Source organism: Amborella trichopoda, chromosome 6, assembly GCF_054954075.1.
Source record: "Amborella trichopoda isolate Santa Cruz 75 chromosome 6, AtrichopodaSantaCruz75HAP2 v2.0, whole genome shotgun sequence".
In the NCBI taxonomy this organism is placed as follows: domain Eukaryota; kingdom Viridiplantae; phylum Streptophyta; class Magnoliopsida; order Amborellales; family Amborellaceae; genus Amborella; species Amborella trichopoda.
In genome coordinates, this window is record NC_142341.1 from 53,576,210 (window position 1) to 53,648,298 (window position 72,089).

Here is a 72,089-nt window from a genome sequence, read left to right on the forward strand (position 1 = left end):
TGCTCACAGCCTCAAATGCCAACAACTGGACCTCTATGAGATGAATGATTCACGAAAGATTTGTACTAATCAGAATTAGATTTAGCTATAATTGGACTAGTGATTTTTAATCAAACATTTAAGGCTGAGAAGGTGACTCGGGGCAAGTCCCAAAGTTCTGCATCCATACTCGGGAAGGTGCCAACCAACCCTACTCTGACAAGTCTTGAGCAAGGATCCAATCTTTCAATCACTAAAGAGAACCAAGTGTTTCTGTGTACAAGGAACAAGGGCTTTGTCCTACAATAGTTAACCATAAATTACAAAGGATCGAGTTTAGTTGATCCCAAATAAGAAGGATGAGGCTCAAAGAAATCGATTAGCATAACAAACTCGGGTTTGCCCTGCGACTGTCGCATATGCATATAAAATCTAGAAAGATATTCAAGTTCTGGAGTTCTCTTTTGTTTCTTCTTATCTCTATGAGGATTCTAGACAAGGATTCTGGTTCTGCTAGTTTTTGGACTCTAGTTTCAATGTCTTTTCATACTTCCTTTTTTTCCTTCCCTTTTCGGAATACTCTTTTTCATACTTCCTTTTTTTCCTTCCCTTTTCGGAATACTCTTTCTCACTCTCTATCTCTCTCTGGCTCTGTGACTTCTCTTTTATTTTCTCCATCTCTGACGACTCTAGAAAGGGATTCCAGTTTGGGTGCAGTTTGTATAGCGCCTAGGCTCTAAACAATCAAATTAGAACCTACCTTCAAATAGTATCGAAAAATGTGGTTTTAATATTTGAAATCTTTGTGATAGCCTTGAAATATATTTTTATATTTATTTATCAAATATAAAGCTTCAGAAATAGTGTAAGTCCACAGATCTATGAAAATTTGAAAATCTTGTAAATCGACGGCCAAAAAATGCGTTACAAAATACACTATTTCCCACTTGAAATCCATTTTTTTCTTGTGGCCATGCTTCTTGATGTCGAGATGATCAATTCAAAGAATTTGAACATCAAAACAACCTCTTCTTGTTAAATTTTTGAGATAGGTTCAAATTTGATTGTTTAGAGCCTCAACTCTATAGAAACTTTTCCCTTCTAGTTTTTTCCAGTTTTTGTACTAGTTTCATTGTTTCAATGCCTTTTCAGAGTTACCTTTTCTCCTTTCTTTTTCTGAATACTCTCTCTCTCTCTCTCTCTCTCTCTCTCTCTCTCTCTCTGTGATGTCCATATTTTTTAATCAAATCAAAGGAACACATTATGCATCTTTTTTCCCCATAAATAACTCACTAGCTTGATGTACACCAGCAATATAACTGGAAGTTCCCTTTAAACGATTTTTCTAATCTACATGAATAAACAACAGTATCTCGCATCACACGAAAATGGTGTCGATTGTTTATTGGGGTTCCACGATCAAAATTTGATTTTTGTAAATTAAGAGCAAACCGAATCCAAACCTACTCAATTTCAAGCCGAGACTTGTCATCCCTCGACAGTCTCCTTTCTTGTCGATATGGTCCTGAAGCTCAGCATCTTGTTGAGGGCACTTACATAAGCACGCACACTTGATGCGACAATATCCATTCCTGCCCCAGTTCCACTGAATTTGACAAAAAGAGTGAGACCAAGATACCCAGAATGGATGTATCATAATCCAAAAGGGCACCACCACTTGTTCCCGACAATGGAAGTGAGACTTAACGATACCTGTGATTAATGCTCCACTGGGCCATCAATGTTGATATGGACTACCCATCAAGAGGAACTTCTGGTGGATGCCCTTTGGATGACAATAATCCATTGTACAATGGTGAACAAATCCACAAAGATATTACAAAAGAGTTTATTAATGGTAAAACCTAAAAGTTCGATGTAGGGTTTCTCCAGTGAGTGCATGGGTTGATGTATGGTGGCCGTGTTCGGGGCGTATGATGACTCGTGTGTGGGCTATGGCATCAATGCCCTCAGTAACGGCATTCATGGAGTACTCCAAAAGAGTTACTGAGACCTACATATGATGAAAACATGAAAGTTCAGAACAAAAACATTCATTTTCACTGAGCAGTTGCTCTATCTGAAGCTATTGAGAAAAGGGTGTGGTTTGTATAAGGTTGCAACCTTAAACATTCAAATTAAGGCGCACCTCCAAATTTTATTATAAATATAATTTTGGTGTCAAAAATTTTTAGGATGACTTGAGAATCTATTTTCATCTTTAATTATAAAATCTTACAGTCCAAAAATGGTTAATGTTTTGTAAGATACACTATTTTTAGGACTCAAAATCTTTTTTTCTTTTCATATTCATACATCTCGATGTCGAGATGATCAATTAGAGGGTGTTTTCCAACCTCAAAACAACATTTTATGCTGGATTTTTGAAGTGCATCCTTAATTCTACATTTTAAGGTTGCAACCTTATATAAATTTTTTCCTTGAGAAAATGAGCAATATCTAGCAACAAAACTCAGTAGCCTGTACATCAACTGTCCAAGAAAAATAAATAATGAAAGTTAAAGTCGATGCATTTTTAATATGTTAGACGCTACAACTTATGACTAGCAAGAGATTTGAAATTTGACAAGCTGGCCACTTGAAACAGAGACAGTTCTCACAGAAGCAACTCATTGCATAAATTGAACAAAATAATATAAATAGCACTATGAGAAGGAACATGTTTGACAATTTAACTTGGTAAGCATGTAAAATCAAGAGAGACGGAATAAAGATGAAGCAATGCAACACCACGTTGCTGCCTTCAAGTATAAATCGCAAAATAATTCCCTGGGAAGCAGGAAAGCCACCCAAAAGGAAATAAAGATATCAACAACGAACTAACAGAATATCCAGAAATCTTTAGTCTTCGAAGGTGACTAAGGCAGGAAGTTATCCTGAATCTAATGAATCTCCTTTCTTCCCGCTCCACTGATTGATTCGACCTTATCCAACATGTGGAGTTTGGTAGGTTTCTCTAATCTTCCCTTTCAAAGTTATATTCCTTTGAGAGTTTCATTCTTTTAAGATCTACTTTTCCAGGTTTCAAGGCTTTGAATTCAGTGGATGAATCAAATCAACCATGGATAGGGATCAGTTCAGTGACTCAAGGTTGAGCATTATCCGAAGCCCACCATCTCTTTAATCTTTCTTTGGTGTTGAAATTTCCGGGAATTGAGATAGTACAAGAATCCAAACATGATTGTACATATAACTAATTATGAAGGTTGTACCTTAACAATGCTATCAATGGCTTTGTAGGCTGCATCAACTGGACCTGTTCCAACCGCACATGCAATATGCTCAGTGCCATCAGCTCCAATCAGTTTTACAGTTCCTGTTGAGAGGCCCGAAGTACCACAAGTGACCTGCAAGTTTGAGATATATCTGGTATCAAATATTGCACTAGTCATAAGACAAAGACGAATTTTTTTTATCAAAACAAAAAAAAAAAGACAAACCTGAATTAAAATTTGTGATCCTATCTATTGATGAAAATATGCTCCTACATAAACTAATGAAAAATTACATATAATAGTTCTTACCTGCAAATCACCAAGAGACCAAATAACTTGCGGCTGGAAAACTTCATCTGAAACCAACGCCTCAATATCACCATCAGATAAATGCTGCACCATTTAACAATTCTTTTATCAGGTAAAACAATGAATTGAAGACCGTAAAAGCTATTTGTCCACTATCATGCAAAATGAGCTTCTAGTTGAATTTATGCTTAAAATAACCATTAGAGAAAAAAAAAAAAAGAACTCATATGGGAGGATGACCCTATAGATTGAATTTTTACCACTGAAAACATGTACAAGAGAAAGGAACAGGAACATGGGAAAATTCCATTATAGAAGTAGTATTCCAGCCAGGCCAATCAAGGAATGGCAGTGTCAAAGTCAGAAATACGCCTGGAATGACACTAAATTTCAACTCCATCACAATCCTACTATTTGAAACATCCAATTCATGTTTTTTATAATGAATAAAGACCCCTGAATGGAACAATAAAACGAGAAAGATGTCGAATCATGGTCCGAAGGTTTGCAAATAAAGACAAACGAATTCATTCAGCTAATATGCTGGAAGCGATTATTTTATAAATTTTGGAAAAATTATCAACAAGATCCATTTGCTAAGCTAATATCCTTCTTCACATGAAATTTGGGGAAGTAACCAGGGCCTTATCACATCTCCACAATTCTCTTTGTATTTTTCACAAGACTATTTATGTTACCAGGGCTGTAATGGCTTCCACAAAATTTCGACAAGACTAGACATGTCTCAAACTACGATTTGCATATGCACGAATGCCAACCATAAACATAGTAAACATAGTCTTGAAGTTGTCAACAAGCAAATACATAATTGCGCAATTGCCCCTTTTTATTACCATTTTTTGTGATAGCCATATAACATTTCAGAACTAACCCTTAAGTTTGTTTGAGTAAATACCACACATGCAATAAATTCCCGTTAATATCAAATTTTGAATGAGCAGCCCTTTGCATGACACTAAAAAAGAAAATGTCAAATTGCTCTAAAGTAGAAACCAAAGCTTAATTGTTTGGGCAGCAATCCAGTGTAATGCACATTTAAAGTGCAGGAACATTTTGATGTTTATTTCTAGCGCCACTAGAAAACAATGAAACCATAACAACACCAGATCCCTCATAAAACTCAAGAACCTTTGTCTTAGCCAACTATCTTGAGTAGGTGTTCCACAAGTTAGAAAAGTGCCATGGTTCCCTCCAACTGTAAGTATCTAGAAGGTGTGGCACCCAAAGTATCCACTCAAAGACATAATTCCAACATGAAACACAAATATTTCTGGCTAAATGAATAAAGAAAATCAATTTGATCTTGTTGTAAATTCATATCTGTTCTTCAATAATACATTCACATATAAATCCCAAAAACAGCTTAAAACATCATAAAACGAAAAGAGAAACCACGGAGGCTCAGGTGGCAGGTGTCATGATGTGACACTAATGGTGGAAAAAAACTTCCATAGAACAAGGCTTATTTGTCCGGTAGTGCTTCATTTTTCATTTTTTTTCAACAAATTGAAATGACCTGGAATTTAGAGCGTGTATTCATAAAAAATAGGGGAATCTTCGAAAAATATAAAAAAAATATTTTACATGAAAAAAATTGACCAAAATACCTCCGAAAAGTTTCGGGGGTATTTTGGTCAATGTTTTTTTTCAAGGATAATTTTTTTTTTATTTTTATTAGATGCGTACCAATAAGATGTACAAGCCCTCCAAATTTCAGGTTATTTCGATTTGTAGAAAAAAAAGAAAAACAAAACACTATCAAACAATCGTGACTGCGCGATAAAATTTGGACGGTGATGAGGGTAAGCAAAATCACTATTCATTTTTGCCTATAGGCTTTGGAAGAATTTTATATATATATATATATATATATAAGAAAATACTGAGATTAGCCCACTAGCTCATATGAGCTCAACGGCCAAGATTCAATTTGGGTTGATCTGACGGTCACGTCTTCATTTCGTATTTGAATTTTAATAATTTTTATACGAATCCAAATAATTTGAAATTTTAAGCATGTATTCTTCAAAAATAGAAAAATCTAATAAAAATATAAAAAAAAAAATTTTCAAGAAATAAATTGACCAAAATACCCCTGAAAAGTTTCGGGGGTATTTTGGTCAATTTACTTGTAGCGAATTATTTTTAAAATTTTTACTAGGTGCGTCTTGATGAGAAGAATACACGTCTAAAATTTCAAATTATTTGGGTTTGTAGAAAATAAATTAAAATTCAAATATGAAATGAAGTCATGACCGTCAGATCGGCCAAGATTCAATTTGGGCCATTGGGCCCATATGTTCATATGAGCTAGTGGGCTAATCTCAGCATTTTTCATATATATATATATATATATATATATATATATATAAAGTTTGCAATTAGAATCCAAGGAAACATCCTTTTATAGGACTTTAGAATTCCTTCATTGTAAGGAGGGAGAAATCTATGGATGGAAACCTTATTTATTTGGACTTACTGCATTGATCTTGGTCCTCAAGGAAAGAGAGAGATCAAGAGGCTCTTGTCAAATCAATTATCGTGGAGAGCCATTATTGCATGATGATGATGACAGACAAACATCACAAGAAATTTAGTATATTTGTTTTTTTTAATGTTAGCTTGGGACCTGGTGAGAGTGAAACAGTAATTCAAAAAAATGGACCGTCCAGCGCCTAGGTGGTCCAAAAGGCTTGGGCACATCGCCCATGCCTAGGCGGTCAAACTGGGTGGTCTTCCCTGGGCGGCCGCCCAAGGCCTGCGCCCCGCCCAGAGGCAAAAAACTTCTTTTTTTTTTTCATTTTTTTCAAAGATATAAAAGTTAAGAATGATGGCTTTTAGGTTCATTTGAACCTTAAACCCACCAGAACCCCTTTTAGAGTAACATAAACCTTCAAAAAACTACATTTCATTTGATCGAATCATTGAAGTGTTTTTCAAAGTTTGGAGTTCAAGCAACCAAAGTATGTGCATTTTTTAGATTGCTTGTTTTATTTTGAGATGTCTTCTTCAGGAGTTAGTCGGAGTGGAGATCCGGGTTGGAAATATAGATACTACCCGAATCCAAATGACAAAAATTGTGTTAGATGCAATTTTTGTGAAAAAGATACAAAAGGAGGCATAAACCGGTTTAAGAGACATCTTGCCGGTATTAAGGGGGATGTTGCCCTTGTAAAACTGTTTCTGAAGCTATCAAGGAGGAGATTAAGCAATTTTTAAGTAATGGAAAACAAAAAAAATAAAAAAATCCTTGTCATAGATCCATTTCTGCTACTCTTAGAAAAAGTGATCCGGGTTGGAAGTATAGGTACAACCCAAAACCAAATGATAAAAATTGTATAAGTTGTAATTTTTGTGAAAAAGATACCAATGGGGGTATTAGCCGATTTAAAAAACTCCTTGCTAGCGTTAGAGGTAATGTTGCTTCTTGTACAAACGTTCTTCAAGCAGTTCAAGATGAGATTAGACATCTTCTGAATTTTGAAGAACCAAAAAAGGATGAAAATAAGCCTTGTTCTATGGAAGTTTTTTGCCTCTGAGCGGGGCGCAGGCTTTGGGCGGCCGCCCAGGGAAGACCACCCAGTTTGACCGCCTAGGCATGGACGATGTGCCCAGGCCTTCTGGACCACCTAGGCGCTGGACGGTCCATTTTTTTGAATTACTGTTTCACTCTCACCAGGTCCCAAGCTAACATTAAAAAAAACAAATATACTAAATTTCTTGTGATGTTTGTCTGTCATCATCATCATGCAATAATGGCTCTCCACGATAATTGATTTGACAAGAGCCTCTTGATCTCTCTCTTTCCTTGAGGACCAAGATCAATGCAGTAAGTCCAAATAAATAAGGTTTCCATCCATAGATTTCTCCCTCCTTACAATGAAGGAATTCTAAAGTCCTATAAAAGGATGTTTCCGTGGATTCTAATTACAAACTTTATATATATATATATATATATATATATATATATGAAAAATGCTGAGATTAACCCACTAGCTCATATGAACATATGGGCCCAATGGCCCAAATTGAATCTTGGCCGATCTGACGGTCATGACCTCATTTCATAGTTGAATTTTAATTTATTTTCTACAAACCTAAATAATTTGAAATTTTAGACGTGTATTCTTCTCATCAAGACGGACCTAATAAAAATATTTTAAAAATAATTCGCTACAAGTAAATTGACCAAAATACCCCCAAAACTTTTCAGGGGTATTTTGGTCAATTTATTTCTTGAAAATTATTTTTTTGATATTTTTATTAGATTTTTTTATTTTTGAAGAATACATGCTTAAAATTTCAAACTATTTGGATTCGTATAAAAATTATTAAAATTTAAATACGAAATGAAGACGTGACCATCAGATCAACCCAAATTGAATCTGGACCGTTGAGCTCATATGAGCTAGTGGGCTAATCTCAGTATTTTCTTATATATATATATATATATATATATATATAAAATTCTTCCAAAGCCTATAGGCAAAAATGAATAGTAATTTTGCTTACCCTCATCACCGTCCAAATTTCGTCGCGCAGTCACGATTGTTTGATAGTGTTTTGTTTTTCATTTTTTTCTACAAATCGAAATAATCTGAAATTTGGAGGCCTTGTACATCTTATTGATACGCATCTAATAAAAATATAAAAAAAATTATCCTTGAAAAAAAACATTGACCAAAATACCCCCGAAACTTTTCGGAGGTATTTTGGTCAATTTTTTTCATGTAAAATATTTTTTTTATATTTTTTCGAAGATTCCCCTATTTTTTATGAATACACGCTCTAAATTCCAGGTCATTTCGATTTGTTGAAAAAAAATGAAAAATGAAGCACTACCGGACAATAATAATCACGCGATGAACTTTGGACGGTGATGGGGATAAGCGAAATCACTGTTCATTTTCGCCTATAGGCGTTGCGTAGTGTTTTCCATATATATATATATATATATTTAAGATACTACAAAACTCCTATAGACGAAAATGAACAATGATTTCGCCTACCCTCATCACCATCCAAACTTCATCGCACGGTCACAATTGTCCAATAGTGTTTCAATTTTAATTTTTTTTTACTAATCGGAATGATTTGAAATTTGGAGCGTGTGTACATCTTAGTGAGACGCACCTAACAAAAATATAAAAAAAATAATTCGCAAAATATAAATTGACTGAAATACCTCCATAAATTTTTGGGGGTATTTTGGTTAATTTATATTTTGTGAATTATTTTTTTCATATTTTTATTAGGTGCATCTCACTAAGATGTACACACTCTCCAAATTTCAAGTAATTTGGATTTATGAAAAAAAATGAAAATTGAAATACTACCAGACAACTGTGATCATGCGATGAAGTTTGAATGGTGATGAAGGTAGGCGAAATCACTGGTGATTGTCGCCTATAGGCGTTGAGAAGAGTTTTCCTATATAAATTATCTATATACATATAGAGAGAGAGAGAGAGAATAAAGCTTACAATAGCTGGGCAGCTATAATGAATAGTAACAAAGGTAGAATCCCAACAGTCCGATCTTCATCGAGTGGTTTAAAATACATATCACTATTTTAATTTTATTTTTATTTTTTTATAAATTTGATTAAGATGAAATTTTGGTTGTATATACCTAACACTATTGCGTACCATATAAAAATATAAAAAAAATTAAATTCAATAATTTAAAATCACCAAATTACCCCCATCATTTTTCAGAGATATTTCGGTCATTTTATATTTTGGAAAATATTTTTTATATATTTTTAATTGTGCGCCCTATTTTTTAGTACACACATCTAAAATTTCATTATGATCCGATTTCTAGAAAAAATGTTAAAATTCATATAGTGGTATGCATTCTGAACCACATGATGAAAATCTAATGGCTGGGACTTCACCTATATTACTATTTATTATAGCTGCCCAGCTATTGTTAGCTCTCTCTCTCTCTCTCTCTCTATATATATATATATATATATATATATATATATATATTGCCAATTTAAAATAAGGGATTAAATAGACTTTATTCATATAGACGAGAGCCCTAATGAATAAGGTTTCTTTACGTATACAGGATGAACATAAATTCTCAAATTATATGCATTTCCTTCATTCCCCACCCCCCCCCCCCCCTCCTCTTTTCTCTCTCTTAGAAACAAAGAGTTTGACACTGTTTTTTATTTATTGCACATTTTATTTTACATAATTTGTATCAATTTAAAATAACAAACTTGAAAAAATAAAATATGATTTGATTGGTAGAGCCTGTGATGGCCAAGCTGTGGACTAGTATGTATCGAGGCAGTTTATCCTATGCAAACGCTATTTGATTGAAGTATTGAACTGCAAGTGTAAACCAATTCGGGACAGTCTGCTATCATGATTTTGCTCACCAAGTCAGTAGTCACTATAAATTGACCATTGTTGAACAATTAGTGTAGCAATGATTATAATCTCACTTACAAATGTATCACCATCATCTCGTTTACAGGTTCTAGCTAACCAAATTTGTATTCGTGTACAAAATCATCTCAGTGAGGTTTCATTGAGATCTGCCCAGCTATTGTTAGCTCTCTCTCTCTCTCACTCTCTCTCTCTCTCTCTCTCTCTATATATATATATATATATATATATATATATTGCCAATTTAAAATAAGGGATTAAATAGACTTTATTCATATAGACGAGAGCCCTAATGAATAAGGTTTCTTTACGTATACATGATGAACATAAATTCTCGAATTATATGCATTTCCTTCATTCCCCACCCCCCCCCCCCCCCCCCCCCCCCCCCCTCTTTTCTTTCTCTCTTAGAAACAAAGAGTTTTGACACTGTTTTTTATTTATTGCACATTTTATTTTACATAATTTGTATCAATTTAAAATAACAAACTTGAAAAAATAAAATATGATTTGATTGGTAGAGCCTGTGATGGCCAAGCTGTGGACTAGTATGTATCGAGGCAGTTTATCCTATGCAAACGCTATTTGATTGAAGTATTGAACTGCAAGTGTAAACCAATTCGGGACAGTCTGCTATCATGATTTTGCTCACCAAGTCAGTAGTCACTATAAATTGACCATTGTTGACCAGTTAGTGTAGCAATGATTATAATCTCACTTACAAATGTATCACCATCATCTCGTTTACAGGTTCTAGCTAACCAAATTTGTATTCGTGTACAAAATCATCTCAGTGAGGTTTCATTGAGATCGATTCAAGAGAGAATATAACAGCAAAACAGAAAGGAATGGTAATCAATTAGTAACTCTATTGATTCACACAAACAGTATGACATAGATGTCAAACACAGTGGCTCAGAATAACAAAAAAAAGGGTAATTCTAAGAACATCCAGGTATAATACACTTGCCTTTTTTTTCTCAGCCACGGCTTTGAAGCGCCAAAAGACATCATCAAGCTTCTTTTCCCCCAAGTTGTAGCCAAGCTAGACAGGAAAACAATATGCATAAAACAGCTTCTCTAGCAAACTAGTAATGCAAATTTCAAGAGAACCACCCAGCAAATGGCTAGCTAACAACATGCCAAAAACACTATAAAAAATTACCTGTACAAGTCGAGACTTCAAGGCATGACGTCCACTGTATTAATTGACACGTACAACAATATCAGCAGATATAGATGTACGAACTCCTTATCAATGTGATTTAACGACCACGATATATAGGATAGCACATATGAAAGTTTTATCATTTTTAGATGAGATCCATAAATTTCAATATAAAAAAAAATTTAAAAGTATTAAATATTTCTAAAATTTTACATAATAAAATTTACTCCAACCTAAATCACTGAAACTGTCATGTTTTCCAATGATTCCCACTGTATCCACAAAATCACCAGCCTTTGTGACATCGTTGGTGGGAAACTTGGATTTCCAAATTCAAATTCTATACCATCGATAGGGCACATTCTGTTTGAAGGCATTCACGTGCTTTCAAAGAATACCCAACTTTACAACACCTCATTAAGTATTTCAATGTAAAAGGATTTCATGCATCCGTTTGTTCGCATAGTCACAGTCCATAGTCAAGGAGCTAGCATATCAAAATTCCTTTTCCATAAACACTACAATATATGATTCCCCACTTTCGACTAAAAATAAGACTCGGTAAATTAATAAGCACAAATTCCTATTCCCTAAAAGGGTCCTACTCCTACCCATAAAAAACACGAGTCCAAGACCAACATAATCTGTTCTATTTCTCTTTAAATTAAAGATTACATTGAATAATGTTGGCAACTCTTGCTCAATATTTTCACTTTTACCTCCATTGTGATTCTTCACTCAAAGCTTATAGTTTGTTCTCCAAACGAGAAAATTGATTGCCAAAATGCATCCATAGAATGACCTTACTGCTGATGATACTTAGAATTCGACAAAACTTAACTGCTTGCAACGAGATGGAACCAAGAATACGATTTAATCAAGACATTAAATTCAATTCGCTTATCTCATGCCCTCTTTTGGATACTCCAAGAAATTCAAGGCTCATGATACTTGAAGAAAAAACACCATGAGTTTCTTCTAATGTATAAAACTTGTTTTTTAATTAAGAAGAAGTTGGATTCGAATCTGGATAGAGCCAAGCAATTGTCAGCTCTGAAAAAAAATTGTTGTGACACTATGATTTAACTTCAAAGATTTTGTGGAGAACCTCTAATAAAAAGCAATGTAACCAAAGGTATGGAGAAAGAATCCACACTAGCCATGAAATCAACACTTGCATACAATACATGCAAATACAAGTCAACTAGCATGGCACCCATGCAATGCCAGGTTAAGTAAAATATTCAGCAAATATATAGAAGTAATTCAATTCTTAGTAATTAAGCCAATTATCAAACTTAACATGAAAATTATCAAATTTTACTGAAGAGTATTTTCTTATTTGATTAAATCATGCTCCTGTTTTGGATATGGAAATTGACTTCACCGAGGTGAAAACACTTTAGTTACAGATAACAACATGTTTGGCCCAACTTCAGCCAAAAAGGCCAAAATTGGCACCAGTCAAATATTTGAACTTCACATATAATGGCGTTGGAGTGATGTGAAAAAAGAAATTTCGATAAGGAAAGTTGGTGGAGTGATGAGGTCTAGAAGGCCATTAGCGAAAAACGATCATGATATAAAACTTGGCAGTGTAATAGAAACGATCTAAACTTAGAAGGATATAAAAATGCTAAGAAAAATGCTAAACAAATAGTAAGTTAAGCAAAAATTAAGGCATATGATAATCTATACAATAAACTAGGAACGAAAGAAGGTAAAAAAAATGTATTCCAATTAGCAAAAATAAGAGAGAAAAAATATAGGGATCTAAACCATATTAAATGCATTAAGAATGAAGATCAAAAGGTCTTGGTGAAGGATGACAAGGCCAACGAAAGATGGAGAGTTTATTTTAAAAAATTATTAAATGACGAACAAAATGGGAACATAGCTATAGAAAGAACTGTTGGTATAAATGAGAGCAGAGGTCATAGATACATTCGTAAGATTATGATGTCAAAAGTGAAATAAGCTTTGAAAATGATGAAGATAGGAAAGGCTTTAAGACCAGATGATATCCCGATAGAGGTTTGGAAGTGCATGGGGGAGATTGGCATTGACTGGCTGATGAAACTATTCAACAAGGTGCTGAGAACAAAATAAATGTCAGACGAATGGAGGAAAAGTATTGCGGTACTTATTTACAAGAATAAATGAGACATACAGAATTGTGCAATCTACTGAGTGATCAAGCTTATGAGCATATTATGAAGCTTTGGAAGAGAGTGATTGAGCAACGACTAAGGCATGAAGCGAGTGTATCTGAAAAACAATTTGGTTTTAGGCCAAGAAGGTTGACAACCAAGGCTATTTCCTACTTAGACAACTAATTGAGAAGTTTAAGGCAAAGGGAAAAGACCTCCACATGGTCTTTATTAAACCTAGAGAAAGCTTATGATAAAGTAGCTCGAGATTTGATTTGGAGGTTGTCGGAAAAGAAAAGAGTCTCTAGACACTACATCGACTTGGTGAGAGATATATACGATGCAGCGCTAACTAGTATGCGAACAACTACTGAACAGACAAGTAAGTTTTCAATGACAATAGGTCTACATCAAGGATCAGCATTGAACCCGTACCTCTTTGTCTTAGTTATGGATGACTTAACTAGGCACCTACAGGATGAGGTACCGTGGTGCATGTTGTTCACAGATGACATAGCTTTGATCGATGAGACCCGAAACGGCGTCAATACAAGTTAGAACTTTGGATGGAAGCTCTAGAATCCAAAGGTTCTAAAACTAGCCGGACTAAGACAGAGTATATGAAATGCAAGTTTAGTAGTAATAGGAGTAGAAATAAGGAAATAGTTAAGATTGATGGCCAGGAAGTACAAAAAAGACCCCACTTTTGATTCCTTGGGTCGATAATCTAAGAAAATAGAGAGATTGGGGAAGATGTGGCACATAGAATTAGAGCTGGGTGGGTGAAGTGGAAATGTGATCGCCGCATACCAATGAAGTTGAATGGTAAGTTCTATATGACAGTTGCGAGACCAGCTTTGCTTTATGGGGCAGAATGTTGGGCGGACAAAAAACAATACACCAATAAAATGAGTGTAGCAAAGATGAGGATGTTGAGATGAATGAGTGGCAAGCCAAGAAGGGATAGAATCCGAAATGAATCCATTCAGAAAATTTTAGGTGTGACACCAATAGGCGATAAGATAAAAGAGAGTAGACTTAGGTGGGCTGGCCATGTGTGGCGTCAAACCAGTACAGCACCTGTTAGGAGGTGCGAGTTAGTTCAAGTGGAAGGATTGAAAAGGGTAAGGGGTAGGCCAAAAAGGACGTGGTAGGAAGCAGTCCGAAAAGATATAGAGACTTATGGCCTCACTGAGGGTATGGCCTTTAATAGAGCAAAATGACAGATCAGGATTCATGTAGTCGACCCCAATTAATTGAGAAAAGGCTATAATGATGATGATGATGATATAACGGTGTTCACATTTTAGAAAATGCCAATTTTTTGCTCTTTTTAATGTAGTCTCTTAGGAGATTGATAGACCTAATTTAGTTTAAATCTAAATTAAATATTCTCAAACAACATGCAAAAACATATTTGTCTTTTAGATATTTAAAATTGATTGGAAAAAGCAACTATTATTTTAAGAATGGTTCATCTGTTGTGTGTCATAGTGATTGGATAGTGGAAATGACATGAATCCTACTATTAGTAAGATACAGGTATCAGAGTATTTCCTCCTTGTTCATAAAATTAAATTTCAAAAAAATTACATTATCTTCAAAATATCCTATAAACCTATAGTCATGTATGGATTACGAACTCAATCATTCACTTAAAAGAATGGCATAACCGAGAGTCGTTTATGATGTATCTCAACAAAATAGGATACTAGAACATAAGGAATTTTTTTTAATTATTTGAAAGCTTGGACAATCCTCTAAATATTTTAACTGGACAAGTAAAACTATTACTAGTTCAAAAAATGGACAACAATTACTAATTCAAAACGGCAAAATTTGGGATATTAAAAAATAAGGGAGTTTTTCTTTAATTTCAAATTTGGAATACATATCTTTTAAAAAAAATGTGCAAATTTCTTTTCGATCAAAATTGGTGATTTTCTATTTTTATTTTTAAAATTTAATTAACATCATTGCTTAATTAACATCATTGTTGCAGTTGTTAGCAATCCTGAATCCCAAAATTCAATTAACACGATTTTTAGTGTTTTGTTTATAAAAAGAATAAATCACCATATTATGCGTAATTGTACTATTTTCCTTTTTATTGAAAATCCAGATGTGCTTTATTTTAAATTCCATCCTGTTATAATGGATAATCTTGATCTGTTTTATATACATCTTCATGCAAACAAAGCACTTTATAAAGATTAAATTTCTAATATTAATACTTTTTGTTATAGGAAATACGGAAATATACAAAGAATTCCCATTTTATTATCGAAGTTTAAAAATGGAAAAATGGTCCCTTATAGTTCATATTTTACTCTCAAGTCCCACTTTTCGAGATCGCATATTGTATTTTAATTTTTGTTCTATATATCAGATTAAACTCAAATTTTGGACAACGCACTTGTATAAAATCATCATCATGTCAGAGCTTTTTCCCAACTAATTGGGTCGGCTATGCACTTATATAAAATAAAAAGACTAATTTGAAAGAAATAAAATGACCAAAATACCTCCTGAAACTTGTAGGTTTGTTGAATTAATTTTATTATATTTTTACAAGTGCATGATGGTGAGAGGAATGAATGTAAAATTTGAGGAACTGTTTTCAAGTTATGGCAATAGAATAAGATTTTCCTGTACATTTCCCTAAGAAATAATAATTACTGTATACAGTGATTTCAAACACAGACTATGGTCTGGACTCACTAGGGCCCCCAAGTAAGCCGATCCTGTTTAAATAAAAAACAATGTGAAAATACTGGACTCGGGCAAGTCTTATGTTTTAAAATGGACTCGCTAGAGTCCCCAGGCAAGTTGACATGGGCGAGTCCCAAGTCAACTTGGAATGTCACCTACCATATAATTCTTGGTCAAACATTGCCCAAACAGTCCACAAAATAAAGAAGTTACATGTCAAGAGAGAAAGAAATTGATTGGATGGAATAGAAGGTGAGAAGTATGAGAAAATTGTAGTACAACAACTTGGATAGAAAGAAAGGTGTATAGAAAGTGAGGAGATTAAAAGAATTTGGATATAAAGAGAGGAGATTTTGATTTACCAGGGAGAGAGAAAGGCAAATTGGAGTGGAGGTGTCAGGGAAGAAAAAATAAGTGATAACCAGGGTTCAAGATGAGTGCTAGTAGAACATAACCAGTATGCAATGACAAGGGAAAAAAGAACATATAAATATAGGTAAGCCACAAAAGAAATAAAGAATGACTGGCAACCTGACATAGGTTGATCACGTAAAATGTCAAATAACAAACATAAGGAATTAATAGCACCTAACTAGAGGGAAAAGAAATTTTAGGAGAAACTAGAGGAAAAAGAAATTTCGACAAAGAAATCTGGTGGTGGAGTGAGGGGGTTCAGAAGGATATTAGCGAAAAACGATCATATTATAAAGCTTAAAAATGTAATAGACATGATCAAAACTTAGAAGAATATAAAAAATGCTAAGAAAAATGCTAAGAAAATAATAAATAAGGCTAAACTTAAAGCATATAATAATCTATGCAATAAAGTGCGGATAAGAAAAGGTGAAAAAGAAGTCTTCAAACTAGCAAAAATGAGAGCGCAGAAATATTCGGATGTAGATCACATTAGATGCACTAAGAGTGAGGATCAAAGAATCCTGGTGAAAGATGACAAGGTCAACAAGCGGTGAAGAATTTATTTTTAAAGATTGTTTAATAACAAACACTATGAAAACACAACGTTAGGAGGAACCCTTGACATAAATGAGGGCAAAGGTCATAATTACATTTGTAAGATTAGGATATCTGAAGTGAAAGAAGCTTTGAGAAAGATGGAGATAAGAAAGGCTTTAGGACCAGATGGTATCCTGATAGAGAGGTTTGGAAGTGCATGGGGGAGATTGACACATGCTGGCAGTTGGCTTAGCAAGTTGTTCAACAAGGTATTGAGAACAAAGAAAATACTAGACAAATAGAGAAAAAGTATTATGGTACCTATTTACAAGAACAAAGGAGACATGCAGAATTGTACGAACTATCGAGGAATAAACTTATGAGCCACACTATGAAGCTGTGGGAGAGAGTGGTTGAACAATGACTAAAGCGTGAAACGCGTATGTAACAAAACCAATTCGATTTTATGTCAGAGAGGTCAACTATTGAAGCCATTTTCCTACTTAGGCAACTAATTGAGAAGTTCAGGGCAAAAGAAAAAGACCTCCACATGGTCCTTATTGATTTAGAGAAAGTATCTGAAAGGGTACCTAAAAATTTAATTTGGTGGGTGTTGGAGAAGAAATGAGTCACCAGAGGCTATGCTGACATAGTGAGATATATATGTGGGAGTGCTAACTAGTATGCGGACAACCAGTGGAAAGACAAGTAAATTCTCAGTGATAATAGGCTTACATCAGGGTCAGCGCTAAGCCCATATCTCTTTGCTTTGGTAACGAACGAGTTAACCAAGTAGCTACAAGATGAGATAACATGATGTATGTTATTCACGGATGACAGTTTTGATCAATGAGATTAGCGACGGCATCAACACAAAGTTGGAACGTTAGAGGGATGCTCTACAATTTAAAAGTTTCAAAATTAACCGGATTAAGACAATAAATGAAATGCAAGTTTAGTAATAATAGGAGTAGAAACGAGGAAGTAGTTAAGATTGATGGTTAAGAAATACCTAAAAGCGATTGCTACTCATATCTAGGGTCGATAATATAGGAGAATGGAGAGATTGAGGAAGATATCGCACATAAAATTACAGCTGGATGGGCAAAAGTAGAGATGTACATCCGGAGTTATATGTGATCGTTACGTATCATTGAGATTGAAGTGGAAGTTCTATAGGATGCTTGTAGGACCAGCCTTGCTTTATGAGACGGAATGTTGGGCGGTCAAGAAACAACACATCCATAGGATGAGCATAGCTGAGATGTGGATGTTGAGATGGATGAGTGGCAAAACAAGAAAGGATAAAATTCAAAACGAATACATACAAGAGAACTTAGGTGTGACTTCAAGAGGTGCAATTTGGTTCAAATGGAAAGCTCCGAATGGGCAAAGGGAAGGCCCAAAAGGACATGGATAGAAGCAGTGAGGAAAAATATAGTGACTTTTGGTCTGCCTGAGGTTATGGCCCTTGATAGAGAAGAATGAAAGAACAAGATTCATATCAACGATACCAAATAATTAGGATAAGGCTTGGATAATAATGATGATGATGAATTAATAGTACCTAACATATATTGCAGTTTACAAGTAAATAGCACTTGCCATCAATAGTACATGAGTCATTCTATGACAATGATGAGCAATATGCATTTTTCCTATCAATGTCTTAAATAGTTTTCGACACGAGAACCTGCCAATGCTACAAAGTCATCTCATACTAAAAGCTCATACTAAAAGGTGTGGGCAGTAGAAAATCAAAGAACAATGCCCATCTCCCCTCCACTGCTTGTTGATAGCATCCCGATTAGATTTTTACATCCCTTAAGCTCCTTTTGAGTGGACGTCTAGATGCTCCAGACCACATCGCAACAAGTGAAAGATGGCAGAACTCATAAAACCTTTATTGCACTTATTTCATTTGCGGCCACAGCTTGTTCCCTTTTCATCTCTATAATATTTGGTTGCCCAATAAAGCAATTTGGAACCTCAACAACATGAAAATGTACCATACATTTACAACAAGAAAAATTTTCCTTTGCCATGTAAATATTTTGTGATCTCGCTTTTTTTTATCTAAGGCTTTAGATAAAACATGGTCGCATGATTTATAGACAATGGCATACCTTGATTAGTTTGATAGTCAATACGGCAAGTGATGGTAGCCCCTTTTCTCCTAAGTAGCCTTAGATCAGAGAAGGCAGATAGGAGCCTTTAGAGCTTGGCAGTTGTTCCTTAGTTAAATTGGATTTCGCCTCTCATCGCAAGCCTTTGGGTTTAATCTAAGATAGTCTCAGACAGCTCGATTGGTCGAGACTGCAATTGTTTGGGTAGTAGTTCCATACTCACAGCTAGTGAAGTAGTTGAGCCTCAAAAACCTAATTACCTTTACCAGGATAAAAGAAAGTTTGAAAGAAACTGGCATCCTTGCACCAACCTAACAGAAAACAAACTGGTATCCTTTGAAACACACAAGTTACTGCCTGGATATCATCAGCCAGACATTTATTGCATGCAAGTATTAGGAAGGTAAATATCACACTCAATCAAGGCCAACCTATCAGAATAAAACCTAAAACATTAGGCATTACAAAAAGAAAAAAGAAACACTACATCACAAAAATTTCTATAACCTCAAGTAAGTACTCCACAGGAAATGAACAATGCCAGGTGGATAAGCACATCATCAAACACGTGTCAAAATGCATACCTAAGCTTTCCAAGCACAATACCCGACTCAGTAGAGCGATTCAATCCAATATCACTAGGAGAAAGAATTTCATATGTGCCTTGAAATTTCAGCATTCCATCCTGAAAGGTATGGAATGTCACAAAAGTAGCTGATAAAGGATACTGCTTGTACAAATATCAATACAAAAGAATGCTGATATGCACTCAATATAAGCTTGTCAAGATGGCGCTTATGATCACCCAAGTGATCATATGGAGCTTTTATCATTAGCACATGAGCATATTTATCCAATATTGATGCAAGTCTAATGACCTAATAAAAAGAAGCAAAACTAGCATTTAAAAGAAAACAATGGACTAAATGATCAAAAAGATGCTTTGAGATAGTAAATACCAAATACAACTTCATATAATAACAATGAGCCTATAAAAATGTTAGCCAATCCTATACCCCCCACCCCCCCCAGGCCAAAAAAAACAAACAAACCCTTCTTCTAAAGCCCCTCCTCGGGTTTCTTCTCAACTCTCCAAGACTGTAACTGCACCACCACTATAGGAATGTGGAAACTGCAAGAAAACCCCGGCCCACCCAATCCCTCTTCAACACTCTCCAACACCGATACCCCAGAAACCAGGGTGACCTGGATCTTCGAGGACCAGATATCAAACTAAACCATCACCAGTAAGGAATGACTGGTAAGCTGGAACATTGACATATATCCTTATATACATCATTCTTTCTGCAAAGAATGCCAAGTCATACATATAGCCTACCAATCTGATAAGCCACTATAGTACAGATCCTTCCAACTATTCAAAGGAATTTCAAGGATCCTAATTCCAATAACTTAAAGATATCCACCTCCTATGTTCAAAAAGTCTACCGCCCAGGCGGTTGGGAGGCCTTACCACCACGCACTGGGACTATTCGGCCTAGTGCAGGATGGTGGCCCAGGGCGGCTGACTAATCGCTCTAGGTGGCCCCTAACCCCCCTCTCCCCTTGCTTTTACATGGTGGGCTGCCACCCAAGCGGTTGGGACCCCGACCGCCCCGGCTGCCGCTGCCGCCCCTGTCTTTTTTAAAAAAGAATCAAATAACTCAAAGATAACACTCTGATAAGGTCTTTGTGTATGTATTTTTTAATCATGTCTCAAACTTCATGCAATATCAAGAACAAGACAATACAGAATATAAATGATGCAAGTTTAGTAGAATAACCAGTTGAAAAATATTTAGTCAACGCAAATAAATATATAAAAGTGAAAGGACAGAGTCGATCTTTCTACTACTTTAAAGCAACATATGCTCTAAGATATGTCACTGTCACACATGATGTCCAACATCACTCCTCAATAAATCCCAAGTTGGACATGACACATCCTTCCAATTTGGACATATAAGCAGGTTTACGTCCAGGTACTTGTACACTCAGTCAACTTTTATAATTAATATGGAAGGCCCTGTTTGAAGGGCCCAACTACTCCATTTGCAAATGGGGTTATCTGGAAACAAATGAAGAACCGATCCGTTTTTTACTCTTAAATGGGGACGGGAATAAACACACTTACTGATGGTCCATCCAAATGGGGCCTATATGAATCAAAAGAAGACATTAACAAATCCTGGACAAACTCATCAAACTTCTAGACACGAATGCCCAAATATTGGACGCACAAGTGTAAATTTTTTTGCACATGTCCAAGCTGGGGAAACACATGTGTGAACTAAAAATTCAAAATTTGGACAAGTGTGTTGATGGCCAGGATGTTGTCTTCTGTGTCTCTAACACAAAAATGCAAAATGTGCCACGAAAGTGTCAAAATGAGAGTCTGACATATCCAACATTTGTCTTTGAAATATTCCAAGCAAATTAAAACAAGCACATAAAAACTGCTACAAAGAAGACACGCACACGCACACTCACACTCACACTCACACTCACACTCACACTCACTCACACTCACACTCACACTCACACTCACACTCACATGCACACGCACACATATATAGGAGAACACTTAAAACGGCCATGAGCAAATTTCTACAGTACTTCGTTTGTAGCTCACCACAGTCCAAAGTCCATTGGACAATCACGGTTGTCCGATAATCTTTGAATTTTCTTTTTCTTTTTTACAAATTATATTCGCCTGAAAGTTGGGGCAATCATGTACATCTAACCATCACTCACTAAACAAAAATATTAAAGATATAACTATCAAAAAATAAATGACCAATATACCCTTAAAATATTCATAGGGGTATTTTTGGTCATTCACTCCTTTGTATTATTTCAAATAACGTCTTTATATTTTTTTACGAGCGCCTCACTGAAGCTCACACACCCTTGAAATTTGAGGTTAATCCAATTTGTAAAAAGAATATTAAATTTCAAAAACTCAAACTCAAACACTATTGGACATTCATGGCTGCCCAATGGATTTCGAACTATGATGAGCCTTTACTATAGAAACTTGCACATGGGTGTTTTTAAGTGTTATATATATATATGCGTGTGTGTGTGTGTGTGGGGATAACGTTTTGATGAGTCCCCCACTCATCTATTTACATGAGTCCTCCCTCCAAAATTATAAATTTCGGGGTTGAGAAATTCCACCATGGTGAACATGAGTACAAGTGAAAATAAATTTCAAAAATAAAAAATAATAATAATCTTTGATATGTTTTTAACACTGTCTATTTTAAGTTTTCATGGGACTACCATTTTCCATGTCCATCTTTAAGATGTGTGTTTGATGCGTCAGGGGCCACTTATGTGAAATTGCATGCCCTAACGTACGAAACATTTTTCATGTGGAATTGCATCCACCAATGCACGATTTATCGATTCTATCTATCCATCTATCTATCTATCTATCCATCTATCTGTTTATCTGTCTATATGTCTATTTGTTGATGTCTGTCTATATGTCTATTTGTTGATGTCTGTCTATCTATCTATATGTCTATCTATTTATCTATATGTCTATCTATTTATCTATCTGTCTATCTATCTATCTATCAGTATGTTTTACCTATCAATCCATCTATCTATCAGTATGTTTTACCTATCCATCTATCTATTGGTCTATATGTATGTCAATCTATCTGTGGGGTTGTATGTCTATCTATCTGTCTAGCTAACTATCTATCTATTTCTCCTTCTATCTGTCTATCTGCCTATCTGTCTATTTCTCCGTATGTCTGTCTATCTGTCTGTCTCTATCTATCTATATATCCATTCATCGATCCATGCATCCATCTATTTATCTATTTACCTACCTATCCATCGATCCATCTATTTGTCCATCCATCTATTTGTCCATCTATCTATTCATCCATACATCCATCTATCTATCTATCTATCTATCCCTCCATCCATTCAGCTATCTATCCATCTATCTATCTATCACTATCTATCTACCTATCTATCTATCTATCTACCCATAACTCTACGAAAATAACACCCATATGATCAGACATATCCAATGACGTGCATCGGTAATTCTGTATGATAAATAGAAAAAAAAAATTGAGAGATTTCTCACCTGATGGATACCACTTTCATGAGCAAAAGCATTGGCTCCAACAATAGCCTTATGTGGCTGTACAGGCATCCCAGTATATTCTGTTACCTGCACAAGTAGGCAGCCAACAATGAAAAAGTAATCATCCGTGAAGAAACAAACAATCATCCAAAAGGTAGAAAAAAAACAAAAAATAGAAAGCTCTGTCGATGAACGTGAGAAGTGAGTTCCCTACTCCCTTCATCTCTTCTAATTTGATATTTACCATCTTGCTCGCCATTGCAATTTGCTTGGTGTTAATTCCAGTATACAGTCCCCCCAGCAGCTCCTTTCCCCGCAAATGTAAGGCCATGACCACCTACATTAAACATGCAACACCTCTGTTGAACAAGAACAATAAAATTTGAACTATGCTAGTGATAACATGGAGCCATGAAGATTCAACTATTGAATCAGGATAACAAAATTTGAAGAGCCAGCAAGAGCATAGGGATTCAATTGCAATACAAGGTCATCACACCTCCTCCAAAGAAGCATTCCCTGCCCTTTCACCAATTCCATTTACAGTGACCTCCAACTGCCGTGCTCCTGCATAAGCCCCCTGTGAGAGATTAACGCCAGGTATGAGTTTACAAATTTCTACAATCAAATTTAACAAGAAAAAAGAAGAAAAAAATCTGCCTGAGCAGCTGACAACATTGAGCCTTGTCACAAGCAGAGAGAAATGACTTACCGCCAATGTGTTTGATGACGCGAGACCAAGGTCATTTTGGCAATGGGTTGAAATAATCACATTCTCGATGCCTGGGGTGTTGGCTCTGATGTCAGAAATCAACTTCCCATATTCACTGGGCAATGTGTATCCGACTGTATCAGGTATGTTGAGTGTCGTTGCACCGGCCTTTATAGCCTCTCCGAGAACTAGATAAAGAAATTCCCTATCAGATCTGTCAAAAACCAACTAACCCGTTTGTCAAAATTGCTCTCCATTCTTTTCATTTAACCATCAATATTCCATAATCCTATGGAGGAACTACGTAAGCATCAGTTAGTCATTTCAGCCATTTCAGAGACAACTTGTTTGAAAGGTCCGAAAGGCATTTTCTTTAGTCTTGTTTTCTATAATTTCGAAGACAATCTCATGACTTGTATAATGACAAACTACAAAATCATTTTAACTTGCATGACACTATCATAATGATCATTTGTATCAAAATAAACAGCTGTAAGTTCCTAGCCAGAAAATGAAAGGAGAATCAATCTATCAGCTTCAAAAGAGATAATCAAAAAAGCATCAGGGAATCAGAATCACAGCCTCAAAATTGCAAAAAAATCTTAGTGCAGCGGGTTGATGTCCCAACTCTGAAAAAGGAAAGGATAATAGCCATAACCCATAAAGCCATCTTCCCACCCACATTGACCATCCTAACTGTAGGAACCAAACTGTAAGTTGTAGTAACAGTAGTAGTAATTCTAATGATGAACTCTGTAAAAATGATTAATACTGTAAAATAGGAAATTTCAAAAGCAAAAAAAGGTGAAAAGAAAAAAGAGAATAATAGTAGTAGAGCAAATCACAGTGATAGTGATGACTGATGTACAATAAGAAATTTGAAAGGCAAAGAAATGGAAGAGAATGGTAGAAGTAGTAGAGAGGTCCCCACCTCCCAGCATCCTCCGGGCTGAACTCAACATCGGGGCAGCCAAGGCTTCTGGCGTAGGCAACCATGCTGCGAGCAATCTCCAGCACCTCATCCCTTGTCTTCTTGAGCTTGTGCTCCAAGTGAATCTCACTCGTGGCGATGAAGATATGGATCCTAGGCCTCACCGCGCGCTGTACTGCCTCCCATGCGGCATCAATGTCGGCCTTGTTACATCTCGCCAGCCCACAGATGACAGGCACGTACCCCGAGTCATCAATGAAGCTCCCGACATCGGCCGCGATCATCTTGATGGCCTCAAGGTCCTCCCGGGAGGCGATCGGGAACCCGGCTTCGATGATATCAACACCTAGGCGTGCTAGCTGGCGGGCCACATCAAGTTTCTCCTTGCTCGTCATCGATGCCCCCGGGCTCTGTTCCCCATCCCGCAGCGTCGTGTCGAATATGCGGACATACTGCAGGTCGTCTATCCGGTTCGGAAGGTACTCCGGGCGCTGCTGACCCCCGCCACCAAGAGCGTGGCAGCGGCAGGAAGAGTGTTTCCTAACTGGCAAATGAGACTCTGGTTCTCTCCAGACAAAACCGGAAAGAAGGGCTTTTCTGGTGAAATTAGGGATTGGAAAGGTTGGGCGGTAACACGCTTGGGGGAAACCACTGGCATTGTTATTGTTGTAGTGAGCAGAAGAATAAGGAGGGGCATAACACAGTTGGAGGGAGGCCATGGCTGTATAAATAAGGGAATCAAAAGGAACTCCTCTCCTCTGCAGAGATCCGCACTCTCTTATCAGGAACAAAGAAATCCTACTCCGCCTCTAGACACGCCCACCGCCGCCACCGCCACCGCCACCGCCACCGCCACCGCCACCGCCACCGCCAGTTTTAGTAAAGAGATAAAACATCTGAGCTGACCTGCTTGCCTATCGCGATTGCCACAGAGCGGTCCTGTGTGTCGGCTGTGGGAAGTAAGGAATCCCACCAATTTCCGTCGCGCCTTGGGTGAGATCCGGGGTCTGCTTCGGGCCGAGCTATGACCTCTTCGGCTTAGGGATGGCAACCGGTTCGGATCATAGTCGGCAAATCCCCGTTTAAAAGCCGATTTTTTAAAAAACAATCGGAGCTTTTATGAAAAACGTTTCAAACGGCATCCTTTTGAAAAGCTCGGAAAAAAATCGCATTTTTTTAAGAAAAAACTTAAAAACGCAACTTTATGAAAAAACGAATTATACGGATGAAAAAAACGTATCCTGTAATTTTTTTTTTTTTGAAAGATACTTTTTTTCCTTATTTTATGTATTTCTATTTTCATGCTTTCTAAAAAAAAAAAAAATACGTGTCTTAGAAGAAAAATTACATATTACATATGAAAAAAAAATCACCTCTTCTTTTACTCTATCTAAAATCAACTCTACATCTCTTCTTACCTTTCCAAATCTTCCCAAGCCCAAAAAATGATTACCCAAATCTCAATGACTAGAATATGGTTAGGGTTTCTTTTTCTCTCTCTCTAAAATTAGTTCTATAATCTCTTTTTGCTTTTCCAAATCTTGTTCGAGCCCTAAAAATGAGTACCCAAATCTCTATACCTGGGCGTGCTTGGTTAGGGTTTCTTTCTCTCTCTAAAATTAGCTCCACCAACTTTTCTTACCTTTTTAAATCTTGCCCGAACCGTTAAGTTTCTCTCTTTATAAAAACAATGATTCCAATTTTTGCCCGGTCAGGGTTTCTTTCTCTCTCTAAATACATAGCAACGAAGTCCCATGCCCTGCCCGAGCTCCGTTTTAAGCTTTTTCAATACATTGTATGAGAGGGCATGAACTTTTAATATTGCTCATTTCCTAAAAACGAGGACAAAAAAACTATATGCTCTAAGGATTATAGTGTCTTTCTACACATAAGTAGAAAACATTATTGGGATTATTGTTAAGCTACCATGCTATTTTATGTTATTGGGATTATTATTATTAAGCTACCATGCTAGAAAACTATCGTACAAATTAAACATACATTTATCCGATTTTTTGACTCCGAATGTTTTTTGGCCTAGTACGATGAATTGACGATATCTTTACATGAAATATTTTTGCCGATCCATGTATTTTAATTGAATTTTTTATCTGACTTTTAAAAATAAAAACGATTTATTTCTAATTTTATGATGAGGTGATATATTGATAGTCCCCGACTTGCTAACTATGGTACGGATACAGTTGGGTTCGATTAGATCCGGATCCAGAACTGGACCGAAATAGTTTTTGAGTCCAAATTTTGGATTCATATCCAGACATGGCTATAAGCATTTTTTTTTTTTTTGTCTTTTTTTTTTTCAATAATACTGTAAATATTGCCAATATTGTGACAAAATGAACACCTAGTGCAAGCTTAACGACACATGATTGCCATCATATATCCTATGCCTACAGATCCAGGTTCGGGTCCGGGTCTAGGTTCAGTTGGACCCGGACCTAGACCCGAATGGTATTCGGGTCCAAATTTTGGACCGATACCCAGACCCGAGGTCAGGTATACCCGTCGGTTATGTTGCCGCTCCTACTTCAGCTTAAGTATATAAATATCTATATAGAAGTATTTTTTATTTTTTGAATTTTTTATTTTTTTTATATCATTTATGTATAAATATCTAATTTATTTATATTAAATTAAAAAAAAATCCGAAGTCTTCCCCCGAATCGTTCGAAGCATTTAATTTATTTAGGGGCCGTTTGGATACTTGGAAATATATTGTCTGTGAAATATATTACGGGTGTAATACATTACTGCGTATCACATTAGCTGCAAATGGATTGTCACTGTTTGGGTAGTATGTAGATGCAACTTGGGTAATACATTGCTACTGTTTGGTTATGTACGGAAGAAATATGAGAAATGCATTACCATCCAAATATGAAAAATATGGCTATATTTGGCTAACATGATTAGACTTTGATTTCAACATGATAAGTCATTGAAATAATATGGTTGGAATAACATGATTTTTTTGTGATAAGCCTTATTTTTATTTATTTATTATAGAAGTATTTGAAATGTTTCTTTATATATAATTTCAAATAAGCAATAAAATTATAATATCAAAATCAAAATCTTTATGGTACAAGTTAAAAAAAGGGAAAAAGTTTGATTAGTAAACCAGAAGGTTTGGTAATTGCAGTACAAAATTTTGAAGCATTGGAGGAGATTAAAGAAGTATATTATTTAATTAAGCTTTTACTAATCTATTATCAAGTCTCATCGATTACCAATTATTATTTTTATTATTTGTCTCATCGATTACCAATTATTATTTTTGTTTTTATACAAGAGCTGATGGGGTTATGTAATAATCCTAAAATTTCAAAAATAAAAAAAATAAAAAAAGAAAGAAAATAAACTTTTATAAGTAATGGTCTATATAAATATGATGGTCCTTAGGAACCATCACCACTTTTGTTAACCTTTTACTTTCCCTTTAACACGTCTCGGGACTTAAAGCGTTTACGTTTAATATAATCTTAATATAATCGTTACACCTCGTGTATGAGGTGTAACTTAATAAAATATTATTATAAGGTGTCGTAAGAGTTTAGATACGAGAGGCGAGGACTCCCACTTTAGAAAATTTTGAAGTCTCTCTCTAGTTGAATTTTTATCAGAAGCTCCAGCTCAAAATATTTTAGGTAAGTGACATCAGTATCTTGAAAAATAATCCGTTATTTTTAAAAATAAAATGAAATAATTATTTTTACATATTATCATGAATTTTAAGCGCGATAAATTTTATGCGCAAGTGGCCTCATTATTTTGAAAAATAATCTTTTTAATAAAATTATAATATTACAAATTTTAAATGCTGTAAATTCTTAAAAATAAATTTATTTATTTATTTTTCTTGTTTATTGTTAGAAAATTTTAGAAATAAAATTATTAGAAATAAATGTGATATTTCTGATGTTAGTAAAATTGTGAGATTTTTTTCTACTGTTTTTGAATATTTAGACAATGTAAAATTCATGTACAAATGACTGTCTTATTATTTAAAAATTGATATTTTTGCAATTGATTATAGCATTGTTGTGAAATGTTTATTTGTGAATTGATATCCCATAAATTGTGATAATTCTGTATTCTTGAATTTCTATAAGAGTTTTTCTATACATATTAAATTGGCAATTATGCTAGAATGTCTTTATGAACTGCTACATTTCTAAATTTGAGCCCAAAATATTTGATTGGTTATTTTTGAAATGTTGTTGAAAGTGACTGTTATTAATAGTTTTAGTGAAATTCATATTAATGATTTCAGTGATATGTTGAGTACATGATATTGCTGTTTTCGAATGTTTAAAGAGATTTAAAAATACTTTAAGTATGCAAGTGGACTCATCTGGTTCATCGGTGAGGTCTAAGTGGACCTATCCGGGACGCCGGTATGGATTAAGTGGACTCATCCGGTACACCGGTGAGGTATAAGTGGACCTGCAGGGATTAAATGGACCTATTTGGGACGTCAATAGGGATTAAGTGGACCCATCGGGACGCTGATGGGGTATATAGGTGACCTACTTGGGACGCTAGTAGGGTAATTTTGTGGAATCTTTTGAATTATGCACTGCCGTTAAAAATGTTATATGCATTTCAATCATTTGGATTATGTTTAATTGTGCATTTCTGAAAGTGAAATTGTTATCTATAAATGCTTGTGCTTGCATTATTTTTAATTGACCTCCATTTTGAAAGTTTGTTTATATCTTTCATCGATGATTATTTTTAGGATTATGATGATCACTTACTGAGTAGCCAAACTCATCAAACTATGGTAAACATTTTTCAGGATAACTGCAGTTTCATTTGACTGCTTGTCAGGATCAACTTTGGAAGATATTGTAGTTGTGCCTAAGCTTTCTTTTGTTACTTTATAAGATATCGCCACTGTAAATTTATCCTATCAAGAGATGTATATATGTTTTGACTGTCACATCTCAGGAATATTTGTATTGTAAATTCTTGGGGTGTGACAGGCTACAACCCAAATTGGGGATAGAGGGATGTAAATTTTCTTTTATTATAATTTCAGTAGAAAATTGTCCCTCATCAAGTTCTATTCAAATCAATTTAGATTTCCCTCTACTTTCGCCTACCAATTTTTAAATTTTTTGCTTTTATATGAGAGTCTGATGAGGGCTACAACCAAATTGGGAAGAGAGGGATGTAGAAATTTTTTATTATAATTGCAGTAGAAAATTGTCTTCATACACTTGTTCAAATCAATTTAGATTTCCCTTTTCATATCTCTAACTTTCACTTTATATTTACCTGTACAGCGATATTTGAGAGAAGGAAATATTTTTTTAAGTGGGGATAGGGTAGAGAGACACACGCGAAAGATTTCCAAATATTACCAGTCAACCTTGTAATAGATTTTTCACCCCTCATAGCTGATTTTATGATTTTTGGAGAAATCTCATTTAATTAAAGTATACCCAAACAGTGTAAATCTCATATTTCCTTGTAATCTATTGTCACATAATAGATGTTTTTGGTCACGTAATAGATTTTCATGTACCAAATTGTCCCTTATATTAAATTAAAAAAATATGAAATCTTCCCCTAAATTGGTGGAAGTACATAATTAATGTCTCCAATGTTGGAGCCTCTATCGCAACAATTTGGATTCGGCTATGCGAATCACCGAATTCCGAGAGGAGACACAAGTTCACATACACTGCCATTAATCTTCACATACCACTTCAACGGGGAGTGTTGTTACATACTTACACACACACTGCCCGTAATCTCGAGGGGTCTCTTCAAAGGCTAATGATGGCTTCTCTCTTTAGTGACCGCATCTCTTCAACGGCCAGTGATTACTCAAATATCGAGCATCAAGCCCGACCCGTACGCATGCCGTGCATGTCGCACACTTAGCTCTCACCTCTGTACTAAGAGTATAAACTATGGGAATGCCCTCACTTAAATACCACTCAATCTACACTATCTTCTTCAAATGTGGGGCTGAAAATCCACACATTTCCCACTCTACAAAATAAATCTTAGGAAACTAAACAAAGCATTATGTTATTTTGAAATACACACAAATAATTAAACCAAAAATACTAACAGTTAAAAATAATAAACAAATAAAACCAGGAGAGGGACCTAGATTGCCCACCAACTTAATCCAATCTAGAGTCAACCTGACCCAAAATCTGAGCTTCCATGCTTAGGATGTTCCCAGCCCGCCTGTCCTGGTTGGCAGCTCTTTACAAAAGAAGGAAAGTTCATAGGTAGTGTTAGTATTTTTGTTTTATAAAATATTTGTGTGTATTTTAAAACAATATGGTTTTGTGGTTCTTTTCTAAACTGATTTATAAAGGGAGAAAGATGCAGGTTTGAGTCCCGCATTGAAAAGGGAAGAAGTTATTGAGTTGTATCTTAGAGCAAGCATTCTCATGCACTATACTCTCAGTGCAAAGGTGAGAGAGATTGTGGATATGTGGAGAAAGAGATTGTGCATATGTGCATGTGCACGTGCATGTGCGAGGGCATGCATGTGCGAGGCCGTGCACACACACATGCAGTCACTTTTCAAAGATGTAGCCTTGCTGTGCTGCAGCTCTAACATCCATCACAGGGGTTCTTTTCTCGAATAGTTTATTCATCTCCCTTAGATACCATCACAGGGTTTCTTTGCTCAAAAGAAAAACTGAGATGGATTTATCTCGAATAGTTTATTCATGCAAATTCTGCAATTGCATGTTATAAAAAGGATGCCTCCATCACAGGGTTTCTTTGCTTAAAAGAAAAAACTGAGATGGATGTATCTCGAATAGTTTATTCATGCAAATTCTGCAATTGCATGTTATAAAGAGGATGCCAAGAAAGCTTTCTGTTATTCCTTAAACTAAAGTGGAGCCCCCTCGATGCCAAGACAGCTTTCTGTTATTCCTTAAACTAAAGTGGAGCCCCCTCAATGCCAAGAAAGCTTTCTCTTATTCCTTAAACTAAAGTGGAGCAGATCCCTTGTGGTCGTAGCGCTTAAACTAAAGTGGAGCATATCCCTTGTGGTCGTAGTGCTTAGCGCTTAAACTAAAGTGGAGCCCCCTCAATGCCAAGAACGCTTTCTGTTATTCCTTAAACTAAAGTGGAGCAGATCCCTTGTGGTCGTAGCGCTTAAACTAAAGTGGAGCATATCCCTTGTGGTCGTAGTGCTTAGCAGCAGTATGTTCGTACAAACCAACTAAAGTGGAGCATATCCCTTGTGGTAGTAGTGCTTAGCAGCAGTATGTTAGTACAAACCACGGATAAGAAGAACACACCTTTGGTGGTTGACATCCATGTTTCAAAGTTGCCTTGAGAGAATATATTCACATGGCTGCTGATTCTCCCAAAATTGACCAGTGCACTTATGCAGCCCAACTTTTACTAAATCATCGACGCGAATGTGCACATCTGTTTTTTGTCAATGGCCCGAGAATTAGAATGAGGATTTGAAGAGAAAATTGACACACACTCCAGAGTGGTTAGAAATTACAGGATTGAGAACATGTCAATGGCACTGGATCATAAAGATTAGCAGTATAATACAGCTGTAGATGTACATAACAAATAGAGAGATGAGCAAATTTCTCAGAAAGGAGGCAATAACTGTGTTCTTCTTTTTTAATTGTTGGGGAGGCTGTAACTGTTATTCCATCAATAGGACTCCATATGTTACAAGGCATTCAGATCATACAGTGGTCCTGGATTTTATTTGTAGAGTTTCTTTTTTCCTTATTGTTATTTACTGTTCAAAAAAATGCTGGTCCGACTAGGGCGACTTGGGGCTTGCCAGAGTTAGAATGGATCGAGAACTAGGGGATACTAGGTCGAAAAAACCCGCAATTGCACTAGTATCCCCCAGTCCAGGTCAGCCTTGCCTGAGTCGGATTGGAGAGATTCAAGCTCAGCCCCCAGCTAGTCAGAGCCCTAGCCCAACTTTTAAACAGTGCTGTCCAACTCTAGCATAGTTGTTTGGTGTTCAATCCCTTGATGTGGATACTCTTCCATTTCGTGAAGCTCAGATATGAAATTTTGCCCAGCATAGCTGGCGCACATGCATTTCTAAATTATAGAAGCCATGGTAGAAGAGCAACATGGGATGAAAGAAAAGAAATACATCTGAATCAAACTCATATTAGGGAGAATATAAAGATAAGTGAGCGTAGGAAAGAACATGCTTAGGGTTCCAACTCTCAAATTGTCATAGAACATCTATTATACAATTACTCTCATAGGAAAATTCATGGTTGAATTTTCCCACAGAGAAACTCATGGACACCACCATTCACCTCAAGCAAGCTACCCCCTGCCATCCTCTCTCTTCTCCCTAGCCCTTTCATAACTTCTCTAACCCTCTCAACATCCCCCCACCTCTCAGCTTCGGCATACAAATTTGATAGATTTACATAAGCCTCACTGCTATCACCGAAGTACTTGTTAATAAGTTCCTCACCCATCTCAACATTCCCAAGAATCCGACAAGAACTCAAAAGGGACCCCAACACAGAGGCACTCGGTTCCATAGGCATTACCTCTATAATATCTCTTGCCTCCCTTAAAAGACCAGCTCGTCCGAGAAGATCAACCATGCATGCATAATGTTCAACTTTGGGCTCAATTCCATAGCTTTTGGTCATTGAACGAAAGTACCGGTGCCCTTCATTGACCAACCCTGCATGTGTACAAGCAGTTAAAATCGCAACAAAGGTGATTTCATCAGGCTTCACTCCCTCTCTCCGCATGTCCTCAAAGAGGGAGAGAGCCTGCTCGGCCCGCCCGTTTATGGCGAGGCCAGATATAATAGCAGTCCATGAGTGAGAATTCTTTACAGGCATCTTGTTAAAAACCTCGATTGCTTGTTCCACAACACCACACTTTGAATACATGCTAATGAGAGCAGTGTTGAGGCAAACTCCTGGTTTGACACTGTTTCTATCCATGAAAACATGAATCCATCTGCCTAATTCCATAGCACCCATTTCAGCTGAAAGGGAAAGAAGGCTAACTAGGGTCACTTCGTCCGGTTTGACATTAGCCACTTGCATCTCTCGGAAAAGCGACAGAGCTTCATCAAACTGGCTGAATTTCACGTAGCCCGTGATCATGGAGGTCCAAGAAATTCGATCTTTTTCAGGCATCTCATTGAAAACAACTCTTGCTGCTTCGATATCTCCACATTTTGCATACATATCTATTGATGCATTTTGCAAATTCAAGCTAAATTTAATCATATTCTTGTGAACATAATCAAAAGCTCTCTGGGCCAAATTGAGATCACGCAATTGGGCACACACCGAGAAAAGAATCAACATTGTGGTCCCATTTGGTCTCACACCAGAGGCCTGCATTTCAGCAAAAGAAGCCATTGCCTCAGATGGGTACCCACCACGGACATAACCAGAAATCATCACATTCCAAGAGACCACATTTTTGTCAGGAATTTCGTCGAATATTCGACGAGCAGTGTTAAGACACCCGCATTTTGCATACATATCAACAATCGCAGTCCTAAGGATTAAATTAATATTAAATTTACAAATATTAATGTAATCATGGACCCATTTGCCAAGATCCATTCTCTTAAGTTTAGAACAAGCACATAGTAAAGCCACCATAGTTATCTGATTAGGAGAGCCCCCATAATCATCGCTAACCATTTTCCCAAACAATTGAAACGCTTCCTCAGGTTTATCACCGTGCGCATAACCCATGATCATGGTGTTCCAAGAGACTGTATCTCTGTTATAAGAAAGATCGAACAATGTCCGAGAACTACCCAGATCACCGTTAACAGAGTACATGTTCAATAGAGAATTGTGGACAAAAATATCAGCTTGGTGCCCAGTTTTTGAAACAAAGCCATGGATTTGGACCCCGACTTTGAGAAGACACAATTTGGAACATGTTTTGAATAGAAATGGAAAGGTCAAATTGTTGGGTTTAAGGCGCCTTGACAGCATGTGGTTGAAGAACAAGATGGCGTTTTGTGGGTTGTCACCGTTAGTGTAGGCTCTGATGATGGTGTTGCAGAGAAGGACCACGTCTCGCAGGAGAAGTTGGGACGGGAATTTCCCGCCACCAGACGTCAGAAACAGGGCGTGGAGCTGCCTAATTTGCTCCAGGCATGGAAGCATGACATCGCCGGAAAGATATTCCAGTCAAAACTCGCGGGGAAATCAACATTTCAGATGACCCACTAGAGTGTTTTGCTAGTAAGAGCCGATCAATCCATCACCGCACCAGATCGGTCTGCCTGTCGGACGACTGGGCCGGCCTCCAATGGAGCCGGTCGTTTACGTCTAAAGTAAAGATTTGAAAAAAGGGTTTTAGATATGGGAAAAATTTATATAAAGCTGAGGCCCTAAATAATAATCAGCCTCACCTCGTAACTTATCCAATATTACAATTCAAGCATTACAAAACCTGTAACATTGATCATTTTGGCTCACCTAATAACTTATGGAATCTTACAATTCAAACATTTGAAAATCTTTACATTGATCATCTTGACTTGAACATTATGATTGTTAAAAAAAAAAGATTTCAAGCTCTAAAACTAGTACATATTATAACAAATTATCTAAACTATCTATTTTATTTTAAAAATAAGTATTCATGGATCCACAAGATTATACCATTTTTTGAGTTTCGAATTTCTTAATTGGTGTTAAAAATTGATTTTATAGACATCGTGGAGATTTCCATTGTCGAAAATACTCTCTAAATGAGGATTTGATGTGAAGCTTTATTTTAATTTCATAAAGCCGGAGCCCATAGAAACCTTATCCTAAATAAAAATTATTTGGTCATTGTGGAACTCTAAATTCATTAAAAATTTTAAAAACTATTTGAAGTTTCAACAAAGTTCAGAAAACAAATGGGCCTTGTGCTGCAAAAGTGTGCTAAACGTGCCTCAGTGTCTCGGAATAATGCAAGCATGAAAATACCGACCGTAATTACTCTTTCACACACGTCACATTTATACACCATTTTAAGGGTGGAAGATATAACTTCACACGTTGTAAGAGAACAGAAAAAACAATGTTTATAAGATGTAAAATTCAAGTATCTTTATCTATAGCACGTCGATGTGCTCACAGAAAATTATCCACCCACAAAAGCTGTAGGTGTGAAGCTACAATTGTCGTTTGTAATGATTTAAACTACGGATTGTAGTGGCGGATGACCCTGACCCTTTCACTGATTCCCCTAGAGTTCGGGGATCAGTAACCTGATGAAACAGAACAAGGAAAAAAATTGAAAGAAAAAACCTTTTTGCGTATTTCGTTAAAGAATCACCCGTCAAGGTCACAACCCACTTATAGTTATTATAATGCTGTCTAATTTTGTGTTTTCATCCTCCACAAAGCTTTAAAAATTCATTCTTGGTTCCATCTTAGGTGACTTACACTTAGCTGCTAATCCCCAGAAATTTCTTTGACAATCAGTACTTACAGGCCACGGAAAATATGGTACAGCAACACAGATTGTTCCCATCTGGCTTCGGTTGTCTCCAAAAAAGAGAAAGAAATTGATGAAAGCAGTTGAGGTTTCCAGTTTTTATATTAAGGATATTACTCTGCATTAATATTATTCCAAGTCTAACTGATACATTATCTCTTGGGGTATGCAAACATTAAAGCCCACAATGTTCTCACTAAACTAAAATTTCAGACTCCCAAAAATAAAAGAAACAGCAAAAGAAACTCAAATTCTCAATTCATTTATTGTTGTCACCACCGAACTGAGTGGAATTCCCATTCCAGAAAGTATTTCTGTCACGGGATGCATCATCATTTTCGTCATGATTTAGGGTGTGGATGTTGCCTCCCCAACGCTTGGTCGCTGCTTTGCCACTGCTAACAACCCTTTCCCCTGCACTGGTTTGGCTCCTATACATGGCATCCGATCTCTCTGAGCCTGCTAGGGAACTCCGAAGATTTGCATTCGGCCCTGTTTACATGCCAGACATTAAGAATTCGTAAAGTCTCAAAAAACACACACACACATGCACACACATGACCGAGAGAGTGTGTGTGAGACTCACGATACTGCCATGCATTGGATAAGGAAGCCTGTTGTTGATGATCTGATGAGTTGGTGATACCACCACCACCAACATAGGAGAATGGATTGAGGTAGGATAACATCCTCCAAATTAAACCAGGACTGCTTTCATGAGAAGGATCTTGTGAATTGCCTGCTGCATTTGCTTGTGAAGATGTTTGTCCTCTGCGGGGCTCAACGGATGGGTTGCGGGGAATGATGATTAACGCCTCCCTGCTACCCATCCCAAGCTCCAAAAGCGTTTTGCTCATTTCTGAATCAGTTGATAATAGAGCCATTTCAAAATTCAAATAGACAGAACTAATGTCAAAACGTTTAGCAGCAGCAACGGAGCTTTTTTTGTTTTGAAATATTAGCAGTGGGAGTGGAGCCTAGCGGCAATGAAGAAAATTTTTAAGTTCAAATAGTGAAGTAATCATAATTTTCCTACTTTTAACCGAAGCAAGTCAAATAAAAAATAAATATTCACGATAAATACCTGATTCACTAAATATTTTACGTGGGTAAGGGACTGCCAAAGAATATGGTCCAATTTGACTCGTTCTGTTATCATTTATGTACTCTCGAACCATTCCAAGAGTATCTGTTTCTTCAAACTTTTCTTTAATGCTCTTGCCATCTGGAAAACGAATATGCAGATGCACATCACTCAATTTAGTAAGAGATGAACGGTCATCAACTTTAGCATCAAAAGTGCAGTGGTCAATTTCAGGAGCATTGGCAACTGTCTGAGTATTTTCTTGTGGAACCACATATTCAAAAGCAGGAAACCCCTCGACTTCTTCAGTACTTGTACTATGCATATCATCCAAAGAAACATTTTTCTGTTGTGCATGGCTACCACCATAAATATCAAAAGACCTAACATCAACAGTAGAGCAAGATACATCAGCAGTCTCGGGAATCAAAGAACTTTTAGTATCTTCACTTGATGGACTTTTTTGCTCAACACTTTCACCCTCTGATTGTGGGAAATGAGTCCCTTCAGCAGCAGTGCCAATGCTGAGTTCACTTTCTTCAAGCTGAGCAATGACATACAACAAAAATGTAATACTCGACTCATTATTTTTCTCATCTAACCACCAATGAAAAGTGAATTTGCAAATCAAATGCCAGGGAATGTGCTTACTTTTGGTGTAGGCTCACGATAATTGCTTTTCAGTTCTAGCAGTGAGGCATCTGATGGTTTGCGCTCTGACTCTTTATTTGTTGGAGATGATGATGGTTTAGCAGGTATTGAAGACTCTCCATGCCCCACAGACGATGCATCAGAACTTGAACTTTGTGGATTATTTGATAGAAGTGCAGCTGTCATGATAGCTGCAGCTGTTTCCTGAAACTCATCCAAGGGACTAATTCTGTTAAGTGGTTTTCTCATATTAGTACTTATTTTGGTACAGTTAACTGAGATTTAATTGAGGAAATGCAAAGAGAGTACATTATCAGGCTCACACAGCCTGAGAAAGAAAGAAATAAAAGAAAAAAGGAAAGAAAGAGAAAAGGTTACAATGAAGCAGCACTTCTCGCTACCACTGTTCTCATATTACTACTTTAAAGTCTATTTATATTTCAAAAAACAAAACAACTTGAGATATATATCATCCTAAATAGAAAAGTGATTTACTATGAGAACCAAAGCGTCTATAGCACTCACTCGGAAATGGAAGTCATCCCATGCCTTTTGTATACCAGCTACTAATGTTTCAGGACTGGCATAACCATCTGGCAAAAACACACAAATATAATATCCAAACAAGCACCACATGTCAAAGGGCTTTTAACATTTACATCAAATAAAGACATTTTAGGGTCCTACATTCTCAGGAAGACAATCATACCATGCTGCCAGAGCAAAATTCCATTATACCCAACTGCTGAAATGTTCGGGACAGATTTCTGTGGATCTACAGATGCTTGAATAAAGGATAACATTCTTCTATCCCGTCAACTGAATTTTAAGCAATAAAGTCTGATTCTTAAAACTACAATAATATGAACATAAAAGAATGGAAAAGCAACACTGATACACCAGACTGCTATATATATAGTCTTCAATTCAGTGTTCCATAGAGGTCCGAATATATTGAGCTTGATTGTCACTTGATGTGGGAAATGCTGCTAGTAAAGACATAGTATCCCATGCATGAAGTCTGAGGACCCCTTCATAGAAAAATTCATTAAGGCCCTTTAGAATGATCAGTTATCTCGCATACTAGACAAGGTAAATATGCTGGACATCGATGCTCCTGCTTCAAGGGAAGGGTTAAAGATAATATTTCACAAACTTGTTAATCATTCATTACCACCCTCACGACACTTATTGCATAATGTATAATGGTAATTTCTGTCCAGTTGTAAATTCCCCATTTAAGGCGTAATTAGATAAAATAATGGCTCATTAATTAACATCCTTCCCCAATTCTTTTTTCTCTCTCGGTTAGATAACAGCTTGCCTAATTCCAAACCCATAGTCATTATCCACATTTGTAATAAAACATAAATCACCAAAGCCAGGGAACAAGGAACAATAGTAAAGATGTTTTCAAGCTTGAAAAATACAATAACCAGCATATCTTTGTAGGGAACCATATAGAACAAAACCATGTACAGGATACAGCAAACAGAAAACTGCTTTTCATCAAGACTTCCCTCTCTGAGATGCAAGAAAATGCAGTGCTTTGACACTGAAGCCTTCACCTGAATGAAATAAATGAGGAACCAGGAGACATTTACATACTTAAATTACTCAAAAACAATGATAAAACTCACATCCAGGTCCATCCATGTGGACTGCTCAAGGCTCCAAGAAGCTTCATCTGTACCTGAAATTGAAGCCTTAACTTAGAAAACAACCTCTTATTCGTTAGAGAGTTAACCAGCAACTTAAAGACAGCCAGTGCGGCTTCCTAGCTCATCAAAGCGACTTTAATAACAAATAAATGAGGCAAGAAATATTAACACGATTAACCTGATATGTAAACCAAAAGAATCTTTTGTTGGCTCCTTGTTTCATTTATTGCTTCAGGAACGGATCCTTTAAATGCTAACAAGGAAGCTGAGCTTTCCATCTGCTTTCGTACAAGTGAAAAGAAAAATATATAACAGAGATTAAAGACAAAATAAAACTATCCCACTAACCCAGAGAAAGCAAAATTATGATTTCTTTCAAATTCCCAATGTCTCAAAAAGTTTGATATTGAAAGACAAATAGGAAGAACAAACAATGTTCATAATGAGAAAGTGCTTGCTTGTGCTATTCCCCATCAGGAAATTACCAATAGGCACCGCATACCAAAAGAAAAAGAAAAGGCAGAGCATATCAGTACAAAACAAACATTACAAAAACAACAGAAGCACTGATAACTAACCATGGATCCAAGGAGAGCTAGACATATACTTTACAACTTCAGAATAACCAAAACAACAAAAAAAAAACAGAAACTTATCAAACTCCACCTATTTGAAGTTCAAATAGGTAATTTGAAACTATGAACACCTTAACCATATCTTTTTTATCCAGTTTCAAATAGCCTATCATTCTTTTGATCAAATTTTAATTAGCACCCCAAAAGAAACATTAAAATGGTTTTGAAATTAATCAAAATACACCTAGGGTGAACTGTTAAATAGTTCAACATTTAGATATATTTTGATATATTTCCCAGAAAAAAATGATAACCAGTAATATATGAAAGTGCGATAGAACTTGGTGTCTTTTTTTATTTTCTCAAAAAAATAGGAACCCAATCTTCTTCTAAAGCTGATGAGAAAATTCACCCAACACAATAAAATGCTTAAATTCATTCCAATCAATAATAAGAACTAAAATTTAAGTGTCCCTAAATAGAGCAAACAAAACAGATTCAAGATACCCCCAATTAAACCCCAAAAAAATATCAATTTTCAATTTTATAACATTGCCTAGACCAAAACAACAGTAATAGCACAAAAACACACATGAATGTTATGACGAAGGGAGAAAATTAATAGAAACAAAAACAAGGCATCAAACCTGCACAAGGAAGAAGAACCAAATAAAAAGGAAAATTACCAGAGAAATAAAGTATACAAGAAAAAGAACAAAATATCAAACAAAAATATGGGGTTTCAGAAAAATTCACATAAATACCAAAATTCAGAGGACGAACACAAAATCAGCGATTCGTAGATGGGGGCTCGCAAAGCTTCCTTGTGGAGAATTATTAAGGTTAGGGTTCATTAAACAATCGAAATCCGTAATTCAGAGACACAAACCTACGAATTGGCGATGCAGTGTACTATTATTGCAAATCAGAGATGTACTATATACTATAGACTATCTTTTAAAATGGCAAGTATACCCTTATTTGGATTTGAATTTTCTTATCATTTTGTTCATGGTTTGATTTGAGAATGCCCCAACCAAAAACTAAGAGAATATTATTTTAAGGAAGAAGTTTACACAGAGCCAAAGCTCTAAACAATCAAATTAGAACCAACCTCAAAAATTTCAAATTTCACTAGACGAGGTTGTTTTGATGCCCAAATATCTTCAAATTAATCATCTCAACATCAAGATGGATGGAACGTGAGAAAAAATTGGATTTCAAGTTTTGGAAATAGTGCATCTTATAATATATTTTTGGACCATCGATTTTCAAGTTTTCATAGATTTGTTCAATTTGTATTATTTTTAAGCTTTAAATTTTATAACTAAATATGATAATATATTTTAATGCTATCACAAATATTTCAAGTATTGAATCTGCATTTCTCGACACTATTTGAAGGTGTGCTTTACTTTGATTGTTTAGAGCCTTCACTCCATACAAACCGCACCCTTATTTAAAGGGTTCGAGAATGCCCCAACCCACAAAAAAAAAAGGGAATATTATTTATAGGGTGAGGTTTTTATAAGGTGCTGACTATATATTTAATACAAGTAAGGCACACCTCTAAACTTTATTGGAAGATATAGTTTCGGTGTTGAAAAACCTTATAGTGATTTGAAAAATCCATATTTAACCTTAATTATGAAATTAAAATTTCAAAAATAGGGTACAACACGCACTTCTAAAAATAATTGAACATCTTAAAAAATAGATAATCCAACTAACTTGTTACAAGATGCGCCACTATTAGGACTTGGAAATCTTTTTTCTTTATTTCTATACATTTTTAACTCAATCAATTGGAAAGTTTTCCAACTTCAAAACCCTCTTTTCTATAAGATTTTGAGGTGCACCTTACTTCTCTATTATAAAATTGCAACCTTATATAAGAAATTTTCCTATTTAAATGACCAAACCACTTAGGAAGTTCAATTAGATCAACTGATTTATTGGTAAAGTGGTTATTTTAAAAAACAAATATTTCAAAAATAGAAAATCATCAAATTACCAATAAGATATTCATTATTTAACTATTTATACATTGACAATTATTCCAACACACATAGTTATTTAGATAAATTTCCCTTTAAAAAAACCTGAAATTGCCTTAAATTGAAGCAACTTACTCTACTTGAGTCACTCACAACCAAATGACCTAATGCCCTTGCTTGTTCCTCTGGAATCAAGCATATGATATATTTTTTCTATTATAAGAACTTTGATAGAAACTGGCTCAATGTTAAGTAGTCCGAATATTGGGGTAACACAACATGACATCATGAGTTCCATTTCTATTACCGGCAAAAGCCCTTATCTTTTGAATTGCCCAAAAAAGAAAAAAAATATATTTTAGGTTTAGAATTCATAACATCATGAGTTCCATTTCTACTACCGGCAGAGGCCCTTCTCTTTTGAATTACCCAAAAAAGGAAAAAAAATATTTTAGGTTTAGAATTCATAATAGCCCTTCTCTTTTGAATTACCCAAAAAACAAAAAAATAATAATTTAGGTTTAGAATTCATAATAGCCAGTGATTTGATCTAGTCTCTTTTGAATTACCCAAAAAAGAAAGAATATATTTTAGGTTTAGAATTCATAACATCATGAGTTCCATTTCTACTGCCGGCAGAGGCGCTTCTCTTTTGAATTACCCAAAAAAGAAAAAAAAAAATTTAGGTTTAGAATTCATAATAGCCCCTTCTCTTTTGAATTACCCAAAAAAGAAAAAAAGAATATTTTAAGTTTAGAATTCATAGTAGCCAGTGATTTGTTTTAGTCTCTTTTGAATTACCCAAAAAAGAAAAAAAAATATTTTAGGCTTAGAATTCATAACATCATGAGTTCTATTTCTACTACTGGCAGAGGCCCTTCTCTTTTGAATTACCCAGGTTTAGAATTCATAATAGCCAGTGATTTGTTATAGTCTCCTTTGAATTATCCAAAAAAGAAAAAAAATATATTTTAGGCCTAGAATTCATAACATCATGAGTTCCATTTCTACTACCGGCAGAGGCCCTTCTCTTTTGAATTACCCAGGTTTAGAATTCATAGTAGCCAGTGATTTGTTCTAGTCTCTTTTGAATTGCCCAAAAAGAAAAAAAAATATTTTAGGTTTAGAATTCATAACATCATGAGTCCCATTTCTACTACTGGCAGAGGCCCTTCTCTTTTGAGTTACCCAAAAAAGAAAAAAAAAAAAGTTTAGGTTTAAAATTCATAATAGCCAGTGATTTGTTCTAGAAAAACAAGATATAATGAAAGAAACCGCACTTGTTCTAGATTTGGATAGATTGGCCTCACTTAATTCACTTGAACTAGATGATACAAATATCCCCATTTATCGTAGATTCCAAGCTCAAAGTAAGATATAATGAAAACGCATTTGTTCTAGATTTGAAACAACAAACAAACAATTACTCAGGTCATTTAGCAAAAATAAATCAAGTGGGTCTATTGCCTAATTGCTCTTGTTTGTTTAGGGTTCCAAAAAGATAATAAGGGAAATTGAATGCATAGATATCCCAAAATAAAATTTAAACTTATAAATTTGGCATGGGTGTGACCAATGTTTTAAAAACCGAATTGACTTAAACTTATAAATTTGGCATGGGTGTGACCAATGTTTTAAAAACCGAATTGACTTACTGAATCGGTCGCTAGCTGAGCTAAATATAGATCAGTGGATCGAGAAGGATGAGCCGTACTAATCTAGCAAATTTTTTTTTTTTGAGCCCAAACAATCCCAAAAATAGCTAAACATTTTAAAAAAATGAGATTATATTGCATTTTCTAAAAAATATTGATGAAAATATACTTGTTTTCTTATGAATTTATCGAAAACACTTATATAATAGTTTCCTGATTTCTTGAAATTGGGGTTTAGATCCAAAATTTTTTGTTTTATTGATTTATTGGAGCATTGAGAAATGATAAAAATGAGTACAAAAAATAGATGCAAATAGAGAGAAATTGGGACAAAACACAAAAATTGGATTGCATTAGAAAAAAATTCTTAAAAATCCAAAATTCATGGTTCAAATTTCTTCAATTCTTCATTCATATCAAAACAATTCTCGCACATATATGATAGAGGGTGAAAATAAACAAAATTCCTCGAGTTTCACAAATATATGAATAATAAAAGATGAAAGAAAGACTTATGTAATCTTTTGTCGCGGAAGTATAATTTTTTTTTTTTAAATAATAATCATCCCTTATAATTTTTGTAACAAGATCACTCACAGATGGTCTTATTACAAACAATAGAAATTCCAAAAATAAATAACACATCAATAAAATAAATCTCAACTACTTTATGCCATTCATTAAACCTAATATTATGCTTGAGAATATAAAATAAAAGAAAAAAAAAGATGCCAGAGATTACCTCAACCGGGCTTTTTACACCCCACACCGAGTCACCACATCCAATGGCACGGGATCAGCGGTCTAGCTTCAATCTCAAATCATAAAAGCTAATTTCGGCCAAACTAAGTAACCACCCTTAAATTAGATCACGAGAGAGAGAAAGTCTCTATTTTCCAACCCATAGATTAGATCATGAGAAAGAGAGTCTCTACTTTCCAACCTTTAGATTAGATCATGACAGAGAGAGTCTTTATGTTGGAGCGTACCCCTTAGGGTTTTTTTAGGAGAGAGAGAGTAGAGAGAGAAAATCCGATAGTAGAGAGAGAGGGGTGTGGCACTTAGGGAAGAGAGAGAGAGTTTATGGGAGAGAGAGAGGTGTGTAGAGATAGGGGAGAGTACCCCTATATATAGTGAAATTTAGGTCTATGGTTTTTTTAGGGTTTCCCATAGTTTGCATGTTTCTTGAGATTAAATATGGATCGTTGATCAAGGTGACTTGTGGGGTGAGAGATCTGAGCTATCCATTCTATAGATGGCTATCAACATTATGGAAGGTGCATGAACCATTATCCCCCTTTTCTTAAACCATTTTCCCATCAATATATTTAAATAAATTAAATTCATTAAAAATATAGTGCATACCATAATTGCATATTCCATCTCACATTTTCTATAAGAATATTTGAATAATATCAAGTCAAGATATTCATTCAATAATCAATATAAGATATGGTCAATATTTCCTAATCAATATTTGACCATATGCTACAAGATATAATTACCATATTTAATAAACTTGAAGACAAAGCAACAAGAGAAGGTATCCAAGGGTGGGGCGTGCCACCCAATTATGGTATATGGGGCCCCACCTAATACCCACATGGTGGGCCCATGTGCACTATGGGCCCCCATGTATTTTTTTTAATAAATATTTCAAATTTAAAAATGAATTTTAAAACATTATAACTTTGTAAATTAATAGCTTCATTTTTATAAGTCCAAAAATAAGAAATAAAATATCAAATGACTTATAAAAATTCAAATAATAAATCAAAATAATTTAATAATAAAATGAACACAAGTAAATTAATATGATGGGAAGTGGATCCATATGGTTCATGAATTCAATCAACGATCATAGGGTACTCCACCTTCAACTGTAGACTACAAACCACACTTCTTTTATCGAACCGACTCAGTGTTTCCCATGACCCACAGTCCAAGCATGAGATTATTAGTAGATCACCAAAGTCTGGTCGATGAGCTAAAGAGTCGCAATCCCAATCTGTGGATTACAGGTCCTCTCCTAGAGACAAGTCAACGTCACCACGACCTGATACGACCACAGCTCTGTGGCGCATACGGGTATCTATCGCACATGCATATGCTTCAACCGAAGGTGAATATCTAGCTTCCCCGAAAGATCTATCCATATGCATGCCATGTGATGGAACATAGATGAGGTTTTGACCCCTATCTCTGTAGGCCTACCATCACACACAAGGGTTACATCGTCCCTCGGCTCACTCATCTAGGCATAAGGTTCGACCTCATCAAGGGCTAACGCAAAAACCCTTCTCGATTTATTTTTTTATGCCCAAGTACCTTGGGTTTTCCAATCAGCTGGCCTAGATCGTCAAGCACAGTTCGGTATCCGCAAATATCATTTGCTTAGTATGGTCTTCAAGGGACCACACTCCCATTGAGTTTATGTTCCACTACAATAAATATTTTTTATTACACACTCATAAGGCCTTTAAATGCCACTTAAACCCAACAAAAGAGAAACAAAATCACAAATCACATACTTGAAAAGTATGGTTGGGTTCCATTTCTATCACGGGTAGGGACCGCTCTCCTTTGATTTACAATATTTAGGAATGGGCTCAAAGCTAGTGGTAATCGTGATTGATTGCCAAAACTCAATATTGTCAGGTTTGCTTCGGAGTCTACTTCGGTTTGGTCTAAAAAATGAAGCAATTTGGTGCTTTGGCTAATTCAAGGGAACACTTTAGGCTTTTTTTTTAATTTTAAAATATATATTTTTTTAATTTTATAAAAATTCTAAAAATAAAAATTGTAATAATAAATAAATTTGTTACAAATGAAAAATATAAAAATATAATATAGACTCACATTGAAATTACAGACAACATCTAATGACTTAATATCAGCTGGCGTTTGAGAAAATCTCACAAAAATATTCAAATTGTCACTCAATATATTGTTTGAGTCGCAACTTATAACGTTATAAACTTCATTATCTTAGTACAAGACCAATCCATGCATCATTAAAATTATCTAGCTATATATATATATATATATATATATATATATATATATATATATATATAAGCAATGATTTCATGCAACCGTTGTATAGTAATATGATACAACAACCTTAAAAAACCATCTTATGGCTATTTGTTTGATCCAAAATTTGAAATATACACCCTTTTTATTCTAATGAACAATTAAAAAGAATGAAAAATTTGAAAACACCACCTAGAAAGTATATTTTAGCCCAATTAACATAGACCGTTAATTTTGGTGAGATGCTTAAATCTAGGCCTTAAAAGGATTTTATCATTTCTATTTTTTTTGGATGGATTTATTATCATTAGATGAACAATGTTAAAAAAGAAACAATGATTTTGCATTTATAAAGGCTAAGATCTTGAAATTCACAAAATGAATGGTCTAGATTCGTTTTTGAAGGGGACTCATTTTGACCACATATAGGGTTCAAATTAAACTTTCTTTTTTTGAGGATTGATTATTGAGATAAAGAGAGTGCATGCGCAAAATTTGGGGTCATATAAATACTACAAATATGGTTTTCTAGAAGTGTGGTTGCATTATACTATAATACAACCGTTGTATTAAATCATTGCTATATATATATATATATATATATATATATATATATATATATATATGAAAAAGTCTTCATAACGCCTATAGGCGAAAATGAAAAGTGATTTTTCCTACCCTCATCACCGTCCAAGTTTCATCGCGCGGCCACGATTGTCCTGTAATGTTTTATTTTTCATTTTTTTTCTATATGTCGGAATGACTTGAAATTTGGAGGGTATATACATCGTATTGAGGCGCATCTAATAAAAATATAAAATAAATTATCTGCAAAAAAATTGAAAATGAAACACTATCGGACAATCGTGAGTGTGTGATGAATTTTGGACAGTGATGGGGGTAAGCAAAATCACTATTCATTTTTCGCATATAGGTGTTGCGTAATGTTTTCACATATATATATATATATATATATGGAAAAATCTTCCCAACCCCTATATGCGAAAATGAATAGTGATTTTACCTACCCTTATCACCATCCAAACTTCATCGCATGGTCACAGTTGTCTGGTAGTATTTTATTTTTATTTATTTTTTTACAAATCTAAATTAATTGAAATTTAGAGCGTGTGTACATTTTAATGAGGGGCACCTAATTAAAATATGAAAAAAATAATTCACAAAATATAAATTGATCAAAATACCTCAAAAATTTACAGGGGTATTTTGGTTAATTTATATTTTGTTAATTATTTTTTTTCATATTTTTATTAGGTGTGCCTCACAAAGATATACACACGCTCTAAATTTCAGACTATTCTGATATGTAGAAAACAAATGAAAAATAAAACATTATCGGATAACAGTGACCGTGTGATGAACTTTAAACGGTGATGAGGATAGGTGAAATCACTGTTCATTTTCGCCTATAGGCATTTTGTAATATATATATATATATATATATATATATATATATAATTTTAATTCTGGTTTTGATCCTTTTATAATAATACTTTTTTCAGGAGGGTGAATACTTGTCATTGTATTTCCTTCAGTTGTTTCATATGAAGCATATTGACTTTGTATTGTATTTATTTCAAAATTAGGAATATGTATTTTTCGTTCCCTACATATTTCTTTTAACCAGACAAAAAATCCTTTGTTATATCGTTCTCTTTTTCGTGCCTTATTGTACTTTATATGAAATAATTCTACTAATCTAGGTTGAAAATGTTTTTTATACCAAGTTCTTATCTCCTTATTTTCTTCAAATAAGTAATCATGTTCTATAAATTGTTTGCTGAGTCTTTTTTCTTCTGTAAGAGTTAAGACTTGAAAATCCATTTCTGAGTCAGTTATTTCTGGTTCAGATTTTTATATAGACCTATATTGTGGGATGATAATATTTTCTCTTGTTCTATATAGACTTTCTAAGTTTGGATTTATAGAAGAAGTAGAACTTCTTGGTAATTCTATTATAGGTTTTGTAGATGATTTTATTTCAGAATCATCTTTACTGCTATTTCTTCTATTGTTGGTAAATTGGATTTCTATTTTACCATTAGGATTTTCTAATATTCTTTCTGGAATATTATTTATTCTTGGGGCTTGTTACTGATGATTTTCATTGTAGATTGACCATGATTCGGGTAGAATAATTTCTGACCATTCTATGGTTTTTGGTATAATAGTATTAGATTTTTCAATATTGGTTTGGAAAAGTTTTGTTTTTCCTTTTGTATCATGTTGTAAAACATTAGGGCATAATGTGGTCATAACTTTGTAACATATTCTATATACTATGGCTAAATTCTGAGATCCTGGGATCATATCGAATCCTTGGGTTTTCAAGTTTAGGGTTAATACCTTAAGGATATTTGGATCTTTTAATGATATAGAATAATTTGGAAAGCAATTAAAGTAACCTGGACCATTACATAAACTAGATTCTACCATACCTAATAAGGAATCATTAAACTTATTATGTCTAGTATCTCTTAAACATACTAATATTGAATTATTAAGTCCTAACCTAGTTAATGGTTTAATAGCTACTTGTATTAAGCCTATATGAAGGTAATTGTAACTTTTATCATTATGGGATTGTATTATTTTATTACTTAATAACTGAAAGTCTTCCTGGGTATTTGTTACTGATAAAGTTTGTTCTACTGTTTTTATAGCATAACCTACTTTGAAGTTAAAAGATCCTTTCTTATATATATCACTTATAGGGACTTTAGGTATATTCCAGTTCTGTATTTGGTTTTCAATACTATCTATTATATATGTATATATATATATATATTACAAAATACCTATAGGCGAAAATGAACAGTGATTTCACCTATTCTCATTACCGTTTAAAGTTCATCTCACTATCACAATTGTCTGGTAGTGTTTCATTTTTTATTTTTTTTCTACATATCAAAATGATTTGAAATTTGAAACATATGTTCAATAAAAATAGGCGAATCTACGAAAAAATATCAAAAAAAATATTTTACATGAAATAAATTGATCAAAATATCCCCGAAATATTTTAGGGGTATTTTGGTCAATTTTTTTCACAAATTATTATTTTTTATATTTTTATTAGGTGTGCTTACTAACATGTACACATGTTCTAAATTTCAAATCATTCTAATATGTAGAAACAAAATGAAAAATAAAACACTACCGGACAATCGTGACCGTGCGATGAACTTTGGACGTAGGTAGACAAAATCACTGTTCATTTTCGCCTATAAAAGTTGGAAGACTTTTCCATCCATATATATATATATATATATAAAAGATGGGATTAGCCTACTAGCTCATATGAACATATGAGCCCAACATCTCAGATTGATTCTGAGCCAATTTGACGGTCACGGATGTCTGGTAGTGTTTGAATTTTAATTTTTTTTCCTACAAATCCAAATCACTTGATATTTTAGGAGCGTGTTCATCAAAAATAGGCGAATCTTCAAAAAGTATTAAAAAAATATTTTACATGAAATAAATTAACCAAAATACCCTTGAAATGTTTCAGGGGGTATTTTAATCATTTTATTTTTACGAATTTTTTTTTATATTTTTATTAAGTGTGCCTTGATGGGAAGAATACACATGCAAAATTTCAAATGATTTGGATTGATAAAAAAAAAAAACTAAAATTCAAGCACTATCAGACATCCGTGATCGTCAGATCGGTCCAGATTCAATCTGGACCGTTGGGCTCATATGTTCATACGAGCTAGTGGGCTAATCTCATCATATATATATATATATATATATATATATATAGCAATGATCCAATGCCACAGGTGTATCATAGTATAATGGAACGATACTTCTAGAAAACCATGTTTGTGGTAGTTATATGATTTCAAATTTTGCACACACACGCTATCTTCATCTCAATAATCAATCCCCCAAAAAAAGAAGTTCAATTTGAACCCTAGATATGGTTAAAATAAATCCCCTCCAAAAACGAATCTAGACCATTCATTTTGTGAATTTCAAGATCTTAGCCTTTCTAAACTCAAAATCATTTTTTTTTTTTTTTTTAACATTGTTCATCTGATGATAATAAAGCCATCAAAAAAATTTGAAAATGAAAACATCCTTCTAAGGCCTAGATTTAAGCAGCTCACCAAAATGAATGGCCTATGTTAACTTGGCTAAATAAATACTTTCTAGGTTGTGTTTTCAATTTTTTCTTTTTTTGTGATTGTTCATTGGAATGAAAAAAATGTATATTTCAGAATTTGGATCAAACAAATGGCCATAAGATGGTTTTTTAAGGTTGTTGCATCATATTACTATACAACGATTGCATGAAATCATTGCTCATATATATATATATATATATATATATATATATATAGAGCAATAATCCAATGCAACGATGATATCATAGTATAATGCAATGACACTTCTAGAAAACCATGTTTGTGGTATTTGTATGACCCCAAATTTTTCACAAACACTCTCTTCATCTCAATAATCAATCCCAACAAAAAAAATGAATCTTCTCCAAAAACGAATCTAGGCCATTCATTTTGTGAATTTTAAAATCGTAGCCTTTACAAATTCAAAATCATTTTGTTCTTTTTTAACATTGTTCATCTAATGATAATAAAGCCATCAAAAAAATTGGAAATGAAAAAAATCCTTCTAAAGCCTAAATCTAAGTATCTTACCAAAATGAACGGCCTATGTTAATTGGGCCAAAAAATACTTTCTAGCTTGTGTTTTCAATTCTTGTCTTTTCTTGTGATTGTTCATTAGAATGAAAAGAGTGTTTATTTCAAAATTTGGATCAAACAAATGGTCATGGTTTTTTAAAGTTGTCGCATCATATTACTAAACAACGGTTGCATGAAATCATTGCCCATATAGAGCAATATATATATATATATATATATACACACACACACTGAGCAATGATCTAATACAACAGTTGTATCATAGCATAATGCAACTACATTCTAGAAAACCATGTTTGTGGTCTTTTTATGACCACAAATTTGCACACACTCTCTTCATCACAATAATCAATCCCAAAAAAAAAATTGAATTTGAACCCTAGATATGGTCAAAATGAATCCTCCCCCAAAACAAATCTAGATCATTCATTTTGTGAATTTCAAAATCTTCGCCTTTATCAACTCAAAATCATTTTTTTCTTTTTTAATATTGTTCATCTAATGATAATAAAACCATCCAAAAAATTGGAAATGAAAAAATCATTTTAAAGCCTAGATCTAAGCATCTCTCACCAAAATGAACAGTCTATGTTAATTGGGAAAAATACTTTCTAAGTTGTGTTTTAAATTATTATTATTATTATTATTTTTTGTAACTATTCATTAGAATAAAGAAAGTGTATATTTCAAATTTTGGATCAAACAAATGGCTATAAGATGGATTTTTAAGGTTGTTGCATCATATTGCTATACAATTGCATGAAATCACTACTCAGTCCAATCCTTACCCTTGTAACCAAAGCTTTTACCTTTTCAATTGATATGTATCAACATTATAGGTCCCTTTTGGCACAATACACAAGATTTCAGGGTCAGCGTAAAATGCTAAATATCGGAGTCAAGGCATTTAATTATTCCCCTCTCTTCAGTTGAGTGGGTAAAACCGAAGGCTTCGGCTTTTTCGGCCGAAACAAACCGAATTTAACAACAGCAGCCGGAACATGAATTCCATTCCTACCGCAGATAAAAGACCCATCCCCACTGAACTACCAAAAAAGAAAAAGCATAAACGCCCAAATCCAAAATTCTTTAATTCGGAGTTTTGATTCAATGATCTTTCACATGTATCTACAGAGCGTTCTAATATCATTGGAAAACGACAGAAAACAAGAGAGCAAAACAAAAAAAAAACACAGAATCGGGCACAAAAATGGAGATGTCCAAAAATTGTCCTATTATAAGCGAAACATCCTTCATGAACATCCCAAAAATATTATTATTTACAGTGTACAACAATTATTTAATATTACAGCAAGAAATAGTACAAGTTTTCCAAAGAAAAGTATCACAAGCACTTTGGAGAATAAGATTGAATCTGGGTTGATATATTACAGCAAGAAAATAGTACAAGTTTTCCAAAGAAAAGTATCACTAGCACTTTGGAGAATGAGATTGAATCTGGGTTGATATAAGGGCTACAAATTAACTTTGTTAGAACTTTTTACAAACTTTGCTCACATGAAAATAGCGACTTCAATGCATCTTTATAGGGCGCACTCCATACAAAAAAATAATTAAAATAAAAATACCGAAATATCCCATAAACATTTAGCGATATTTTGGTTATTTGTATTATAATTATTTTTCTTTGTTTTTATGGAGTCGAATTTCATTAGAATACATTCAAACGATAATAATAATAAATAAACAAAATTAGTTTGTGGCGCCCAATTCAATCCAAGCCGTTGAATGGTGCTTGTGTGCCCTTCAGGCATCCATAAGATGTGTACACTATGACGTTCCATTTTATAATATGACCAAAGTGCCCCTATATAGCCAGGGGCATAATTATCTCTGTAGAAAGTTGGAGAGGAAGTGAGACCCTCCGAAACAAAGAAACAACCAGAGTTGGATCCCGTGCTCTCTCCATCATTTCATTGTATGCACACTGTGATCTGATCTTTCCATATTCCATTAAATTGTAATGATTTGGTGAGAAACTATGCGACACAGAGACAAAAGAAAGATGAGTAGCCCTTACCGGCGCATCAGAAGAACCCTGACCAACCAAAAGTTCAGGGCATTTTCACATCCAGAAGACGCGCCAAGCGAAATAGAACCTTCTGCTACCATCTCTTCGAGATTGTGCTCTCCCCCATGAAAGAGGGAGCCTTTACCAGCCAAAAATGCAAGGAATCTTCACACCTTGAACACACACCAGATGAAAAGAAACTTCTCCCACCTCTTAGAGTTTGCACTTTGCCCCATGGAGGAAGAATCTTTTATCAGCCAAAAGTTCAAGGAATTTTCACACCCAGAAAACACACCAGGTGGTCCCTGTAGAAAGAGATCACAGAGATGGAAACACTCCTTAGCAGGGAGAGGCAGAAAGAGAGCCCATGCTCATCCTGCAATAGTTAGGTGCAGATAAATGTCCCGGCTCATATTGCAACGAAACAGTTACCATCACTGTTTGAAATCCCAGCGATCCGGATCAGGAATCGCCAATCCAAACAGGAATCCGCTGAGACTGAACCAGTTTCATCATCATCATCGTCAAAGCTTTTCCCAAATAATTGGGGGTCCACTACACGAATCCTGAGTGAGGTCGCGACTGAATCGGTTTCAAAAACAAAAAACATATAAAAACAAAAAAACAAAAAATAAAAAACAAATAAGGGCTATTTCTAAGAGGGTCAGGGAAGGCCGTGCTCCCATATTTCAGCTCCCACACCCCATGTCAAACATGGAAGGGTTGATTGGTGAAACTTGGGCCTCCCACTCCCCAAAACTTCCACCAATCAAACACGTACTAAAGTTTACTTAAATGATTATCATAATTTAAATAACCCAACATATTAAGACTTACCTGGAACAAACGAGTGGAAGTTAGTATTCAAGAATGTCCAATATCACTTTGCTTCCAGCCATTTCAGAACAAATGTTGGGGGACTGTGAAGCAAGCCAACACACCCATACATGAAGACAAGAACATATTCAACTTCCAAAGAATAAATAGTATATAACAAAAAATAATAAATATGTAAAAAAAAATCAACTCATCCATCTTTTAGAACACTCCATATGAGGAACTCGCATAACACCCCTGATTATATATGCATCAAAGCAACAAACCATGATCATGGTAACATGGCCCAGATTCAGTCTAAGTGTTGGGTTTTAAACAAGTTTATTAGGGAAAGAAATACATGACAAAGTGCACTCAATACTAAGAGGGGAAGAAAGGGAAACAGAAAAAGGACCAGGGGGTCTCACCTTATCATTTAAGATCAGTTCAGAAAAGGTATGTCGCAGGAAACCAGTTCCTGCTGGGAAAGTACAACCCCAAGCTGCATAAGATTCAAATGTAGTTTGAAATATAGATGTATCAGAGGTGAAAGTGTTGAAATGCATGGATAGGCAACAACATATATATATATATATATATATATATATATATATATAGAGAGAGAGAGAGAGAGAGACACACACACACACACACACACACATGGATTAAGCATACCGAAGGCAGATGAAACTCTGATGACAGATTCATCACCAAATTGGAAGGAGAAGCTTCTAGCCTTTTCAGTCACAAATGTAAAGTCAAATGAGAAGACATCCTCTACCATGACTGGATGCTTATTTGCTAGGATGCCAAATGATATCCTGCTTCGAAGAGACATGTTCCAGATAGTAAATTCTCATGGAAGGGAAAATCAGATCTCAATATTACATGTTAATAATATCTAATTCAAATGTACATAAAAGCTCAAAGTTCCAAACAAAGAATCATAACACCAGACTGCTCTCTAGAAAGACTGGTATACTTTGAATTGACAGGTTTGTGATCCTTAATGGTTCGAGCAACAGCCATGTCAACTATAATTGACCAAACAAAGTGACTTCTACAGTAACAAATCAGAGCCCATTTCGATGGGAGAAATAGGAGCCAGCTAGGTCTGCAGGTTTTTTGAATTTTCATTTTATTTTTTGCAAAATCAACTTTTGGTGTTAAAAGAAGGTAAAGTGATGGACATTTACAACTGGAAATTGGTATACAAATTGTGGTAGATAGGAGTTTTGTACAAAATGATTACAAAAAAAGATGAATTATATTCCTACTTAAGATTGGGACTTTATGATCGTGTCATTTGTTAAATAGGAGTTTTGTACAAAATGATTGCAAAAACAGATGAATTATATTCCTACTTAAGATTGTGACCTTATGATCGTATCGTTGTTTGAAGAGGTGCTGTCTTTTGCAAGGGAATCAGCAGCTCCATATGTGTCTAGAAGACTATTGTATGAGGCAGGACAACTCAAAGATTTGGTTGAAGATGGTTTCAAGACTTCATGGACAGGGTGTTGTTTATCTCACTCAATTTATCACATTTATTAAGTCTCCCTTGATCAAGGGAGGGGATCCCCAACAGCTCTTGAACAGTTTGAGGCCTCTGAGCAGCCTCAGCCAGGGTAGAGTTCGTGTGTCTGATAGGACCCAACTAAACAAGTATGATTTTAGCAGTATGGCTAGCTCCACAGGTATTATGTGGCGTCTCAGATATTCTAATGGCCAAGATTGTGGATGGGCTGGTAAAACTAAGTGTGGCACTAGAAAACATTAGCAAAAGGCTAGGGATTCTGATAGCATAGATTTCTTTGGGCAGGCGCAACTCTTTGTATTTACCATCGATGTTACCACTTAAAGAAATGAGCTATTTCTCATTCTCTACATAAGTTATCATAGTTATATACCATTGACACCATTGACAGAGAAAAATTGGGCACCAAGAAAATTTAAGAAAAAAAATATTAAGTCTTGAAGATACTAAGCAAATGCGAAGGTTTCAAAAAACGGCCCCTTGGTGGTCGGCCTGACGCCCAGGCGAGCGCCCTGAACTTCAAGGGCCTTGTAGTGTAAATTCCAGCGTTTCAAAAAGCGCTAGGCGAGTCCAGGCCACCTAGGCGGGCGCCCAGCCTAGGCGGCGTAGTAGAAATTTTTTTTGGGGAGGGTTTTCTCCATCTAAAATAGCCTCGGTTTTAGATTTCAAATGAACCTAAAACCCACAAGTTTGCACCTCATTAGTATTAAAAAAAATGATTTCAAATGAACCTAAAACCCACAATTTTGGCCCTCCTTTAGTATTAAAAAAAATGACCCCCAACGTTTGAGCGGGCGGGGCGAAAACCCTAAGTGGGTTAAGGGGGGTGCCTAAGGATATCCGCCTAGTTTAAAAAAAATGATTTCAAATGAACCTAAAACTTACAATTTTGGCCCTCTTTAGTATTAAGAAAAATGATGCAAACCCTTGGGCCGCATTTCTGCCCCTGGGAGAGGCGAAAACCCTAAGTGGGTTCAGGCGGGCGCCTAAGGATATCCACCTAGTTTGGCCGCCTAGGCGCATGGCAATCCGCTTTTTAAAACTATGGTAAATTCATAAAAAAAAATGTATATATGTGTTGTCCAAACGTACATATATGCTATTTATGTCAATTTTATAATTTATTAGCTTTGAAAATTTTATATCCAAACATATGACATTTTTTAAAATAACCCCATAACCTATTTAAACTTTTGGGGGTCAAAATTACCCCTTTTGCCCTTTTGGACATCTTTAAAAATCTTTAAAAATAAAAAAAAGCCACATCCCTGACGTCGGCCTAGGTGCCTACCTAGCCTGCAGGCCAGCTCGGGGTGCCCTCCTGGGCATCCGCCCAAGTACATCCACCAAGAATGGGGTGTCCAAGTCCGGTCAGAGTATCTTGGCCGCCCAAGTACATCCACCTAGAGATGGGGTGTCCAAGTCCGGTCAGAGGTATCTTGGGCACCCAAGTACATCCACCTAGAATGGGGAGTCCAAGTACGGTCAGAGGTATCTTGGGCGCCCAAGTACATCCACCTAGAATGGGGCGTCCGCCCAAGTACATCCACCTAGAATGGGGCGTCTAAGTCCGGTCAGAGGTATCTTGGGCGCCCAAGTACATCCACCTAGAATGGGGCATCCAAGTCCGGTTAGAGGTATCTTGGGCGCCTAAATACATCCACCTAGAATGGGACGTCCAAGTCCAGGCGCCTAGGCACCAGGCGAACTGTTTTCTGAAACCTGCCCCAAATGCATCCTGAAATGGGAGTATAAATAAATGAAAGCCTATTGCTATTGTCAGTGAATTAATATTGCATAAAACATGAGAAACCTGCCCCAAATGCATCTTGAAATAGGAGTATAAATAAGTGAAAGCCTATTGCTATTGCAAGTGAATTAATATTGCACAAAACATGAACAAGAGACAACAAGAATATAACAATTACCATCCAACATGTGCTGTCCAAAAGCTGAAGTGCTTCATCGCGCCTATTAATCTTGCAGAGTCCCTTAATGAGGCAAAAGAATATGGACAGTTCGGGAATGTGACCCATCCTTGTCATGTCAGCATATAGTTCAAAAGCCTTCTCAATCTTGCCTGCTAAGGACAGTCCTTCAATCAAAGAAGAATATGCAGTTTTTTGAGCAAAACATGGTTGGACAGTAGACACGGACACCATCTCCTTATGTAATTCTAATGCGACTTCCAATCTCCCTGCCTTGCAAAGGCTATCAATTAGAATACTATAAGCAGGAACCATAGGAAACATATTGTATTCAGATATTTCATGTAAGAGCCCAAGAGAATTTATGAACTCTATACTGAACCCTTGAATCACATCCTTGAACCAGAGAGCATGGGGAGGCCAATAAGTTTGTTTCATCTCATCAAGAAGCCCACAAGCTTCATCCAAAAGGCCTGCAGCACAACAGTGATTTATTAATACCCGATAAGTGACAATATTTGGAGCGCACCCCTTTTCAGCCATCTCTCTCAGAAGCTTGAGCCCGAGATCAACTTTCCCAACTTTCCCATACCCATCAATCATTGCGGTGTAAGTTACCACGTTTGGGTGGCACCCCTTCTCTTCCATCATAACCAGAAGCCTAGAAGCTTCATCGGTCTTCCCAACTTTACATAGCCCATCGATCATCTCGGTGTATGTTACAACATTTGGTGAGCAAGAATTCTCGAGCATTTTGGATAGCACCTTAATTGCAAGATCAAGCCTCTTATCCTTGAACAGCCTATCTATCAAGGAGCTGTATGTGTACACATTTGGGCTGTAACCACATTCCACCATCTTGGCAAAGACCTTTTGCGCTTCATCCAACTTACCCACCTTGCAAAACCCATCAATGAGAGCATCATAAACGACATTGTTTGCCAGACAACCATCTTTGCCCATCGCTTCCAAAAGCTCATGGGCCTCAGACACTTTGTGGGCTTTGCACAAACCATCAACCAGAGCACCATAAGTAAAGACATTTGGCTCCATGCCAGCTTCACTTCCAAAATATACATCCACATCCACTTTAATGCCACTTCCCCTCATTCTCTCATAGACCCGACAAGCTTTGTCAACCTCTCCAGCCTTGCAAAGTCCATCAATAAGAGCTGTGTATGTAACAATATTTGGGGCACACCCCATAGAAAGCATCCTTTCAAACAGATCATTCGCCTCAATTAAGCGCCTCGTTTTAAGGTATGCATGTATAAGGGTGGTATAAGTGACAACATTAGGAAGGCAACCATCCCTTGTCATTTCATCAAACCAGTTTCTCCCCTGTTGAATAAGCCCAACCTTGCAAAAACTATCGATCAAAATAGTGTAAGTGAAAACATTAGGAACTATATTGTTCTTCTTCATTTCCTCAAACAAAAGTAAGGCCTTATCCACTTTATCAGCCTGGCAAAGTAACTCAACAACCTTTGTATAAGTGCTCGAATCCGGTATGAAGCCCTTAGTCATCAAATCTCTTATGACCACAATCGCCTTTTCGAATTTCCCTCTTGCACAAAGGCATCGGGTGAAACCCACAACATTTACCTTGTTCAATACACATCCTGCATCTAACATCTCCTCATACACTCTTTCGGCCAATTCCATAGCTTCAATGGTTGGTGGGTCTTCCCTCCCAAAAATCCCTCCTATCAAGATATTGTAAATTACATAACCTGGGCGGCAACCACAAACCCTCATCTTCTTTACCAATTTGTAAGCATAAGCAAACTCTCTAGACTTGCAATAAGCATGGACTAGAGAATTGAATATCGATGGACTGGGATGAAGGCCCTCCGAGGTCATCTGATTCAGAATTCTCCTACACCTATTCAGCTGTCCGGCTTTTAAAAAGCTCATGAGCAAATTCCTATATGTCACAACATTAGGGAAGCAAGAATTCGATCGCATTCTGTGAAGGAACGATATTGCCTCCTCTAAAAGGGAGGCCTCACACAACCCACTTATCATTTTGTTGTATAAAACAGTATCAGGCACAAAATCTTCCTTGTCAATGATGTTAAGTGCTTCTCGCCACTTACCAGCCTTACACAGGGTGCGGGCGAAGCAACCCAGAGTAAATCCATCCAAATTCAAACCAGCATTGCCCATTTCAGTATAGACCTGAGACGCCAATTCGAGCTGATTGGCTAGTAAGAGGACCTGAATCAATGCGTAGTAAGTTGTTCTACTGGGTCGATTGCCACAATCCTTTAGCCTTCCGAGCTCCTCTATCGCTTCTTTCCAGAACCCGCCTTTGCTGCATTTCCTAATAAGCACATTCAACAACCGCCCCAACATCTCACCGTCTTCCTCCTTGATTTCCGATAGAAATTCTACAGGAATTTGCACCCTTCTATCGACTGCCAAAACCTCTAACAGTGCATCATATGTTGCACCGACATGTTGATACCCAATTTGGCGTCCTGCCCAAATGAAGAACTTGACGCACAATTCAGGGCATTTCAATAGTTTTAGAACATCAATAACCAGTGAATGCTTCAGCTTCTCTCTAAAAGGCCTAAGTGATTTGGGCATCTCATCACCCCAATTGGTACCATTAGTCCTGATTAGTTCACAGAGCAACAAAGCCTCATCTGAGAACTTACCAGGATGGAGCTTAGCTTCGTTTTTCATAAAGTCGGCATCATAGTCATAAATGGACTGAAAAAGGAAGGAGAACTCTTCATGAGCTGGTCTGGAAATCATTTCGACGGGCACTTCCAGAGACCCGTTTCCACCATTTATGCAAAAATCAGAGTCACCCAACCCACTGAGATCCTCTGGTGATTGAGAAGAGGAGCAAAAGGTAAGACGATGGGTGTTCTTGAATGGGTGCTTACGCTTTCTAGGAGAGAAGAAATGGGTATTTTGCTTGAAGGCAGTAGAGACCACTGCGTGAAACATGATGCCCATTCTTGGCCATGGCAAATTCATCCTCTCTCGACGGAACAATGGAACGACGAAGATTTGTATAGAGCCAGTATCCACAATGGACTCTTCAGAGAAGAAGAGTGTGAAATTAGGGAGGAGATTTTCTGCAATGGTGACTTTCAAGAGAAGAAGAAGAGGAAGCCATTAGAGGAGCATGATGTTGGACACCCATTCTTTACTTCCCATAAAGCCCTAGAGTGGGTCACGGTTTCAGAAGGTTAGTTTTTACAAGTTTAGCCTTATCTTTCTCCTTAAAGCCAAAAATGAAAAAGGTGACCTTTAACTTTCACAAATATACCTTAATTACCTCTCTCTTTTTCTTTTTTTTTTTTTTTTTTTTTTTTTTAACAATTACGGTAGTTAAAGTACCGTAAAAACTAAATTGTTATACGGTAAAAACTAATGTAATAAGATAAAAATTAACATCATTTTAAGTACGGTAAAAACTAATTCATCTAATACAGTATTTTAAGTACCATAAACACTAACTAATGTAATACGGCATTTTACGTACCGTAAAAACTACCCATATCATACATTGTAAAAACTAACCCATGTTATACGGCACTCGAAATGCCGTAAATCATTTTCTACAGTTTATATTTATATTTATTTGTTTCATCATGTTTATATTTACCTCTTTCATCATAAACCATTTTATACAGTTTATATTTATATTTAGTTATTTCATCGTATTTATATTTATCTCTTTCATCTTTCTAATTTTTTTATGTTTTTCTCTTCTTTTCTCTTTAATTCTTTTTAATATTTATCTCTTCTTTCTTTCTCTAATTCTTTTTAATATTTATGTCTTCTTTCTTTTTTATTTCTTCTTTCTCTTCAATGAGATTTGTATAACCCCTGCATAGCTTACTATTCCCTATAAAAATTCCCTTCAACCTTATCCCAAATAAAAATTAGATGGAGTCATATTTATATCACCCAAATAAAAATTAGTTGGAGTCATATTTATATCACATTGGAATCGTGATAGTTGAGTTGATGACATCAGTAAAGAGAGAGAAAGAGAGGTAGGGAGATAAAAGATTTAGAGAGAGAAATAAGAGATAAACATAACAAAAATTTGGAGAGATGAAAAAGATAAATATTAACAGGATAAAAAATTTACGGCTGAGTGCCATATAACAAGGATTAGTTTATAGGGTAATTAAAATACCGTATAACATAGGTTAGTTTTTATGGTACTTAAAATCCCGTATAACATGGATTAGTTTTACAGTAATTAAGTTGTTAGGGTACTTAAAATGCCGTATATCATAGATTAGTTTTTAAGATATTTAAAATGCCATATAACATGGATTAGTTTTTACAGTAATTAAAGTACCGTAATTGGCTTCTTCAAAATTGTAGAAAAAAAAATGTTGGCAAGGTTTGTGAAAGTTGAGTGTTTTTTTTTTAATAAACAAAAATTAAGGTATATTTGTGATAATTTCCCTATTTTTAACCTCCAAGAGCTCTCGGCCATTATTTACCCAAAAGTAAATAAATAAATAAAAGAAAATTTTATATGAGGTTGACACCTTAAAATTAGAATTAAAGAGCACCTCTTCTTACATAAAAGATGTTATAAAAAAATTCAAATTTTAAAAATAGTGCATCTTGCAACACCTTATCTAGAGTGTCCATATTTCAATATTTTCATGGTTTACAAATATGCTTGATATGAGCCATATTTGGAGTTTACTCCCCCACCATCTTAAAAATTTTCAATACGTATCTCATGACAAAGTTTGGAAGAGCATCTTAATTTGATGGTTCAAGGTTTTAACTTTATGCAAACCACACCCATAATTTTAGCTACTAAAATATTTGTGTACATTTAATTTTTATTTATATGAAGCACCTAGACGAGACTTGCCTATATAAAATTTTTAAATTTTAATGTCCATTAAACTCTAACTTTTTGTGAAACAAATATATTTAGGGATTGTATGGTATGAGACTGTTTGATGTGAAATCCAAAATATTAAAGTACGTCTGATGATTTCAAATCCAACAAACAATGATAATTCTTACCTCGTTGTATCAAATGTAAATGGTCTCTTTGTATACATTTCCATAAATTAAAGCTGTCAAGCTTATATTGTTCTAAGAATCCATCGGCTAGAATGTGTTTTTCCTATTTATTGATGGATTTAATTATAATTATAAGGGTGAGGTTTATATAAGGTGTCAACTTTATACTATTGAAGTAAGGTGTACCTCAAAACTATATTGAAAATACTGTTTCGGTGCTACAAAGCCTTGCAATGGTATGAAAATTTGTTGCTTCTCCCAATTATGAAATTTAAAGTTCCAAAAATGGTGACAATCAAGCAGATCTATAAACACTTGGAAATCTTGAAAATAGACAATCCAGATAATATGTTAAAAGATAAACTATTTTTAGGATAAAAAATCCCTTTTTTTTCATTTCTATGAATCTCGAAGTCGAGATGACCACTTTTTGAAGGCCTTCCAACACAAGAACAACCTTCTCTAACGGGATTTTCAGGTGCATCTTACTTTTACACCTTATATAAACTTCCTAATTTAAAGTTCAGAACAACTAAATCCACTCACTCAAACGCCTCAAGTAAATTTGAGTTCATAAGTTTGGCCACAAGTGGTAGGACAAAGCGTATTTTGATATTGTTCTAAATTCAATGGTTAAAAGATTTGGGAAAGCTTTATATGTTCCCCCTACGACATAGAAGTTCTATCTTCCGCCTACCATCTAGCTACCCATTTTTTATCAAGAGAGCTACTCACCGTTTGATCTTAGATCCGACGTCTCAAAGTATTTTATTTTTAGTTTTTTTAATACAATTTTTTTGAATATGAAATTCGGTACGTGTCATCTTCTCATTGAGGCACACCTATAAAAAAATATTAACAATAATTTTTAGATAAAAAATAATGACCAAAATACCCCTTAAAATATTAAAGGGTATTTTGGTCATTTTATTTTATTGAAAATATATTTTTATATTTTTCGTTAATGCTAGTTTAATAGAGAAATAGACGTTCAAAAATTGATGTCAAAATAGTATATAGAAAAAAAAAAAATAGTATAAAGATGTGACATTGTGATTGGAACAATCTTAGCCCTCCATTCAGAATGGACGGTTGGTTAGGGAGGACAGAACTTCTATGCTGTAGAGAAAACATAAAAAGCTTGCCCTTCGGTTTATATGGCGATAAAGAGAGAAGGTTCAAGAGCTACACAATAGTTGTATAGAGAGAAGGTTCAAGAGCTACACTATAGTTGTATAGAATCATACCCCAATGTGCAAAAATTTAGCAATAGTATTATTTGCCCTAATTAGTTAGGAAAAAGTTTTGAGGATGATGATTATTATTTGCTGTACGTACCGTTTAATTAAAAAAAAACAAAAAAAGAAAAAGAGACATGTATTCCCTCTAGCCCTTGACCACTTACAAATCCACATTTTCAGAACTGCACATAAAGCTATTACTTTGATATGGCGATTGGGGTGTCCAAACGAGGCCTACACAATGATAACTGACCTAGCCTACTCTGTTCAAATTCAAAATCTTGAACAGCGAATCAGTTCACATCCTCGCTCTTTTACTTTGAGAATGATCATCTTTTACAGAGTTGTTGACAACAAGAAGCTTATCAGGATGGTATTGTCCCTGTTCAGTGTGAGCAATCCGACTTTGCCATCTCATTGCATCAGCAACGTTCTTCACTTTCACAATCGTATCAACATGATCTCGAATTATAACAGCACCATGCGGACGTAAAATTCTATGCATCTCGAGGAGAATATCGACCATATCACACCTGCGAAAATCATAGCGCTTGTACAACTAAATCAAACACCACCAAAAATTATCAGCAAATAAAAAGTAGGATAAATATTTGGTTAGTCAGCCAGTTCATGCATCCACCACATTTTTTGTCGGACTTGAAACCCAAAATACATCCAAAGTCATTGTAAATCCATTTTGTCTCAAATCCAAGAATTTGGAGCAGCATAAATAGTTGATCTAATAATCTTTGAAAAACCAAAATGAACGGTCTGAAAATCAGTACAAAATAAATCATTGTTAAGGCTCAAAATTCATTATTTTATTTTTTCTAAATTTATAGTCATGATCTAGATGATATACCTGTAAAATTTGTCCAAAATTTATCATCGAGTTCGACTTTGTGAGGGTGGACCTGATGTAATGGGTGCATCCCTGGACGCACTTAAAACCCTACCTAAAGTATATATCGATCCCCCACAAAGAACCCCATTTGTCTTAGTTATGGATGACTTACTAGGCACCTACAAAATGAGATACCATGGTGCATGTTGTTCATAGACGACATAGCTTTGATTAGTGTTCGCAAAATCGAATCGGAATGGTTAACCGGACATGGGGCCAGAAGCAGTTCAATCGGCCTAACTAGTAAATTCAACCGTTCTAACGGGGCAAGTCCCGATCAGTTAAAAAAATTGTTGAAAAAAAAAAAGATACAAAAAAAATCTACTAAAATATAAAAAAATATAAAGAATGATTAAAAAAATACACATTCAAATGAAGTTGAAAATTAATAAAAAAATTGGATTTTACATAATTGATTTGTGCCTAAGGGTATTTTTAAAAATTTCCTAAAACGATGAGAAAATATAAACGTGAGTATTAATGACAAAACAATTTATAATCTTTACCAATCTTTACCATCATATAAATAATATTAAAAAGTGTATTACAAACCAAATTCCTTATTTTTTGAGATTTTATATACTTTTTTTTAATTATTTTTGTTAAAATACCGGCCGATCACCAAAACTGCCCAAAAACGGAACCGGCCAGTGGGTTTTGATCGATGAGACCCGAAAGGACGTCAACACAAAATTAGAACTTTGGAGGGATTCTCTACAATATATAGGTTTTAAACTTAGCCGGACTAAGACAGAATATATAGAATGCAAGTTTAGCAATAATATGAGTAGAGACGAAGAAGTAGTTAATATTAATGACCAAGAGACACAAAAACGAATGCATTTTTATATCTTGGGTTGATAATCAAGAAGAATAGAGATATTGAAGAAGATATCGCATATAGAATTAGAGTAGGTGGGTGAAGTAGAGATGTGCAAATGGAATTTTATGTGATTGCTGCAATACCAATGAAGCTAAAGGGCAAGTTCTGTAAGACAATTGGTCGACCAGCTTTGTTGTATGGGGTAGAATGTTGGGAAGTCAAAAAACAATATACCAAAAAAATGAACGTAGCAGAGATGAGGATATTGAGATGGATGAGTGGCAAGACAAGAGGAGATAGAGTTCGAAATGCATACATTCGAAAACTTTTAGGTGCAACACCAATAGGTGATAAGATGAGAGAGAGTAGACTTAGATGGGCTGGCCATGTATGGCGTAGACCCAGTACAACACTTGTTAGGAGGTACGAGTTAGTTCAAGTGGAAGGCTTAAAAAGAACAAAAGGTAGGTCCTAAAGGATATGGTTGGACGTAGTGAAAAAATATATAGGGACTTAAGGCTTCACTGAGGGAATGACCCTTAATAGAGCAGAATGTCAGATCAGGATTCGTGTAGCCGACCCCAATTAGTTGGAAAAAAGTTTTGACGATGATGATGAGATGATGTATGGAGAACCCCATTTCCCAAGCTCCCTAGATTGAAACTTCCAACAATAAGGTACATTAACTGCATTGGGAGAAAAGAAAGATGAAGAGAAATGAAGACATCATTATGATTAACAAAAGAATGTACACAAGGTTTGGAGGCGCTTAATGCTTTTTTCATTAATAGATCAGACAAAGAGGCGGCTTACTTGTCCTTGTACAAGCTGAAAACTCCATTTGCATGTATTAGATCATATGTGCGGGGGTATGTTGAGAAGGCTTCACACCTGTGAGGAAGCAAAAAGGGAGTACAATAAATGCCAAATTAAGAAGTAGTGCCAGAAATAATCAATCCCATGGACATAGCTCATGTTTAAATTACCATCAGGTAGCAAAAGGAAAAAGAAGCAATTGCATTATGCATGTCATCGAAGGAAGATTTAACCAACATCACAACAACAAGACTTCAAAATGATCAAATCCCAGTTAAGCACTCATTACTTTCAAGGACCAAAGATTTGCGTGTGTGTTGACATCCACTTCATGACTCTAACCATATACATTAGCCTACTCAGCAACCCTTGGTTCATGCCAAGCTGTGCAATTAGCTTTGCTTTGAACATCACTTTCCTAAGCTAATACGAATTCCCTAAAAAAGAATACAAGGAGAACAACCACTAGCTGAGGCAAGCAAAATTAAGCTAGAGAGAATTCCCAGAGGTGCATATCATTCCTTGTTACAGCCAAAAACGTATTTTAGATAGAAAGCCCCATAATTTGACGAGGTGTACAACAAAATCCCTTTGCTCTTTTGTTGTAAATTATCAGCAAAAGAGACATACTTACCAGTCCATGTATGTCCCAATGAGGCCCCGTTCATAGATAATACCAAGCGTGTTATTCCCAGCATCTGAAGGAACAACATTCATAACCCACAAAGGGTACTTCGACAAGGCAGCACCAAAACCTCCTAAGCCTGCATTCATGTCCATGATATTACGGTATCTTCCCACTTTGAAAGAACTAAGCAAGCTTTGGTAATATGTAATTGCTTTGTTCCACAATTGATTATCATGGTAAAAAAACTTCGTAGAGATTCCTGCCATGGTTGCTTTTGAGATTCTAGGGGGAGCAGTGCTCAGCCTTTTTGGCCACTTCTCAAGAGCACCTCCTGCTACGGCTTTGAATGATTTCACCTTTGGAAGTGGTGTTATACACAATTCCATCCTTTTGTACCTGTTGGTGTTGAATAGCAAAGCATTAGAATGCAGTCCTCCTCAATAGGGAAAAAGTAGATGACAAGAATTACAGATCAATAAAACCATCAGAACGAGCATTATTATTCCTGAAATTCATGCAAGCGGAGAAAATCCACTTGGTGTTTTAAGATGCCTTTTGGAAATTCTGGCCAATCAGACAAACTCTGATTGTTACTCTGAATACCTTAAAGAAATCCTTAGGTCATTTTGCAAACACGAAGCAGTTTACCAATCGCACAATAAAAGATACTACTAGAACTAAGTTTCAAAACTCCCTTTATGATGCTTTCAGCTTTCCACGGATAAAAATCAGAGGAATTTCCATTAGTTTATGAAATTGGGGTTACAAGGCTTAAAAAGGGCAATGAGTAGGCCAGAAAGGATATGGTTGAAAATAGAGAGAAAAGATATGGAGATTTATGGCCCTTAATAAAGTAGAATGGTGGATCAGGATTCATGTAGCCGACCCCAATTAGTTGGGAAAAGGATTTGATGATGATGATGGTGAAATTGGGGGGGTTCCGTGTCAACTCCGAGAAATCAAGGGCATTTCTTACATTTAGAAGAAAAAGCAACAGGGTTGAGAGAGTAATCACCAGGCAGATTCAGGGTCAGTTGCCTCACAAAAAGGAGGGGACTTGAGAAGCTTTGATGTTTGGATGCAATGGACATGATTGGTGGCTTTCCTCCAAACAGCTATGGGACCCTTCTCGGCAATTTTCTTCCAACACAGGCGCCTCGCTAGATCCTCGATAGCTCCCTGCTCTTCCTTCAACTCTTGGGGCTGCATTCCCCAACCTTTATAGCTGTTTCTCCAGCTGATTGGTGGCCCTGACAGGACCCAATAGCCGCCCGGTCTTAAGATACGATCAATTTCCATTAGATGCAAGCCTCCTAAGCATTACATTTAAGAATCAGAAGTGCCATATAAAATCTAGTCTTCGAATCTAGTCAAGAAGACCAGAACAAAATTATCACCAATATGCACAAGGAAATGTAAATTCTCAAAGTCCCAACTTGAACTAAGAAGGGAAAAAAATCAAGTGACAACATTCCATTGGATTCTAACACTCCGGTATCCTTGTTTAGAGTGTTGGTTTTGAAGATATAGAGTGTGGCGATATTGCATTCCATTAGGAAACAACAGGAGCCTCTACTGATAAAGCAGTGACACTATTTTGGTTATTTTATACAAAAACCAGTTGCACTTGTAATTTTATAAGCATAGACAAGAGAAACACCTAAATTCCCTAAATTTGTCGCCATGAGAAATTACTAGTTCATCACCAAGTGAAGTTACCATGAGCAGTCCACCCAATTAGACACCTTGAACAATGAACCATATCGAAGGACCTTGAAGGATATGGAAGCCGATACGTGCTCAGTATTCCAAGCATCGCGGGTAGCCCACGTTCCAAAGCAAGCTGGACTTGAGCATGGTGTATGTCCCTTGGTGCGATGGACATTGTCAAAATGTCTAAGTCCAGCAGGTAAGCACCAAAGCTTGCAACCTGTGAAGGAAGGACAATAATGGATGGGTTTAGTTGTCACTGTCGTATTAATTGACATAAAAAAATAGCTGAAAATCCACAAAAGAGGAATGATTTAGAAGAAAAACAAACTTGCCATGAATTCAATAATGATTCAATTCGAAATCATTTAAAAGTAACAGAATAAATAATCAACCATTATATAAACCTTTCCTGGCTGCAAAGAACTATTGGTCTTGTTTGGTTTCAGGCGAGGAAGGGATACCTTCCAGTGATTCAACCACTTCATCTATGATGATCTAACTGCCATGGAACCAAGTTCTCCAAAACTCATGCCAAGACTATGCAAAACAAGATGGATTGTCATTTGTCACATAAAAGGTCATGATCAAGTAATCTTCACTACATATAACGTGATCAAAGCCCAGTGAAGGGTGGCATGCACACTTGCTGGAAAAGCTTCCAATGAAGAAAGCACCATCTCAACCTAAGGGAAATCTATAGAACAATGAAGTTGACTTTATACATATTCACTGTATTTCAAGGACTTAGACTAGAATTATCAAGAATGGTCCTTATGTATCTGATTAATGGCAGAACTGTAATCAAAATAATCACTAATAGTATAAAGAATTTCACTCGCACATATACAATTAATTGTAAGTTCATGACGCATTCCATTACCATTACAAAACCCAGTTTATCTAGAAACAGATAGCAACCTAATAAAACCACAAAAGTTACAAGATAAGCCATTTGGTTAAAACAACCAGACTTTGCACATACATTGGATAGGAAAGACAAGCCTCGTAGGAATCAAAGCACCCAAGTAACAGAATCAAAACAAACATAACTACTTTTCCAGTATGAAACCAAAACCAATTTGCAAATTTGACCATCAACAAATTTTCAAAAGCTAAAAATATTGGCAAAATGAGAGCACTCAAACGAAATCCCCATTCATCATGAACACGAAACAACCTTCCAATTTTCAAATTTGACTATGATCATACCCAGAAACTAAAGTTTCTTGACAGAAGTCGTACAAAACTAAAAGCAATCCTCAATACTCATTTGATGCGCAAAGGCATTAGAAGACACTCGAAAAGATTTTGAATTGTATTAGCAACAAGAAGAAGTTTGGGCTCTTCTTACCCCACACCCAACATCGAGAACAGTCCTCACATCACCATTCCTCAAAGGAACAAACTTCGCAATCTCTTCAATGTAAGGCTTCGCCCCTCCAGGGAAAGAAGTTCCACCTCCAGGGAATACCAACTTATTGTGATCCAGCCGAACCCAGTTCTGGTCAGCCTTAGTCTCAGTGAGCCTTTTGTAAGGTACATTCAGAAACCACACCATATCCCTGCTCTTTGGCCACCGAAATGGGGTCCTATACTTTGAAGGCACGGGGATCAAGCATCTCAGTTTCTCACTCCTCTCAGGACAGTGTCTCTCTCTGAAAAATAGCATATCAGTGTCAAATTTCTTCTCTCTCCGGGTGTCATGGCATGGACAATAGTCCCTGTACTTGGAATCACAGAACTGGAAGAAGTTGGGGATGATGGTCTCATTGTCTGATAGGTTTGGGACTGAAGGATCAGAGTGGTGGAATTCAAAATCAAAAAAGGGTTCAGTTTGGTGAACAGTAAGGAGTTCCAGCCTTACCCCATTACCAAAACAATCTGCAGTTGAATTGGAGAATGAGTTTAAGAGAAGAGAAGATGGTTTTTTGTGGAGATTTGAACCAAGCAAGTAGGATAAGAGGCAGAGGAGAGAGATACAGAAAAATCTGAAAATAAGATTCCTGTGAGTTGGGGTGGTTGGTGACCGTCTCTTGGCCATTTGAGTGGTGAATGGGGAGACCTTAGAAGTCTCAATAAAGAGAAATGGTGCATTGATAAATTATCATTTTAGACACAGGAGGGGAGAGTGGGCTTGCTCAGTGGACTGGCTAATCGTAAGGAGAAGGAAAATTGTTTCATGCGGCCTAGACCGCATTTTTACATATGCGGTTCAAAAAAAAGTACAAAGCATCTAGGTGTTCCATCTAAAAACAAACAATAGAAATTAAATGTCCAAAATGTTTTCTTGCTCTAAATAATTTTTTTAATTTTTAAAATTTATTAAATATCCAAATGTCTTAAAAACCATTTCAAAAGATTGATTTATTAAAGGCCCTCAATTCTACATATGCAGACCAATAACAGGAAGATGGGTCAATCACTTCCTTAGAGAAAGAGGTGGGTCACAGTCACCAGTAAAGGTCGAGAGAGAGGGTTGGGTCTGGGGTCATAACAATTGCTAGGTTTTAACAAATTTTCCAGTCTCGTTTACTGATTTGGGTTTTTACAAAATCCAGATTTGACCCACCTGTTTATTTGGGTCATCTTGAGACTCTATTTTTTAGTTGGATTCTTGAACAGTTTTTAAGAACATGGAGATCATGAATATGAAAAAATAAATAAATTTTAAAAATTTAAAACAATAATTTTATTGATAAAACATTTATACCGTTAGTTTCAATTATTTTTACATGGACCACCTTGCGTCCATCTTAAAAATCGATGTTTTGTATCTTGACAACCTCAAAGGTAGAAATGTGGTCCTCGCCCATAAAACAATCTTCCATTTAATAGAGGGATTGAAATAGTGTTAAGAAATGTGGATGGGGGAATTGCACTTCTGATCCCACTGGGTTTGATCCGGATTGGAAGCCGCCCTAGTCAGCTCGCCGGATGGCTTTTCAAACCCAACCTAATAAAAAC

General features: G+C 35.6%; 4 protein-coding genes across 15 annotated transcripts; all 4 read right to left on the bottom strand.

Annotated features, from left to right (window-relative positions):
* Positions 1-1,094: 1,094 nt before the first annotated feature.
* On the bottom strand, positions 1,095-35,118 carry LOC18448515 (uncharacterized). Its single transcript, XM_006858576.4, has 13 exons — positions 33,090-35,118; positions 24,817-25,625; positions 23,886-24,099; positions 23,673-23,753; positions 23,418-23,510; positions 23,174-23,260; positions 19,647-19,747; positions 11,118-11,151; positions 10,923-10,997; positions 3,525-3,608; positions 3,213-3,347; positions 1,845-1,993; positions 1,095-1,585 (listed from the first exon to the last, which is right to left on the bottom strand). The coding sequence occupies exons 1-13, from the start codon at positions 34,977-34,979 to the stop codon at positions 1,468-1,470; spliced, it is 3,870 nt and encodes a 1,289-aa protein (XP_006858638.2). The 5' UTR covers positions 34,980-35,118; the 3' UTR covers positions 1,095-1,467.
* A 1,284-nt stretch (positions 35,119-36,402) lies between these two features.
* On the bottom strand, positions 36,403-41,394 carry LOC18448514 (Ubiquitin-like superfamily protein). Of its 6 annotated transcripts, none has more exons than XM_088869452.1 (10): positions 41,167-41,394; positions 39,881-39,980; positions 39,682-39,734; positions 39,528-39,603; positions 38,751-38,816; positions 38,567-38,634; positions 38,042-38,245; positions 37,391-37,934; positions 36,893-37,165; positions 36,403-36,798 (listed from the first exon to the last, which is right to left on the bottom strand). In XM_088869452.1, exons 2-10 carry the CDS (start codon positions 39,978-39,980, stop codon positions 36,566-36,568), a joined length of 1,617 nt encoding a protein of 538 aa, XP_088725578.1. In that variant the 5' UTR covers positions 41,167-41,394; the 3' UTR covers positions 36,403-36,565. The 6 variants fall into 6 exon arrangements, with proteins under 6 accessions (XP_088725578.1, XP_020531989.2, XP_088725579.1 ...); XM_020676330.2 differs by having other exon boundaries at positions 39,528-39,609; XM_088869453.1 differs by having other exon boundaries at positions 41,061-41,172.
* An 11,517-nt stretch (positions 41,395-52,911) lies between these two features.
* On the bottom strand, positions 52,912-61,190 carry LOC110008517 (Tetratricopeptide repeat (TPR)-like superfamily protein). Of its 7 annotated transcripts, none has more exons than XM_088869457.1 (6): positions 57,973-61,184; positions 55,183-55,328; positions 54,936-54,988; positions 54,529-54,611; positions 54,124-54,273; positions 52,912-53,996 (listed from the first exon to the last, which is right to left on the bottom strand). In XM_088869457.1, the coding sequence occupies exons 1-2, from the start codon at positions 60,964-60,966 to the stop codon at positions 55,302-55,304; spliced, it is 3,021 nt and encodes a 1,006-aa protein (XP_088725583.1). In that variant the 5' UTR covers positions 60,967-61,184; the 3' UTR covers positions 52,912-53,996; positions 54,124-54,273; positions 54,529-54,611; positions 54,936-54,988; positions 55,183-55,301. The 7 variants fall into 7 exon arrangements, with proteins under 7 accessions (XP_088725583.1, XP_020531966.1, XP_020531964.1 ...); XM_020676307.2 differs by having other exon boundaries at positions 54,936-55,009; XM_088869454.1 differs by having other exon boundaries at positions 53,003-53,996; positions 54,124-54,257; positions 54,936-55,009.
* A 3,224-nt stretch (positions 61,191-64,414) lies between these two features.
* On the bottom strand, positions 64,415-71,217 carry LOC18448511 (S-adenosyl-L-methionine-dependent methyltransferases superfamily protein). The gene is made up of 6 exons (XM_006858572.4): positions 70,477-71,217; positions 69,132-69,342; positions 68,428-68,725; positions 67,419-67,808; positions 66,782-66,859; positions 64,415-64,774 (listed from the first exon to the last, which is right to left on the bottom strand). The coding sequence occupies exons 1-6, from the start codon at positions 71,164-71,166 to the stop codon at positions 64,540-64,542; spliced, it is 1,902 nt and encodes a 633-aa protein (XP_006858634.1). The 5' UTR covers positions 71,167-71,217; the 3' UTR covers positions 64,415-64,539.
* Positions 71,218-72,089: the final 872 nt, after the last annotated feature.

Excerpts from the sequence above, each read along its gene's own strand:
- LOC18448515 (XM_006858576.4), bottom strand. The coding sequence starts at position 34,979 with ATGCTTCCATGCCTGGAGCAAATTAGGCAGCTCCACGCCCTGTTTCTG. Across the intron at positions 19,748-23,173 it reads ATGAAAGTGGTATCCATCAG|GATGGAATGCTGAAATTTCA; the intron begins GTGAGAAATCTC and ends CATACCTTTCAG. Across the intron at positions 3,348-3,524 it reads GGTCTCTTGGTGATTTGCAG|GTCACTTGTGGTACTTCGGG; the intron begins GTAAGAACTATT and ends TCAAACTTGCAG.
- LOC18448514 (XM_020676330.2), bottom strand. The coding sequence starts at position 39,980 with ATGGAAAGCTCAGCTTCCTTGTTAGCATTTAAAGGATCCGTTCCTGAA. Across the intron at positions 38,817-39,527 it reads AAAGCAGTTTTCTGTTTGCT|ATCCACAGAAATCTGTCCCG; the intron begins GTATCCTGTACA and ends AAGCATCTGTAG. Across the intron at positions 38,246-38,566 it reads GGGATGACTTCCATTTCCGA|GAAACAGCTGCAGCTATCAT; the intron begins GTGAGTGCTATA and ends GATGAGTTTCAG.
- LOC110008517 (XM_020676305.2), bottom strand. The coding sequence starts at position 60,966 with ATGAATTTGCCATGGCCAAGAATGGGCATCATGTTTCACGCAGTGGTC. Across the intron at positions 55,329-57,972 it reads TGGACAGCACATGTTGGATG|GATATCATTTGGCATCCTAG; the intron begins GTAATTGTTATA and ends TCTTCGAAGCAG.
- LOC18448511 (XM_006858572.4), bottom strand. The coding sequence starts at position 71,166 with ATGGCCAAGAGACGGTCACCAACCACCCCAACTCACAGGAATCTTATT. Across the intron at positions 69,343-70,476 it reads TTCTCGATGTTGGGTGTGGG|GTTGCAAGCTTTGGTGCTTA; the intron begins GTAAGAAGAGCC and ends CTTCCTTCACAG. Across the intron at positions 67,809-68,427 it reads ACTGACCCTGAATCTGCCTG|GTACAAAAGGATGGAATTGT; the intron begins GTGATTACTCTC and ends CAACACCAACAG.